General features: G+C 40.6%; 3 protein-coding genes and 1 pseudogene across 3 annotated transcripts; 1 reads left to right on the top strand and 3 right to left on the bottom strand.

Moving 5' to 3' along the window:
• Positions 1-3,324: 3,324 nt before the first annotated feature.
• On the bottom strand, positions 3,325-15,942 carry HIGD1C (HIG1 hypoxia inducible domain family member 1C). Its single transcript, XM_005892029.2, has 3 exons — positions 15,849-15,942; positions 10,634-10,768; positions 3,325-3,679 (listed from the first exon to the last, which is right to left on the bottom strand). The coding sequence occupies exons 1-3, from the start codon at positions 15,940-15,942 to the stop codon at positions 3,615-3,617; spliced, it is 294 nt and encodes a 97-aa protein (XP_005892091.2). The 3' UTR covers positions 3,325-3,614.
• A 13,957-nt stretch (positions 15,943-29,899) lies between these two features.
• TMT1A (thiol methyltransferase 1A) lies at positions 29,900-41,353 on the bottom strand. The gene is made up of 2 exons (XM_070370779.1): positions 40,573-41,353; positions 29,900-31,236 (listed from the first exon to the last, which is right to left on the bottom strand). The coding sequence occupies exons 1-2, from the start codon at positions 41,068-41,070 to the stop codon at positions 31,000-31,002; spliced, it is 735 nt and encodes a 244-aa protein (XP_070226880.1). The 5' UTR covers positions 41,071-41,353; the 3' UTR covers positions 29,900-30,999.
• LOC138987929 (thymosin beta-10 pseudogene) lies at positions 31,244-34,205 on the top strand (annotated as a pseudogene).
• A 2,969-nt stretch (positions 41,354-44,322) lies between the features above and the next one.
• Positions 44,323-45,826, bottom strand: LOC102269992 (outer kinetochore KNL1 complex subunit ZWINT-like). The gene has a single exon (XM_070369981.1). It carries the CDS (start codon positions 45,793-45,795, stop codon positions 44,935-44,937), a length of 861 nt encoding a protein of 286 aa, XP_070226082.1. The 5' UTR covers positions 45,796-45,826; the 3' UTR covers positions 44,323-44,934.
• Between the last annotated feature and the right edge of the window lie 17,353 nt (positions 45,827-63,179).

Here is a 63,179-nt window from a genome sequence, read left to right as displayed (position 1 = left end):
CCAAGGCAAACCATTCAGTATCACAGTAATCCAAGTCTATGCCCCAACCAGTAATGCTGAAGAAGCTGAAGTTGAACGGTTCTATGAAGACCTACAAGACCTTTTAGAACTAACACCCCAAAAAGATGTCCTTTTCATTTTAGGGGACTGGAATGCAAAAGTAGGAAGTCAAGAAACACCTGGAGTAACAGGCAAATTTGGCCTTGGAATACGGAATGAAGCAGGGCAAAGGCTAACAGAGTTTTGCCAAGAAAATGCACTGGTCATAGCAAACACCCTCTTCCAACAACACAAGAGAAGACTCTACACATGGACATCACCAGATGGTCAACACCGAAATCAAATTGATTATATTCTTTGCAGCCAAAGATGGAGAAGCTCTATACAGTCAGCAAAAACAAGACCGGGAGCTGACTGTGGCTCAGATCATGAACTCCTTATTGCCAAATTCAGACTGAAATTGAAGAAAGTGGGAAAACCACTAAACCATTCAGGTATGACCTAAATCAAACCCCTTATGATTATACAGTGGAAGTGAGAAATAGATTTAAGGGACTAGATCTGATAGAGTGCCTGATGAACTATGGACAGAGGTTCGTGACATTGTACAGGAGACAGGGATCAAGACCATCCCCATAGAAAAGAAACGCAAAAAAGCAAAATGGCTGTCTGGGGAGGCCTTACAAATAGCTGTGAAAAGAAGAGAAGCGAAAAGCAAAGGAGAAAAGGAAAGTTATAAGCATCTGAATGCAGAGTTCCAAAGAATAGCAAGAAGAGATAAGAAAGCCTTCCTCAGTGATCACTGCAAAGAAATAGAGGAAAACAACAGAATGGGAAAGACTAGAGATCTCTTCCAGAAAATTAGAGATACCAAGGGAACATTTCATCCAAAGATGGGCTCAATAAAGGACAGAAATGGTATGGACCTATTAGAAGCAGAAGATATTAAGAAGAGGTGGCAAGAATACACAGAAGAACTGTACAAAAAAGATCTTCACGACCCAGATAATCACAATGGTGTAATCACTCACCTAGAGCCAGAGATCCTGGAATGTGAAGTCAACTGGGCCTTAGAAAGCATCACTATGAACAAAGCTAGTGGAGGTGATGGAATTCCAGTTGAGCTATTTCAAATCCTGAAAGATGATGCTGTGAAAGTGCTGCACTCAATATGCCAGCAAATTTGGAAAACTCAGCAGTGGCCACAGGACTGGAAAAGGGCAGTTTTCATTCCAGTCCCAAAGAAAGGCAATACCAAAGAATGCTCAAACTACCACACAATTGCACTCATCTCACACGCTAGTAAAGTAATGCTCAAAATTCTCCAAGCCAGGCTTCAGCAATACGTGAACCGTGAACTTGCAGATGTTCAAGCTGGTTTTAGAAAAGGCAGAGGAACCAGAGATCAAATTGCCAACATCCACTGGATCATCAAAAAAGCAAGAGAGTTCCAGAAAAACATCTATTTCTGCTTTATTGACTGTGCCAAAGCCTTTGACTGTGTGGATCACAATAAACTGTGGAAAATTCTGAAAGAGATGGGAATACCAGACCACCTGATCTGCCTCTTGAGAAATTTGTATGCAGGTCAGGAAGCAACAGTTAGAACTGGACATGGAACAACAGACTGGTTCCAAATAGGAAAAGGAGTACATCAAGGCTGTATATTGTCACCCTGCTTATTTAACTTATATGCAGAGTACATCATGAGAAATGCTGGGCTGGAAGAAGCACAAGCTGGAATCAATATTGCTGGGAGAAATATCAATAACCTCAGATATGCAGATGACACCACCCTTATGGCAGAAAGTGAAGAGGAACTAAAAAGCCTCTTGATGAAGGTGAAAGAGGAGAGTGGAAAAGTTGGCTTAAAACTCAACATTCAGAAAGCGAAGATCATGGCATCTGGTCCCATCACTTCATGGGAATTAGATGGGGAAATAGTGAAAACAGTATCAGACTTAATTTTTTTGGGCTCCAAAATCACTGTAGATGGTGACTGCAGCCATGAAATTAAAAGACGCTTACTCCTTGGAAGGAAAGTTATGACCAACCGAGATAGCATATTCAAAAGCAGAGATATTACTTTGCCAACAAAGGTCTGTCTAGTCAAGGGTAGGGTTTTTCCAGTGGTCATGTATGGATGTGAGAGTTGGACTGTGAAGAAAGCTGAGCACCGAAGAATTGATGCTTTTGAACTGTGGTGTTGGAGAAGATTCTTGAGAGTCCCTGGACTGCAAGGAGATCCAACCAGTCCATTCTAAAGGAGATCAGCCCTAGGATTTCTTTGGAAGGAATGATGCTAAAGCTGAAACTCCAGTACTTTGGCCACATCATGTTTTCTAAAGTGTTGACTGAAACACGTCTGTTTGTTGGTGGCACCTGAAGAGCCTCATAGTAGGTGCAGATGGCAACTTTAAAAATAATTACCCTGAGCCAGTAGAGAAGAGTGCATATAATACATAGAACAGTGAGTTAGTGTCTAGACTGCAGATAGACGTTCAAACATTCCTGCATTTTTCCCTTCCCCAAACGCTAGACATCACCTTGCAGTCAGAGTATTTCTCTACTACAGAAAATATCAAGGAAGAGGAAATCATCACCACAGATCATATTACATGCATTTTAGTGTATTTTTTGTTTTCTTACCTTGCATTCTTGTTTTTATCTCAGTGGGTACTTTCTTTTCCCCACTTTGGTTTTCTTTCCCAGGCCTGGAGTCAGAATAAATCTGAGGCATAGCAGTTAGGACTTCAACAAGATGGAACTAGTTTTTACAACCCTAGGGCTTACAGAGGAGCTTGGGGCCTCAGGTATACTTCACATTTATTATCTTCTTTGTTTCTTGTGTTTTCTGCAGTGTCATGCCAGATTAGCAGTAGCCCAAAAGGACTAAATCTTTCCACTCCCACAATACTGCCATTTGAGGGAAAAGGGATTGTTGTAGCAATTTACCTTTGTATTCTTAGAAATACTTTCAAAAAGTATAAAGATGAATACACAAGTATTTAATGTTAGACATTTATGTTTGTGGTAAATAAGTCAAGTTTCTGTATGAGAGTGAGGTGTAGAGTGGTAAACCAATTTTTTTTTTTTTAATTTCACTGGCACCCCCCTTGCAGTGCGCCCTGCTGCCCCACAGGGGCCCTCAGGGCAGAACCAAATTTAAATAACAACGTGGCCATTCATTTGCCTCTGATGTAATTTTTGCCGATTCTAAAAAGGACTTTGTGAAAGCCTTAATTACCCTGCCCTGTCTGGAGAGAATTAAGCGATGAATACAGCATCACATTTAATATGAAGAAATTTTTTCTATAGCCATTATATAACTTCTAATTTTCAGATTGATTTGGCATAATATAGATTATTTTCTGCCACTAACTAAAAAATAAAAATTTAAAAGTCAGAAAATCATGTCCTAGGTTCTAAAAGACATCAACAAATACATTTTTTAGTTGACTATTTATGATTGTTGATTTGGAAGTCAACATCTTAAACAATTGAAGGCTATGAGAATGCTGGCTGAAACTTCTGCAGTATAATTGGCCACATATTGAAAATTCATTCTTCGTAGGTACTTTTCAGAAGGCTTCTTATTTTTCTTGTGTGTAACTTCATTTTTTGTACCTATTGAAGAATCGAGGTCTAATGTAATCCTTGTACATAGAGTAGAGAACACCTAGAAACAAAATACGTATATCAATAGAGTATTCACGGGAAACAAACACTGCATTTCTTCACTTGTATTTTTTCTAAAACTAACCTACAATTAAAAACAAACACCCTCTATCTTATTAATTTTGGGTTTAGATCATACAAGTGGCTCCAGGAAAAAACAAAACAAAACTCAACTTTGATCCCTGAGTTGGGAAGATCCCCAGAGTAGGAAACAGCAACACACTTGAACCAACCCAGTATTCTCGCCTGGAAAATCCCATGGACAGAGAAGCCTGCTGGGCTGTACAGTCCGTGGGGTCACAAAGAGTTGGACACATGCACGCTACCTCTTAAATGTAGGTGTTTCCTGGAGTTCTGATCCCAATGCTTTTCTCACCTCATTCACACCTGTTGTTTCACTTGTAAGCAAGTAGATCTCTCTTCTGAGAGTGAGACCCACATATAGACTATATTAAATGTGACATTTCTACATCCCATATGTAGATGGTCTCCAAAACTTGTATATAAGCAAATATGTTGAGCATGCCCCTCAAAATGTGCACTTATAAACAAAATAAATGTACTATAGTCAGTCAATATACTGATAAATCTTTTCTGTTTTGTTTTGTTTTTGGCTTTGGCTGCGCAGTGTGGCATGTGTGCTTGGGTGAAAAATCATCTCGGTTGTGTCTGACTCTTTATGACCTTATGGACTGTAGCACACTGCGCTCCTCTGTCCATGGGATTCTCCAAGCAAGAATACTGGCATGGGTTGCCATGCCCTCCTTCAGGGGATCTTCCTGAACCAGGGATCAAACACGTATCTCCTGCATTGGCAGGCAGGTTCTTTACCACTAGCACCACCCGGGAAGCTCAGTAAGGCATGCAGGATCTTAATTCTTCCACCAGGGATAGAACCCATGCCCCCTGAATTGGGGGTGGGGAGTCTTAATCACTGGACTACCAGGGAAGTCCCCCCACAGGCATCTTTCTAAACTGTTATCCTGACTATGTGTAAACCCTCCCCTGTTTAAACCCTTCGCTGGTTTACTTCATCTTGTTACTCCTCAACTAGCAACCATGAAAATCTACAGGGGGATCTGTTTTATATCAATTTAGCTCAGCTGTCACTATGTTTTCCAGGATTCCCTTCTCTGCATGGTGGTGGTGGTAGTTTAGTTGCTAAGTTGTGTCCGACTCTCGCGATCCCGTGGACTGTAGCCCGTCAGAATCCTCTGTCCAAGAATACTCTAGTAGTTTGCCATTTCCTTCTCCAGGGATCTTACCTGACCCAGGGATCAAACTCGTGTCTCTTGCACTGCAGGCAGATTCTTTACCAACTGAGCTACTAGGGAAGCCTCCTTTTCTGCATAGTTCTGAGTTAGCTTGGCCATGAGAGACATTTGACTTGAGATCTGAAGGTGAAAAGTGAAGCAGCACCTGCCAAATACTTTTTGCACTTGTTAGGCTTAGTATAGAGGACCAGGTGCTATTATAGTTTGTGTGTGTTGTTTATCTGCTGGCTGTCTCTGCTACTGTTGGGCAGCAGTCAAGCCCACAGGCCTTTCAGCTCCTTGTGAATCTCCTCTATTAGCTTTTCTGGCTCCTGGGCCAGATGTGGATAATAGAAGGTGCCAGCTTTTCTGAACAGGCATGCCATCTAGGTCAGAGTCGACAAGATTCTGACTCAAGTTTCCACCTGTCTTTGTGGGTTCCACTTCATCCTTGCAGAGTCTAGTTTCTTTTTCCTTCCCAACTGCTGCGTTATTCAGGTGCCAGGATTAGAAATATAACCAACAGCCTAACATGGACTGTTTGACCAGCTCCCCAAATTGCTTAAGGTCATATCTCTATAATAAATCCCTTTTTCTGTATCACTACTAGTAGTTTTCGAAGGAAATGGCAACCCACTCCAGTATTCTTGCCTGGGAAATCCCATGGAGAGAGGAGCCTGGCTATAGTTCATGAGTTTATGAAAGAGCTGGACATGACTTAGTGACTAACAACAAAAACAGCTAGTAGGTTTGCTTATCGGATTGAACAGAATGATACAGAATTTGGTATTAGAAGCTCCCAGAGGAACATAACCCTAACATAACATAACATAACCCAGAGGATTGGTTCTGTGAATTAGTTCTGGGTTATTTGGAGTTGGTTCTCTAATCTGATTAGATTTAAAGGTATTAATGGCCTTTCTCCCCACTTTCAGTGGCTAAGAGTATGCTGGCAGTCCATGGCATACATTAGCAAAACATTTAAAAAATTATCACCTTGCAGATACCCTTAACCAGGTGCCTATAGAAAGCAAGACCTTAGGTGATCAAGTATATACTGCCGTAGAACATTTAGTGGAAATATGAAGTATAATATAGCTGGTTACTTCTAAGTGTACTGGAAAACTTGGGAAAACTATACAATGGACTCATGGCTTTTTTTTTTTTTAAAGATGCAATTTATTTTTTTATTTAGATACACAAGGTCTCACAAAGTTGCAGCATGTGGGATCAAACCCAAGTCCCTGCATTGGGAGCTTGGAGCCTTAGCCACTGGACCTCCAGGGAAGTCCCTGGGCTCATAGCTTTTAATTCCTAGCTCAGGTTTGCATGAGGGATCTGAAAGCTTTATGACTTTCCAAAAAGAAACTCAATTCCTATGGCCATGAGATTGCTACTTTTGAAAAATATCCACAGAGTCTAATCTTGTGAGTGATTAATCACAACACAAAATGAATTCCCAACCTCACAACACCTCTTATATTAAAGTTTAGGGCATTGCTTTGGAAGGAATGGGACTCTGAAAATTGAAATGGGGACATATGGTCAGATTTCAGTGAAAGTGGGTCCTTGAGCCCCGATATCTTACTGACACTCCTTTGCCAGGAGAAACAGTCCTCTACATCTGTCTGAGAAAGATTGAAACTTGGACCAAAAAGTAGTCTCCACTAAATGAAGCTGAAATACCAGAACTTTCTTAGTATACTTCCATGGTAGAGCAGTGGTTCTTCTGACCTGTGGAGTAAGGGCTCTTATGGTAGGGAAAGCTAAGTGTAAACCATTCTATATGCATCTATTATCAAAGTAATACTGCATTCCCAGGGGGACTGTACAGCTTAGTGTCATCAGCAACACCTTTAAAGATGCCAGGGTGGCGATTTCTACCACATCTCTATTCATTTTGCCTCTTTTGCCAGAAGGCAGAGAGATCTTAGAGAATGATAATGGATTTATAAAAACTTAATCAGGTGATCAGTCTAATTGCAGCTATCATACAGGTGTGGTTTCAGTGCTATAGCAAACCAACATAATTTTTGCTACCTGATTTGCAGCTGTTAATCTGATGGATTGCTTTTTTCTGTACACCTTTTAGTATAAAAAGACTGTCAGAAGCAGTTTGCTTTCATCTGGCAGGGCCAGTGGTATACTTTCAGTGTTCAGTCTCAGGACTGTGTGAACTTTTCAGCCCTATGCCACAATCTAGTCTGTAGGACCTTGATCATCTCTATTCCACAGGATAGCATATCAGTCCATTACACTGATCTGATCTATCAAGGGGAAATTGCTGCTATATTGTTAGGCTAGGGAAAAGGGTGTCTGGAATGTATACCTTCTGGGGCATTTCTTAGTACTCCCATGTCCTGTGATTAAAGAAGGTGGAAAATTACACCCAATACAGGAAGGATGATTAATGACCCACATCATTTAAGAATGAAGGTTTGGGTTAACAGCCCAGTCAAATAACTATGAATAGCCAAGGTGTTTTTGGAAGGCAAAGGATGGAAAAATGCCTAGTGGAAAAACATGGTTATAATATGAGCCATGCTTACCTGACCAGTTGCAAAAACAAAGACTGTGATGGTTAGGAATATTTATTCCTTGTTTTTATATGAATACACTTGTATATATCCACCAGTTTTTGTTTTTGTTTTTGTTTTTTTTTACTGTTTGCCACTTTCATTTACCTACCATCTAATATAAAAAGTGTTAATAGTAGTTAAACTTATATCTCAGTATTTAAGTCACAGGATATCAAAAGGGAACATGACTCAGCTCAAAAATGAATCAACATCACCCAAAGGGAAACTTGGGGAGAGAGCATGTTTTCGGTTATACAAGGCATGTTTGATTTTGCCATTTGTTTTTATTTGAAGGTAAGTGTATTAAGAGATGTATATATGGATACCAGGTGGACAAGTAGTAGAAGGTGATGGATTTGTGTTGTGTCAACTTAGCTAAAATGTAACTAGGTTTTCCAAAATTCCTTTCCTTTTGTCAACTACAAATTGGAACTTGCCATCTACCTTGATAAGTATTAAATCGTGCGCTGCTGCTGCAGCTCTTGATTTTCAACACCCCCCGAAAGGAGTTTAGGGTAGAAAGCAGAAATGAGGCACTTTGTGCTCAGGGAAAAACTGGGAAGGCAGGTCTTCAGATAGTTAGATATTTTCAGGAGCTGACTTAATGAGCCCAATTCTTATATCTCCTATCTAGAAAAGCACTAAAATCCTTCATAGTGATGACTATTCTTTGTGACCACCAGAAAGCTTCACAAGACTAGCAGAAACCTTCTGGAAGATATGTGTTTGACTCCATGTATTCCCCCTTCACCAAAATCACATACAGAATGATGTTACCTCCACTCCACCCGACCCCTGCCTCTTTGGAGTAATTTCTCAGAGCTATCTGAGGTGCTGCCTCCCAGGCTGAAATCTTCATTTTGCCCCAAATAAACCTCAACTCGCAACTGTCACATTGTGCATTTTTTTAAGTTGACACTTTCATTCCCTAAAAAACTGCACAGGAGATATTTAGCATGAGCCTAGAAGGCAGAGGTAAAGCAACAGCCAAGGTCTCTTAACCCGACAAGGCACTGCTGCAGCCTGTTTTTGCTTATCTGCTGGACCACTTCGTTGGCATGGGGCAGCAATCAGGAGTGCAGCTACCATGGCTCCCGCTGACTCTCCTCTGTCACTTTCTCTGACTCCTTGGCCAGGTCTGTGTTTAGTTCCAGGATGAGGGGCATCAGCTTTTTCTATGTCACTCCCAGCATCTACTTTGAAGGCTTAGAAATGGTGAGAACTCCACAAGGATTCCAGAATATCCTGTGTGTTCTAGGTCATCCTTGTAGGTTCTAGATTTTCCTTGCTTTTCTCATTTTTCATCTACCATTTCTTAATAACTGCTTGCTCTGACCACTTCAGGTCCCAGTTCCTGATACATAAGCAAGAGCCTTACGATTACATAAATCCAAATACCTATAACAATTCTCTTACTTTATGTTACTACTAGTAGTTCTACAGTCTCAACAAACACAGATTTATCTCCTACCATACCAAGCTATGTAGAGTTCCACTAACATGCCATGCTTTTGTGACTTTTTCCTCTGCCTAGAGCCCCAACTTCCTTCTCTGCTTAGTTATTTCCTCTATATTCTTGGCTCACCACATGGTTTGCATCCTTAGAGAGGCCTCCCCTGGATTCTCAGCTCTAGATGCCCCTCCTTTGTGCTTGTGCTTCCATGGCAACCTGTGTTATTTTGCTGTCGTACATTTGACTTTATACTGTCTTTTCCTGCTCTTGGTCTCAGAGAAGGCAATGGCACCCCACTCCAGTACTCTTGCCTGGAAAATCCCATGGACAGAGGAACCTGGTAGGCTGCAGTCCATGGGGTCGCTAAGAGTCAGACACGACTGAGCGACTTCACTTTCACTCTTCATTTTCATGTATTGGAGAAGGAAATGACAACCCACTCCAGTGTTCTTGCCTTGAGAATCCCAGGGATGGGGGAGCCTGGTGGGCTGCTGTCTATGGGGTCGCACAGAGTCGCACACGACTGAAGCGACTTAGCAGCAGCAGCAGCTCTTGGTCTCTCTCCCTAAGGAGACTAAACTGTTGGAGGGTAGGGAGTTACTTTTTATATCCCTAGACCAGCACAGTGCCTTGCACAGAGCACGTGCTCAGTGTTTGCTGAATGATGAAAATGAGAACACATTACTCTGTAGTAACGTTTCCTGTTGTATTTTGTTCAAGTATCACATATCACAACTCATAGTAAGAAGATAATTACCATATAACTCCCTCTAGGCAAGTCCCACACTCATCATCTCATAATCCTAGATCTACTCAGGCAGAATCTACTTTGCACAGTATGAAGGGGAGCTAAGAACATTGTGACTTGTTCTTATTAATGTAGACAAAAAAACCTAGATAATTTAGGTCCCAAAGTAAATTCTTTGTCTATCTGAACTATCTGATTTAGCTGTTGATATAGCCTGAATAAACCAGATAATTTTACACCATTCTTTGGATTTTACTGTGTAAATGTCACTTAATTTACAGACTAATAAAAAAAATTGCCTATTGCTCAAGCTGAATAGCTGAGTTACATAGGGTATAAACTATTCACTGGTCCTTTTATCACAGAGGATAATACAAACTATAACTTAGTTATTTACCGGGTTTTTCCTTTTAAAAATTGAAGTATATTTCACATACAACATTATGGTATACAACATAATGATTCTGTATTTGTATGTATTGTGAAATGATCATCACAATAAGCCTAGTTAACATTTATCACCAGATATAGTTACAGAATTTTTCCTTTTGATGAGAACTTTCAAGATCTACTCTCTAGGCAACCTTCAAATATGCAGTACAGCATTATTAACTATAGTCACCATGCTATATATTATATCCCCATGACTTATGCATTTTATAACTGGAATTTTGTACCTTTGCCTACTGACGTTTTTTCAGTGCTTAAAATACCACGACATTAAGCCTATAACTGGGCAGCAACCTCAACCAAGTGAAGATCGCTGCCTTTCTTTCCAATCCTCCTCCATTAATCATCTTGATCCAATATTCATGAATGAATATAAATGAATGAATAAATAAAAATACTCTCTAATCTGAATGAATGAATAATGAAAATACTCTCAAAGATGGTTAAATCATATACAAATTAAGTAGGTTACCTAGAGTCACAGCTCCTACAACAAATCCTTGGGCAGCAACTCTCATGTGAATAAGATGAATGGACATCTTCTGATCTCTTCTGTATTTTAACTTGTAAAGACCATAGGACACCACAGTCACAAAGCCTGCTATCCCTGTAAATTAAAAAAGTAGAGATTATATAAATAGCAGGCTAAAATTTCCCAAGAACTTAGAGATTTGAATAAAGGGCTGCCCATGGGATCAGTATGTGGAAGATAAGCAAGCAAAACACCAAAAAAATACTTCATTAATGGATTCAGTATCTGCAGTTTTGACTCTTTCAGAAAAAATCAAATTATATAGTATAGAAACTTGTCTAGTAGTTTTCCTGAGGCATGGTTTCAAATTTGTAAGCAGTAAGACTTTTATTTGGGGCAAGCTGTTTAACCAGTGAGTGAACCAACCAAAATCTCAGCATTCATAGCTTTTGGGTGTTTGGCTTTATTCCTCTCTACTTTTTATTAGTATTAAATAAGGAGTAAATCTAGTGAAGTGAAAGAAACTTTAATATCTTAAGTGAAAATGACCTGTTGATTTTTAATAAGAGGTAAAAAGGTGTGAATATTTGCATGAGAAGCCTGTGAATCTGGGAAGAACTGTGATTCTAAAAAATTCCAGAAGCCCATACAAATATTTTTGTATTCCTTACACATGTCAAGAACTGAATATACAGCTGTGACAACCAAGATTGTATGCAGTTGACTCTAAAACAGAAACCTGAATAGCAATCAACTGAATAGGGAAAATTCTAGTAAGTGATTTGAAACAGTGTGAGAAGTTAATCCATGACAAATCAAAATAACCATATAACAAATAAGGGGATGACTATCTGAATTAGCTTGAATTTACATCTCACACCAGACCCTCCAAAAAACTCTGGATGGGTTAGAGTTAAGTATGAAAACAAAACAAATTTATTAAGAAAATCTAGAAGAAAATAGAACAGAATATTTATGACATCTAAAAAAGGGGTAAGGTAGACTTAAAGTGAGGACAAAAATGCTGTATTTTGATGACAGAATAAAGGAAACTTCTGCATGGTAAAAGCGTGGCTCTATTTGGGGGCTCTCTCTTCTACTGATTTATGCACCTACTTTCATCAATACCACATTGTCTTGACTACTATATCTCTATAGTAACCCTTAACTTCAGGTAAGGATGATTCCTCCCGCTTTTTCTCAAAAAGGTTGCTTTATGTCAAATCTCAACATGAATCAGCCGTAGGTATACATGTATCCCCTCTTGAAGCTCCCTCCCATCTCCCTCCCCATCCCAGTCCTCTAGGTTAATACAGAGCCCCTGTTTGAATTTCCTGAGCCATACAGCAAAGCAATTATCCTTCAATAAAAAATAAATAAATTTAAAAAGAGGTTGTTTTAGTCATTCTAGAACTTTTGCCTTTATATGAATTTTAGAATAAGTTTGTTTACATCTACAAAAAAACCCCAATCCTGGTATTTTGATAGGAATTACACTAAACCCATAGATGAGTTTGGGGAAAACTGACATCTTTATTGAGTCATACAATCCACGAACACAACAGTCTCTATATTCATTTAGGTCTTCTTTGATTTCTTTCATTAGCATTTTGTATTTTTCACCATACAGATTTTATACATGTTTTCTGAAGCTTGAAAGTGAAAGTGTTAGTTGCTCAGTCGTGTCTGACTCTTTGCAACACCATGGACTGTAGCCTGCCAGGCTCCCCTGTCCCCTGTCCCCTGTCCATGGAATTTTCCAGGCAAGAGTACTGAAGTGGGTAGCTATTCTCTTCTCTAGGGAATCTTCCTGACTCAGGGATTGAACCCATGTCTCCTGCACTCCAGGCAGATTCTTTACTGTCTGAGCCACCAGGAAAACCCTAATCATTTTGTTTTCTTTAGAGTGACTGTAAATGGTCTCATGGCTTTAATTTTGGCTTCCATGTGTTTGATGTTAGTATATGGAAATGCAATTGGTGCTTAACTAGAATAGCAAGTTTTGACTAACTATGTTGGCGTGTGTTTGTCTCTATGGGTGGGTGAGGATATATTTATTCTAAGAATCAGAGTAAATAATCACATTTATATGAAAATTTTGTATGCTAATTAGCAATAAGTGAAATTGAAATAAAAATGACAAACAAAAACAGCAAAAAACAAATTACAGTAAAACAGTGATGGCAGGTACACTGAGAAACAGGTACAATGCTGAAAGCTCTGTAAAGATTTAGCCAAATCATTCTGGAAAGAAATCTGAAAAGATATAATAATTGATATTAAACTAACATATGAGAAGTTTAAGAGGGAAGGGACATATGTGTACCTATGACTGATTCATGTTGATATATGACAGAAACCATCACAATATTGTAAAGTAATTACCCTCCAATTAAAAATAAAATTAAAAAAAAACTGAACATGCTTCATGCCCTGAAAATTCTACTTTGGGGAAAATACTCCAAGGAAGTAAGCAAAAGAAAAGTCAAGAAGTTGACACAAAGATGTTTATGGCTACACTATGAATGAGGAAAAACAAAACAACCCAAATGGCCCAAACAGAGGAAAAACTATCAGAGCTGTAAAAAAAATTGTAAATATAATTATACTTACATTATAGTATAATATACTACTATGAAATATTAAGTAAAAGAAGCAAAAATAAATAATCTATTGACACAGAGTTTAAATAACATGTAATGTTTTGAAGTGTCATTATTTAGACCTTAGCAGTGAGCATAAGATTTTAAACAATATAAATCAATTATAACGACAGAAGTCAAGATAAGAAATTAAAACGTTCTATAAATTATCTGCATAGAATACTCCATCCTGCGGAAGAAAATACTTAGTAGATATTCTTAATAAAACGAGTAAAACAAACTAATAATATATAATACAAATTTTATCATTTAGTTTTCTAGCAAAAACTTGGCTGTCTTCCCTTATCAAGACTCTGTTCTTACTGAAATTTGTTTTGCTTCTTTTAGAGATTAAAGTCAGACCCTTTACTGTTTTCCATACAGAATCTCTGTAGTTTGTATATAATTGAGTTTAGCTGGAAACACTTTCATCTTTCTACTTTAATCACCCTAAATGTCTCTGGAAAAACAATTTAATTTACAACAGACACAGTGATTAATCTGTTCATTATAGTGATCTGTTCAAGTGACACTGAGTTCTTGAATTTTTTTTCTAGTTAAAAATGCTAAAGATGATAAAATAATCACTATAAAATTATTTGCCTCCCTTTCTTGTGCTATTACAAGCCTTAATCAAATTAAGTGAAACTTTTAAACACAGAATACTACTTTAAAGTAAAATTTTGATTATTTTTGATACGTGAATAATGACACATAAAGTTGCTAGATTTGTAGTGACATTTAATGGAAACATATGACTTATACCTATCTAGAAGCTTTTGTGGAATTAATCACAAACTTATGTTTGTCTGATTTATATATATATACATTTAAATTTTATTGAAGTATAATTGATTTACAACCTTGTGTTAATTTCTGCTGTACAACAAAGTGATTCTGTTTTACATATATATATTCTTATTCATATTCTTTTCCATTTATAGTTAATCACACTATATTGAGTATAGTTACCTGTATATATGTATGATTTAAATACTTTTTTTAAAAATAGTTTCCAGACTAAACACTAGGAGAGAGGGATGGCTGAAGTATACACTAATAATGCTTAGGGCAGCTAAAGTATCCAAAAGAGAAGGAAAAGAAAGTTTAGCTTTTGAAACAAAATACTGGTGCTTAGATTTTTTTTTTAATTCCACATATATATAGCATTTGATAAAAATGTAAACACATTAAATGTGTTGGGAAAGGATAAAGAGGCCAAGACTCCAGATACAATTATAATAATATTGATACTTCTTGCATCAAGCATTTATTTAACCATCAATCTTAGCATCTGGAACACATCAGGAAGCCAACAACAAGCCTCAGAGAATGAACACCAAAGTTCATGCTCTCAATTATATAGGTAGGCCCAGACTTTCATTCAGAGCTTCTTAACTCTGAATTGACTCACAGTTCTTTGAGCTTGGGTATCTAGCTTCTGGCAACACAAAATATTAGAAGCAAAAGTTTCTGATGGTACCCAACAGTAATGGAAGAAAGAGAAAAATCTATAAACATTGGACACAAGAACTTAAAGAGATATGTAGATCTTCCTTAACTCGTGATGGGATTATATCTTGATAAACCCATCATAAGTTGAAAATACTGTAAGTCAAAAATTCATTTAATACAACCTCACTTATTGAAGCCGAGTCTACTTTAAACGTGCTCAGAGTACCTACATTAGCCTGTAGTTAGGCAAAATCATTGAATGCAAAGCCTATTTTATAATACAGTGTTGAATATCTCATGTAACTGATTGAATATCATACTGAAAGTGAAAAACAGGATGTTGGGTACAGAGTGGTTGTAAAGGTATTGGGTGTTTACCTTCAAGATGGTGAGGCTGACTGGGAGCTGCTGCTAGCCAGCACCATCATAAGAGTATTGTATCACACATCGTTAGCCCAGGAAAAGACCAACATTCAAAGGATGATTTCTACTTGAATGCACATTGCTTTCTCATCATCTCAAAGTCAAAAAGTCGTAACTCTGTATACAGAGTCTCTGTATACATCTTAATAGTTCCTAACAGACTCAGTCTAATAAACTGATTTGGCTGCTACTGATTCTGAATCATTATAGGAAAGTTACAGTCTATTCACTCAATTCTATTTAGACTGGTTGGGAAGTTTTTAAAAAAATTTTTTATATAAAACTGTAATTTTATTTTTTATATTTATTTATTGGCTGTGCCAAGAGGCATGTGGGATCTTAGTTCCCCAATTAGGGATTGAACCCATCCCCCCTGCACTGGACATGCAGAATCTCAACCACTGGACCAGCAGGGAAGTACTTGGCAATGAGTACTTTTAAATAGACTGTGAATGAAAATGAATTAAATGGAATAAAAATCTGATGCTTCATAATAATAATAGCTAACATTTACTGAGTATTTGTCATATACTAGGAACCGTGCTGAAAGTTTAACTCATACATGCATAGCAGGGCTTAGCTTCAATTATCTGAAAGTATTCAATTATATAAAATATTTCAATACTCAAAGATACTGGTCGAGGTATTATTGTGTTATTACAGTTTTACAGTATCCAGTCAAGGCTTGTACTTACCTACAGGGACAAATGGGGAGTCTCTAGATTTTCTGATCAGTCGGGATAACTGGCCTTCGTCTTCATCTGCTGACCACTGGTTACCTGAAGACATTTTTCTCTCTAATAACTAGGGGATAAATGTGGTTGCTATGAATGATCAGAAAGAATCTGTTTCCCTCTTCCAATATACTCTTATGTGTTCTTCATTTGCTTGACATGACTGTCTGCTCAACTGAAATAAAGTTATCTTTCTTTCACCCTCTGCATTGTGGAATCCTTTCATTTTGTTTAGGGGTGGAGGAAAAAGAAATATACAGAGTGGTAAATAATAATCAGATTCCATGAATACAGAGTAAAACCATAGATCATAGGAGTGTTACTCAGTCCCCTTTCACTGTTCGGCATTTGTAATCATTGGGAATCTCAGAACTTCCACAAAGAGTAAGAGCAGAGTTTCTATTACAAAATACAGTTTCAAAGAATGATGGCAAAGCCAACATAGGCAAAAATTACTCCAGATTTACAGTTGCTGGGAGAATGACCACTCCAGTTCTGCAGAATGTGTAGGGTACTATAAAGTCATTGAGATTTTTACCAAGCACCTACCATGTACCAGGTGTACCTAGTCAATTGAAATAATCTTCCTTGTCTGCATAGGATGAATGAGGAAGCTAGCAAGAGCAACTATAATCACAATCAACATGAGCTGGAATTATCTGTTTGTTATCCGTGCAACCCTCTATTTTTAACCCTCAAATCTGAAATACGATGGCTTCATTCTTTGATATCAACCAGCTTTCATCAGAAAATGTAATCTGGTAAACGGCAGAAGCACAATACCTTTAGCGTACTCCACCACCTGCAGCCTGTCTTCTGGTGTTCGCTTAGCAGGAAGCCGTGGATCAGAACAGGCTTTGCAAAGACGGGACACGTTCAGGTGCAATTTCTAACTAATTGATAATGGGAAAGCCAGTACCCTCGCCCCAGCAAGGGGGAGTGGCCGGCTGGTATTGGCCAAGGTTTCATAAGCCCCAGCTGGAAACTTACTAGTAGCAGGACCTGGACCACAAACATTAGGTTTTCGAAGATAACACTCAAGGAAACATTAAGCTTTTCAAGAAAAGGCCTTTCCTTCTGCCTTCAAAAGGGTGCTCCCAATTCCCTCTGTGGTTGAGTCCCCGTTACCCAACTCCTAGTCCAGAAATTGAATGGAAAGTGGGGGCAGGGTTACAACAGTGGGTTTGTAGGTGGGAGCGGGGTTAGCTTTATGAGGCCAAGATTCTTGTTGTCTTTTAGTGCGCTTGCCAGATGGCCGCCCACGGTGGCCGAGATCTGAGGCTGAGGAGCCGCGAGCCTGTTGGGACCTCATCTGACCGCCAAGCCCTCGCACCTGAGCTCCACGTGGAGCTGGGAGCTGCACGCTTGCCCTGCCAGGAAGGACGTGACATCACTGCGCCCTCGGCCAATCCGAAGGCCCGGGGCTGGGAGACAGACGGTGTGAGTGAGCTGCGCCTGCTCGGCGTGAAGCTACTGTCTTTCCCTGCAGGTGGTGGTGGACGCTGTCTTCGCTGCTTCTGTGAGGGTGCAGCCTTGAGGCCTCAGAGAAATTCTGACTCCGGTCTCCCAACTGCAGCCACGAACGCCTCAGGTGGAGGACAGAGGACCAGGTAGAGTTTGCGCTTTTACCTTAGAAGTTTGAAGTTTTTAATTATTTTAGATTTACAGAAAAGTTCCCAGAATACTACAAGAAAACTGTATATCTGATAACTTAGATCCCCCTTTGTTAACATTTAGTCGCGTTTGCTTTATCATTTTCCTCTGGATATGGTTTCTTCCTTCCTATGAGCCACCTGAAGAAAGTTGCACACGGATAGGCCTGTACCCCTATATACTTTGTGTGCACTTGGGGCATTTTGTTACATAACCGTCGTACAAAGAGCAAAAATAGGAAATTAACAGTGCTATAATATGATAATCTCAAGATTTTATTCACATTTCACTAATGGTCCCAATAATCCTTAACAGCAAAAAAAATTTTTTTTTCTTGTCAAGGATCCAGTCCACTCCAATACACATTACATTTGGTTGTCAAGTGTCTTTTAGACTCCTTTAATCTGGAACATTTCCTTAGTTGGTCCATTACTCAAGATTCTTCAGAGAAACAGAATTGATAGGTTGTTTTTTTTTTTTTTAATATTCATTTGTTTCTTTGGCTCTGTTGGGTCTTAGCTGCGGCACATGGGATCTTCATTGTAAGCCATGGACCCTCTAGTTTTGTCTCACGAACTCTAGAGCTCAGTGGGCTTTAGTAGTTGCAGATTCTTAAATTTCTGATCTTACTCAGTGACTTTTTTTTTCCCCCTTCTGTGAAATGAAGAGTGAAGCTGTCTGCTGAGAGGAACATTGTGGAAATGAGTGTGGTGAAGGTTTGTCCTTTGTGGCAACTGAGGGCAAATTATGAGATTTCTTAGCAACAATGAAAGTCTAACTCAGATTTTGTACTTTCTCCTGAGAGCAGCAGAGGAAGAAAATGGCTGGGATCAACTGTTTGTTTAACAAAGGTTAATTGAGTGCTGCAGACAGAAAGATGTGTTAAGACAAATGCCCTGTCCTCAAGAAGCTTAGAATCAAGTTGGGGAGATGGATGAGTAAAGCAGTGTCACGTGAGAACCTGTTGAGATGATGGGAGGAAGAGGTATGGACTTATAGGAGCTAAAGGATCTTAAAATTCAAACTGCAGAGTTAAAGAATTCTTTTAGAGAAAGTGACTTATGGGATTTTTTTTTTAAAGAAAACTTATAGATTTTAGGTGAAGAGATGGTAGGGATGTTGCAGGCAGAGGGTACAACTTGTGGAAAGGCACAGAGGCAAACAGCAAAAGTGGTTCAAGGTGTAGAATTGGGTGGGAGTGGCTTGTAGAGGATGGAGCTATACGACCAGTGGGGCCAGATCATGAGACCCTTGCATTTTATTCATTAAAATTTTTTTATTGGCGTATAGTTGATTTACAATATTGTGTTAGTTTCAAGTGTATAGCAAAGTGAATCAGTTCTCTCTCTCCATAAACATATATCCATTCTTTTTTTAGGTTCTTTTCCCATGTAAGTTGTTAACAAAATATTGAGTACAGTTCCCTGTGCTGTATAAGTCTTTGTTAGTTACCTATTTTATATATAGTAGTGTGTATATGTTAATCCCAATCTCCTAATTTATCACTTACCCCCACGTTTTCCCTTTGGTAACAGTAAGTTTGATTTCAAGATTTGTGAGTTTGTTACTATTTGTAAATAAGTTCCTTGTGTTGTTTTTAAAATTAGATTCCACATATAAGTGATATCATGTGATATTTGTCTTTCTCTGACTCACTTCACTTAGTATAATAATCTCTGGGTCCATCCATTTTGCTGCAAATGGCATTATGTCATTCTTTTTTATGGCTGAGTAATATTCCACTGTATACACGTACCATGTTTTCTTTATCTGTTCATCTGCTGATGGACATTTTGGTTGCTTCTATGTCTTGGCTATTGTAAATTGTGCTGCTGTGAACATTGGGATGCATGTATTTTTTTGAATTATGTTTTTTTGTGAACATATACCAAGGACTGAGACTGCTGGATCATATGGTAGATTGATATTTAGTTTTTTAAGGAACCTCCATATTGTTCTCCATAATGATTATACCACTTTAAATTCCCACCAATCGTGTAGGAAGGTTCCCCTTTCTCCACACCCTCTTCAGCATTTTTTTTGTTTGTTTTTAGACTATTTGATGATGGCCATTCTGACTGGTGTGAGGTGATTCAGCATTGCATTTTTCTAATGATTAGTGATGTTGAGCATCACCAGTCAGAATGGCCATCATCAAATAGTCTAAAAACAAACAAAAAAAATGCTGAAGAGGGTGTGGAGAAAGGGGAACCTTCCTACACGATTGGTGGGAATTTAAAGTGGTATAATCATTATGGAGAACAATATGGAGGTTCCTTAAAAAACTAAATATCAATCTACCATATGATCCAGCAGTCTCAGTCCTTGGTATATGTTCACAAAAAAACATAATTCAAAAAAATACATGCATCCCAATGTTCACAGCAGCACAATTTACAATAGCCAAGACATAGAAGCAACCAAAATGTCCATCAGCAGATGAACAGATAAAGAAAACATGGTACGTGTATACAGTGGAATATTACTCAGCCATAAAAAAGAATGACATAATGCCATTTGCAGCAAAATGGATGGACCCAGAGATTATTATACTCTTGTTTACATTTCTTGGTGCAAGAAAACAGTGGAAAAAGGTTAGATACTTACAACCAGCCTCCAGTTTGCTCTTCCACATGGAAGTAACAACTGAAACAGGGTAAATAGCCAGGCTTTGTCCCCTGAGGACACCATAAAATAACAGTCATGGCAGGAACAGAGAGGGGCTAAGCCTTGTTTGAGTAAAAGGATCAGTTGAGTTCAGTTCAGTCACTCAGTCTTGTCCGACTCTTTGCGACCCCATGAATCGCAGCATGCCAGGCCTTCCTGTCCATCACCAACTCCCAGAGTTCACTCAAACTCATGTCCATCGAGTTGGTGATGCCATCCAGCCATCTCATCCTCTGTTGTCCCCTTCTCCTCCTGCCCCCAATCCCTACCAGCATCAGAGTCTTTTCCAATGAGTCAGCTCTTCGCATGAGGTGGCCTAAGTATTGGAGTTTCAGCGTTAGCACAGTCCTACCAAAGAACACTCAGGACTGATCTCCTTTAGAATGGACTGGTTGGATCTCCTTGCAGTCCAAGGGACTCTCAAGAGTCTTCTCCAACACCACAGTTCAAAAGTATCAATTCTTTGGTGCTCAGCCTTCTTCACAGTCCAACTCTCACATCCATACATGACCACTGGAAAAACCATAGCCTTGACTAGATGGACCTTTGTTGGCAAAGTAATGTCTCTGCTTTTGAATATGCTATCTAGGTTGGTCGTAACTTTCCCTCCAAGGAGTAAGCGTCTTTTACTTTCATGGCTGCAGTCACCATCTGCAGTGATTTTGGAGCCCCCAAAAATACAGTTTTCCCATCTATTTGCCATGAAGTGGTGGGACCAGATGCCATGATCCTCGCTTTCTGAATGTTGAGTTTTAAGCCAACTTTTTCACTCTCCTCTTTCATTTTCATCAGGAGGCTCTTTACTTCCTCTTCACTTTCTGCCATAAGGGTGGTGTCATCTGCATATCTGAGGTGTTTGATATTTCTCCCGGCAATCTGATTCCCGCTTGTGCTTCTTCCAGCCCAGCGTTTCTCATGATGTACTCTGCATAGAAGTTAAATAAGCAGGGTGACAATATATAGCCTTGACGTACTCCTTTTCCTATTTGGAACCAGTCTGTTGTTCCATGTCCAGTTCTAACTGTTGCTTCCTGACCTGCATATAGGTTTCTCAAGAGGCAGGTCAGGTGGTCTGGTATTCCCATCTCTTGAAGAATTTTCCATAGTTTACTGTGATCCACACAGTCAAAGGCTTTGGCATAGTCAATAAGGCAGAAATAGATGTTTTTCTGGAACTCTCTTGCTTTTTCGATGATCCAGGGGATGTTGGCAATTTGATCTCTGGTTCCTCTGCCTTTTCTAAAACCAGTTTGAACATCTGGAAATTCATGGTTCACATATTGCTGAAGCCTGGCTTGGAGAATTTTGAGCATTACTTTATGTGTGAGATGAGTGCAATTGTGCGGTAGTTTGAGCATTCTTTGGCATTGCCTTTCTTTGGGACTGGAATGAAAACTGACCTTTTCAAGTCCTGTGGGCACTGCTGAGTTTTCCAAATTTGCTGGCATATTGAGTCTAGCACTTTCACAGCATCATCTTTTAGGATTTGAAATAGCTCAACTGGAATTCCATCACCTCCACTAGCTTTGTTCGTAGTGATGCTCTCTAAGGCCCACTTGACTTCACATTCCAGGATGTCTGGCTCTAGGTCAGTGATCACACCATCGTGATTATCTGGGTCGTGAAGATGTTTTTTGTACAGTTCTTCTGTGTATTCTTGCCACCTTTTCTTAATATCTTCTGCTTCTGTTAGGTCCATACCATTTCTGTCCCTTATCTAGCCCATCTTTGCATGAAATATTCCCTTGGTATCTCTAATTTTCTTGAAGAGATCTCTAGTCTTTCCCATTCTGTTGTTTTGCTCTATTTCTTTGCACTGATTGCTGAGGAAGGCTTTCTTATCTCTTGCTATTCTTTGGAACTCTGCATTCAGATGCTTATATCTTTCCTTTTCTCCTTTGCTTTTCGCTTCTCTTCTTTTCACAGCTATTTGTAAGACCTCCCCAGACAGCCATTTTGCTTTTTTGCATTTCTTTTCCATGGGGATGGTCTTGATCCCTGTCTCCTGTACAGTGTCACGAACCTCCGTCCATAGTTCATCAGGCACTCTGTCTATCAGATCTAGTCCCTTAAATCTATTTCTCACTTCCAAGGTATAATCATAAGGGATTTGATTTAGGTCAAACCTGAATGGTTTAGTGGTTTTCCCTACTTTCTTCAATTTCAGTCTGAATTTGGCAATAAGGAGTTCATGATCTGAGCCACAGTCAGCTCCTGGTCTTGTTTTTGCTGAGTGTATAGAGCTTCTCCATCTTTGGCGGCAAAGAATATAATCAATCTGATTTCGATGTTGACCATCTGGTGATGTCCATGTGTAGAGTCTTCTCTTGTGTTGTTGGAAGAGGGTGTTTGCTATGACCAGTGCGTTCTCTTGGCAAAACTCTATTAGCCTTTGCCCTGCTTCCTTCCGTATTCCAAGGCCAAATTTGCCTGTTACTTCAGGCAGTAACTCCTGTTACTACCCGAGGCAATCTACAGATTCAGTGCTGCTGCTGCTGCGTCGCTTCAGTTGTGTCCGACTCTGTGTGACCCTATAGACGGCAGCCCACCAGGGTCCCCCATCCCTGGGATTCTCCAGGCAAGAACACTGGAGTGGGTTGCCATTTCCTTCTCCAATGCAGGAAAGTGAAAAGTGAAAGTGAAGTTGCTCAGTCGTGTCCGACTCTTAGTGACCCCATGGACTACAGCCCAACAGGCTCCTCCATCCATGGGATTTTCCAGGCAAGAGTACTGGAGTTGGGTGCCATTGCCTTCTCCACAGATTCATGCAATCCCTCTCAAATTGCCAATGCCATTTGTCATAGAAATGGAACAAAAATGTTTTAAATTTGTATGGAAACACAAAAGACCTCGAATAGCCAAATAGTCTTTAAATAGGAAAACAGAGCTGGGGGAATCAGGGCTTCCTGATTTCAGACTATACTACAGAATCTTGCATTTTAAGCTAAGGATTTTGAGCTTTGATCTGAAAGCCATGAGAAGCCACCAAAGGATTTCAGGCAGGAAGTGGTTTTTTATTTAGCTTCTAGAAGCATCATAGAGAAGTTTGGGAGGGATGGGGCTGTGGCGAGGCTTACTTAATTGAAGTAAGGAGTGGTGTGTGCAGAAGCAATGGAAGAAGAAGGGGAGGGTCGGTATCTGGCTGTAGGAAGAAAGAGAAAGCTAGGATGATGTCTTGGGTTCCCAGCTTGAGTAACAGTGACAAACAGTGATTTGGCAATTTGCTGAGATTAAACAAATAAGAAGCAGGTTAGAGGTAAAGGAGACCCATAGTCAGATATTGGCAGATTTTATGGCAATAGGAAAATGAGGCATGAATGGGAGAGTGGTGATGAATTGATTTACACTGCAGTCCAGCCTGGTTAGAAAAGGGAATCAATCTTGGTTGGTAACCAAGACAGATTAGACTTATCCGAGGTTTCTAAGTTGAAAAATGGGTGGGAGAGGTAAAAGGCTGGAAGGCTGGGTTTCAAGAATGAAACTTTAGAGTAAAATTTTATATGTGGCACTTTGGAGGTAATGATGATGTGGTTCGATAGATGTTTAGTATGTCTGTTTTCCTCTAGAAATGGTAAGTTTATTTGTAGGAGCATTTTTTTCCCAAGGAGAGGATCTGTATCTTTCATCAGACTCCCAAGGAAATCTCTTAGGACCCTATAAAAATAAAGAATTGGTATTAGCCCCATCATAACCTGTTTCTCATATTTTCAGACATACCTGTCATGTAGTTGCTATATGAGCAGAAGGCAAATGTTTCTTTATAAAATTTAACTCAGAAGGGCCCTACAGAATATGAAGGGGAGAAAATAAAAGCACAATAGCAAAAAGGTAGCTGACAGGTTAGCAATTTATTAATAGTGTCTGCTCTCTCCAGTGTTTCCTCCCACTTTTAATATTGGGGCAGATGAGGGGTATGCATTGGCATGCAGTTTGGTATATGGCATCATTTATGTTTATAAATAAATGTATATCTTACTGTTTAAGCCTTTGGTTTTTTAGAAAGAAAGTTTTTCGATTTCTTTGTTCCTAAGCTTTGGTGGATAATAAAGTGGAACAAAAAGCTCTTCCTCTGGGATCAGAGTTAATAATTTGTTCCCATAACCTGAGAAGTGAGAGAGAATTTGAAAGGAGTGATGTTTCTTTTATAAGCTTAATACTACCTGCTTAGCTTGACAGGTAAGACGGAAGCCAATATTGGAGGGACTAAGAAAATCCTGTAAGTATCCACAGTACTCCCTGTAGAAGTTACTTTCAGCAGCTGAAGCAAACACATTTCATGCAGGTGCCAATTTTTTATTGTCAGGTACAAAAATGAGAGCTTTTCCAAATTTTTATGAAAGATTTTAAAAATACGGACTCTTCAGAAAACATTATACTGTATAAATAATTAAGTCAGTTGGAATTCCAGGATGACATTTATAGAAATGAAGGATCTTTTCTGATAGGAAAGTAGTCTTTATTCCTCTCACAAATACTTAGGGAGGCAGGGTCTTGACCAGAGTGAGGGGCCATGTGGAGCAGTTCCAGTGCTCTTACTAACCATCTTATATATTGTTTCATCCTCACAAAAATCCTAGGACATGTGGGTACTGTTACCCTCTTATGCTAAGTGACTAAAATATTAATAAAATGTGGTGATGAGATTTGTTCAAATATTCTGACTTCAGGGACTTCCTTGGTGGTCCAGTGGCTAAGACTCTGCACTTCCAAAGCAGGGGGCCTGAGTTTGATCCCTGGTCAGGGGACGAGGGAGCTTCCCTGGTGGCGATAGTGTTAAAGAGTCTGCCTGCCAATGCAGGAAATGCAAGCGATGTGGGTTCGGTCACTGGGTCGGGAAGATCCCCCGGAGTAGGAAATGGCAGCCTGCCCCGGTATTCTTGCTTGGGAAATCCTATAGACAGAGGAGTCTGGCAGGAGTCCATGGGGCCACAGAGAACTGAACAAAACTGAGCAGCAAGTGACTAGATCCCGCATACTGCAACTAAAGATCCTGCACCTGGCACAGCCAAAATAAAGAAATATTTAAAAACAAACATTCTGGAAGCTTTTTTTCACTGGACCACAATGCGGGAAAAAACATTGAGGTGTCATTTGACAGAGGCCTTAAATAAAGAGTTGAGCAGCTTAAACTCAGTTTAATGCTGAATAGATATCTTTGTGATTTTGAGTTGTGGGAATGATCGAATTAAATTGTTCTGGAAATTATGAGCTCATGCTCAGAAAGGGGTGATGAAGGAGTGGAGGCATGGAGACCTGTTTGAAGCATTTTCTGGTATGAGAGATCAGGACTTGGGTGAGATATCTGTGTCTGCCTTAGGAAGCCACTTCTTTGTACCCCAGGAAAGTTGTTTGCTGAACTTCTGCTTTATTGTGGGTTGAATTGGGTGAAAGAGGGAAAGGAAGGTTAAGTCGGTTGTAAAAGGAATGTCTTTGTACTACTGTATCCAGATGTATTATCCCCTCCTTGCCTTAGAGCTACTTCTGTCATACCCTTGAATCAGGTAACAACTGGCCAAGTCCCAGCGTAAATGGTTTATCACTCTAGCCATCTCCGTTCAGTCTATACATGTGGTCATCCAGGCATTAATTCTGAGGCTAAGATGGTTGCTGTGGAAGTGCAGTAGAAGGGACCAGTTGAGAGATTTGAAGAAGAGGCAGGACTTCATGATGAATCCATTGGCTTCAGAGTGAGTGCCTGCTATATAGTACACACTGTACTGGGCATGTAGAAGAAAGGAGGAACAGACTGGTGGCTATTGATGAGTGCTAAGAGATTTCTCAAAGATCCAGCGTCTTGAAACAGCCAGCAAATGCTTTCTAGGGCATCACTTTACCTCTTTCTTAGGACATCATTACAGATATTGAGGAAGCTGGAAAATGTTGTTTGTTTAGGGAAGAAGAGAGTGAATTATTTTTTGATGTGGTAAATCCGAAATATTAAAGTCATGGCAATTGTGAGGTTTAGGAATCTTCTTCACATAGATGGTGGTTCACAACCTAAGTTTATAAGAAACTCTCAAGGGACTGAACACAGACCAAATGAGTCCTAAGGGATGATTCAAGAGAATTGGTGGAGGAAGGGGCAAATGGTTATAGAGACTAGGATTCAGAAGAGCTGGAGAGGCAGGGCAGCATTGTAGGGAAGTCTGGGCTTTGGAGTCAGTTGAACTACGTGGGAATACCAGGATGGCCATTCACTCGGTGGCCTGGAAGTGACAGAACATCCGCTGGTCTGCTTTCTTCTTTGTCGGGTGCAGATACTTACACCTGCCTGGTAAAGTTGTGAGTACTGTATGAAATAATTCTGTAAAACTCCCTACTATAAAGAAGGTGGGTAATAAATGAAAATTTTTATTATTAGCTGTTAGAGTCATGGAATAAACAAATCATTCCAAGGAGAAGGTTGATATCAGTTTCAGATACATTGAAAGATTCAGATACGTGAAGGATGCAGCCTGGGTTGCACTATGGGATGTGAGAGATTTTTATCTTTAAAAATGGTGAATTCTGGGAACTTCCCTGGCGGTCCAGTGGTTAAGACTATACTTCCAATGCAGGGGGTGTGAGTTCGATCTCTGGTCAAGGAGCTAAGATCCCATATGCCAATCATCCAAAAACAAAAGGTAAATTCTGAGTGGTAATTTTCCTTGTTCCCATGTAATTCTCTGTAGGTTCCCAAATAGTTTCCTTTAGAAACAAAATAATGTCATATATTATCTGTGTATTATTATTATTTTAAAAACTGAACTAGAAATGGGGAACGTTGGCCACTTTATGTTCATTTCCCGGGCCTTCAGTTAATATGACATTTGCCTCAGGTCTGTGGTGATTCCATGGTTCAGGGAATCCTGGTTATTCTTTATGTAACCTGAATGCTTTTAGTTTTAAATATTGAGGTATTTAAAGTGACACTTATTGAATTGCTTTATTTTTTGCTTTTGTTGACATTAGTCTGCTATGATTCATTACACTGTGAACTCCTTAGCAGATAAATAAGAATTGAATTTCAGTTATGTTAAGTTCTGTGTTTTCTAAAGCAATACCAAAGAGAAAGGCTTATATTAGGGTCAAGAGTACAAAAGGAACTATTATGTAATGTTTTCCTCACTTTCTATTCAAGTGTGAAATATGTAGGAATTCAGGGGAAGCAGCTGGATTATTGGAACAGTTAGGAATAGGATATAATAAATATATAAATATAATAAAATTTAGTAAGTTTTTTTTGTTGTTAGCCATTAAAATAAGTGTTGAGCTTATGGACCCAGGGTCTTAACAAAATTAGGAACAAGCTGATGGAAATAGTAGCCATCCCAAAATCTGCCCTTCGGGTTCCCAGCCCTGCCTACTGTCTTTCAGTTCCTTGAAGATATTGTTTTTCTTTTTTTTGTTTGTTTGTGACACAAGCTGATCCATTATGCTGAAAGACTCTATTCATCCTCTGAAATTCAGCTCAGATGTCACTTCCTCAAGAAAGCCTCTGATACTCTCCCTGAGAGGGCCAGATTTCATTCTCCTGAACATCTTCCTCAGAGAGAGCACTGATCACAACTGTATATGCTCCCTAGGGCAGAGAACAAGTCTAGCTTATTCAGGGCTCTAAGCCAAGCACCAAGAGCAGAGTACACAGTAGGCATGCAATAAATGTTGAATGAAGTTCAGCATTTATTAAGCACTAAGTACCTCACCTCATTAACTCCTCACAGTTACCCTTTAGGGAGATTATCCCCATTAACAGATGACGAGAGTGACACTAGCAAAGTAACTTGCCCCAGGTCATATAGTCAATGAATGACGCAGCCAGAACTTGATTCATGTCATTTTGATGGCAAAGCCAGTGTCCTTTTTTTCTTTTATTTCTCTCATTGCATGCTATTTTCCCATGGAAAAGCCAGTATTCTGAACATGGCACTATGCTTAGAAAGACAAACAGGAGGGTCTAATCAGAAGGCAGAGATGTATTTATAATGGCCATTTGTAGTGTGCCTTCCCACCATACATTTCTGCTTTCCCTAATCACAGGCCCTGCTTTCATTTGGAGGATACACAACTCTCCTTGTCTCAGTCCCCATGGTTTGGGTGTCCTCAGCCCCTGGGATGAAGTGCTGTGCCCATCAGCATGACCCATCCCATTGAAATAGGATGAATGACTCAGGGATGGACTTCTGACCTAGTATTGTCAATTGAAGAATCAACTGAGACTCAAATGTAGAACTCTGGAGTGTTTCAAAAAGTTGTCTTGATCTTTTCAACTGGCCATGGGTCCTGGAAGCATGAAGACTGGCATTATTTCCAAAGACTTTACCACCTGAAAGAGAGAAGAGGGCAGATGTGGCCCTAGACACTGTCTGGTCACTGATAACATTATCTGAGCCTTGCCCAGGCTGTGCCTCGGGCTCTCTGTTCCTAAAGTGAAAGTGAAGTTGCTCAGTCATGTCTGACTCTTTGCGACCCCATGAAGCCTACCAGGCTTCTCCATCCATGGGATTTTCCAGGCAAGAGTACCGGAGTGGGTTGCCATTTCCTTCTCTAGGGGCTCTTCCTGAACCAGGGATCGAACCCAGGTTTCCCACGTTGCAGGCAGACGCTTTACCCTCTGAGCCACCAGGGAAGCCCCTCTGTTCCTAAACCTTTCACTAATTTGAGTCAGAGTTCTTTTCGACTTAAGTCTTTTTGGGTTGGGAGTTCTGTCACCAGAAATCAAGGGAATCTAACCAACACAGGACCTAAAAAGCATTGACATGTTTTGCCTCTTATCTGTTTCCATTTTGCATAGGCTTAAGCCATGTCCTTAGGTTCTTGGAATGATCATAAATGTGTGTTTTCTGGGCCTGAGAAGGTAGTATAGCAGTGATGCTTGTCAAAATAGGTATTGTGGTTTTAGGAATCAGGGCTCTAAGACTAGCTGAGTACCTTGTGGAATGTGAGAAACTTCACTTATTTATCCCCCCCCCCACCCCCCCGCCTGTAGAGAGTAAGGATAATATTTGCTACACCGTTTAAACAAAAGGGAGTTGAGAAGAATGTGCCCAGTACTTTGTACTTTGGTATTACACACCTTCCAGCAAGCCAATAATACTTCAGCAGATCAACCTTGGTTTTTCAGATTTCTCAATCCCTAGACTGACCTAACCAGTAGTAAGTTGGGCAAATAAAGACATCCCTACTTTTAGGAGACCCTGGTGGGGGATATTCACATTCCATAGTTCAGGAGACTGTAGACTCATGTTCTAACCTCACTGTAATGAGATTAGGTGTTTAACTAATTAGGTGTTTAGCTAATTAATTAGGTGTTAACAGTTGTTAACTGTTTTCATGCACGAGAGAACAGTAAACTTCCTTTCTTTCTGCTCTATGGATTTCACAAAGGGACTTTTTGGACTTGAACTTTTCAAAACCCATTCAGACCCTTCCAAAATTGCCTTTTATTTTTACTTTTTGGCCATGCTACATGGCATATGTGATCTTAGTTTCCTGACCAGGGACTGAACCAGCATCCTCTGTCATTTGAAGTGCAAGTCTTAACCATTGGACAACCAGGAAAGTCCCCAAATTGCTTTTTCTGAAATCTGCTAGCTGTATTTAGTTATTTGGCTGTAGAAGGAAAAATCTGTACTTTCAAATAGCTTAATTTTCCACCATGAAGGAAAGCCCTCCCAGAGATGCTAAGAAAAATGAAAGTAAGCCAGCAAAGATATAAATCATTCATTTTATTTCCATTCCTAAATTATATGTGAATTTATTGATTTGATATTTAAAATAGTCCTTTTGCAAAATCATCTCAGAAAACATACTAAATTTATTAAAATGCATACAAACTTTTGCTGAAAATTCTAAATCCTCTAACTGATTAACTTGTTTTCAATGCACTTGTGATGATTTCCCAAGGTTTCTGTGGTTACAAGGAACAAAGAAATCATCTTGGGACCAGAGTAGAAATTTGATTAGAATAATCCAAACAATATTTGTCTACCTCTTTACAGACTCACAGGTTGCCTATTTTGAGGGGGCTCTTACAAAGTGTACCCAAGCTTTCAGTGTTTCCCTCATTACAGTGGGCATTTTCTTTGCTTACAGTTTAAAACATTCAGCCAAGAACATGCTAGATAATAGGCAAAGTGAACCCAAGAACTTTGCTTCATGAAGTTTTATGGATATACTAAAGTGTATTGTACAATCTTCCTTGTAAGAATTAAAGACTGGAATGCAGGAGAACAAACTCTGGTGGAATACTGGAATAAAAAACATAACAGAGCTGGGCAGAATCAGGTGTGGCATCCTGGTACATTAACTTTGAAAGCCAGCCCATTGATACTAAGAACAGCAAGTAGATTCAGATTCCTTTAAAAAAAAAAAAAAAAAAATCTGTGCTTAGTATTTCTTTATTCAGTTTGTGAATTATTAAGATCTTTTGCATCTCCCTTTTCAAAATCTTCTTCTGTGTGATTTAATTTTTATTAGCATCAGCCTCATAGAAATGGTGAAATTAAAATCTGTTGGGTCATAATTTAAATAAGACAAATTGTGAAGTTCTGGAATAAAATAAGATCTGAGGATAATGGTGGAATTTAATTATGGAAGCCCACTGTTTCTTTCAAGAGAGAGTTCAAAGTTGTTTTGTTTTTGATTCTTGGGAGATGATAGAAAATGGCTAACTAGGTTATAACATAAACTTTGAGGGATGAAATGCAAATTTACTCAAAAAAGGGAGTTCCCATCTTCCAGTTACTATTTTAAGTGTGAAGCCAAAACCTTAAATTATTTGAGCCCTTTGGGTCTCAGCTCCCTGCTTCCACTATTTCACAGCATATCCATAGATGTGAGGGCGCACTAGCTCCCAGGACAGAGGGGCCTGTAAGTGCTGCAGCTTCAGCTTGGAGAAGCGGGCCTTCTCCAGGGCCTTCCAGCTCTCTCTGGTCAGGTTGCATCCATCAAACAGTAGGTACCAGACGGGATCCAGGACCTGTTGCCAGAAGTAATTCCAGGTGGAAGGCTTATCTGCTACATGCTCCATGAAATAAAAAGCTCCTCCCTGAGAAAGAAAAGGAGGAAAGAAAACCACACCAAGAATTTTAGTTTGGGACAAACAATTCGATAAGATGTTTAAATGTCAGATTTCAGTGGCCCCAGAGGTCCACTTCACGAGAAGACATGGAGAAATCCAAACTTACTACGATACCATTGTGGTTAATAGTGTCATCTTCTGTCAGATTGTATACAGAGCTGCCAGTCTATATTGTCTGTTCATAAAAGTAATACATAATGATAGCTAAATTTAAAGCAATTTAAAGCATTCAAGGCCTATTCTTAATGCCTGTCACATGCATGCTTGTGTGCTCAGTCACTTCCAACTCTGTGACACCATGGACTGTAGTCCACCAGGCTCCTCTGTCCATGGGATTCTTCAGACAAGAATACGAGTGGGTTGCCATGCCCTCCTCCAGGGGATCTTCCCAATCCAGGGACTGAACCCATGTCTCTTGCATCTCCTGCATTGGCAGGTGGATTCTTTACCACTGAGCCACCTCAGAAGCCTGGTTGTCAAGCTGCCCTTTGGAAGAGTTGCCCCAGTTTGTATTCATACCAGCAATAGATGTGAGTGCCCATTTTCAATAAATGCTCATCTATATTTTTAAAAATCTATTTGATGTGTAATGTGGTATTTTTTATAACATGCATATCTTTAGTATTTTTAATTATAACATCTTTTACTAAACGTTATGTGTTGGAAAGATCCCCTGTAGAAAGGAATGGCAACCCACTCTAGTATTCTTGCCTAGAGAATTACATGGACAGAAGAGCCTGGTGGGCTGTACAGTCCATGGGGTCTTAAAGAGTCTGACACGACTGAGTGACTAACTCTTTGACTACTAATACTGGCTGTTTGGATTTCTGTTTTTCTGATTTGTCTGTTAATGTCCATTATCAGTTTTCTAATAGGCTATTGGCTTTTTTTTTTTTTTTTTACTGATTAGTAAGGGCTTTTCGGAGAAGGCAATGGCACCCCACTCCAGTACTCTTGCCTGGAAAATCCCATGGACGGAGGAGCCTGGTGGGCTGCAGCCCATGGGGTCGCTAAGAGTTGGATACGACTGAGTGACTTCCCTTTAACTTTTCACTTTCATGCATTGGAGAAGGAAATGGCAACCCACTCCAGTGTTCTTGCCTGGAGAATTCCAGGGACGGGGGAGCCTGGTGGGCTGCCGTCTATGGGGTCGCACAGAGTCGGACATGACTGAAGTGACTTAGCAGCAGTAAGGGCTTTTATTATAAACTACATACACTACAAACATTTCCCCCATTTTTTGTTTGCCTTTTAATTACAATTTTTTAATTTCTCTTTTTATTTAAAAATAGAAAAAAAAAAACCTTTAAATTCTTCTGAAAATTTTTCTTAGGCTCCACTTTGCAAGCCTGTGGGAGTCTGAAACCATACCAACCACTGTCTGAGGCTAAATAACCATGTCCTGTACTTTTGTACCATTATCATAGAATGAAAGTGATAGGATTAATTTCAGAAAATTAATCATCTAACAAATGAGAACATACTGTACAGCACAGGGAACTCTACTTAATGCACTGTGGTGACCTGAATGGGAAGGAAGTCCAAAAGGGATTCACTTTGCTGTATGGTAGAAACTAATGCAACATTGTAAAGCAACTAGACTTTAATAAAGATTAATTTTTAAAAGTAGGGAAAAAATAAAAGCACAAGTTTTTGGAAAAAAAAAAAACACACAACAAACAAAAACCACTAGGTCTCTTTGTCAGTGACACAAGTGGGAGCACTGGGACAGGAGACTTGAAGTGGAACTTCTCGGATTGTTTTAAGAAAATGGCAGACAAGCCCAACATGGGGAAATTAACAGCTTCGATAAGGCCAAGCTGAAGAAGACTGAGACGCAGAAGAACAGCCTTTCCACCAAAGAGATCATTGAGCAGGAGAAGCAAGCAAAGTGAAATTTCCTGTGAACCTGGAGGATTCTCCACCGCATCATCTTGGAGACCCTGTCTGTGAGGTGGAGGAAAGTCCACCTGCAAGATATACACTAGTGACAAGCTGCACTGTGAGATTAAACAATATGTGTCTAAATTATGAACAGGTTACTGAAGGAATCAAAAGAGAAATTAAAAATTTCCTAGAAACAAATGACAATGAAAATACAACTCAAAACCTATGGGATGCAGCAGAAGCAGTTCTAAGAGGGGAATTTATAGCAATACAGTCCTACCTCAAGAAACAAAAACATTGAATAGACAACCTAACTTTATACCTAAAACAACTGGGAAAAAGAAGAACAAAAAAAACCCCCAAATTAGCAGAAGGAAACAAATCATAAAGATCAGAGCAGAAATAAATGAAAAAGAAATGAAAGAAACAATCATAAAGATTAATAAAAATAAAAGCTGGTTCTCTGAGAAGATAAACAAAATTGACAAACCTTTTGCCAGACTCATCAAGAAAAAAGAGAGAAGAATCAAATCAACAAAATAAGAAATGAAAAAGGAGAGGTTACAACAGACAATGCAGAAATACAAAGGATTATAAGAGACTTCTGAGCAACTATATGGCATAACCTAAAATGGATAATCTGGAAGAAATGGGCAAATTCTTAGAAAAGTTCAATCTTCCAAGACTGAACCAGGAAGAATTAGAAATTATGAACAACCCAATTACAAGCACAGAAATCGAAACCGATCAAAATTTGCCAAAAAGCAAACCCGGGAGCAGATGGCTTCACAGGTGAATTCTGTCAAACGTTTAGAGAGGAGCTAATACCCATCCTTCTAAAACTCTTTCAAAAAGTTGCAGAGGAAGGAACACTTCCAAACTCATTCTACAAGGCCACCATCACCCTGATTCCAAAACCAGACAAAGACAACACACAAAAAGAAAACTACAGGCCAATATCACTGATAAACATAGATGCAAAAATCCTCAACAAAATTTTAGCAAACAGAATTCACCAATACATTAAAAAACTCATACACCATGATCAAGTTGGGTTTATTCCAGGGATGCAAGGATTCTTCAATATATGCAAATCAATGTGATACACCATATTAACAAATTGAAAGATAAAACCAGTAGAAACCTCAATAGAAAAAGCCTAATCTTCATGCCTATAGAAACTCTCAACTTTAGTAAAACTTTATTACACAAAAGCTCTGAGCGATCAAAATTCTTCTCCTCTGCAAGAATCCCATTTATGATTCAACAACAACCTTTCAGTATCAAACCCCAGTCTCAAAAAGATTCTTTATTGCCTAGTCATCAGGAACCTCTCTTACATTACAGCTTTTAAATAAAATAATATTTTGATTTCTATCTTCCTTAAAAAAAAAAAAAAAAAAAAAAAAAAAAAAAAAAAAAAAAAGCCTTTGACAAAATTCAGCACCCATTTATGATTTAAACTTAAAAAATGGGCATGGAAGGAACCTACAACATGGTAAAGGCAAACACAGCAAACATTATTCTCAGTGGTGAAAAACTGAAAGCATTCACCCAAAGATCAGGAACAAGACAAAGGTATCCACTCTCACCACCATTATTCAACATAATTTTGGAAGTCCTAGTTACAGCAATCAGAGAAGAAAAAGAAATAAAAGGAATCCAGATCAGAAAAGGAGAGTGCTCCCTGTTTGCAGATGACATGATACTATACATAGAAAACCCTAAAGATATTATTAGAAAATTACTAGAGCTAATCAGTGAATTTAGCAAAGTTGCAGGAGACAAAATCAATACACAGGAGTCACTTGCATTCCTGTATACAAACAATGAAAAATCAGAAAGAGAAATTAAGGAATCAGTCCCATTCACCATTGCAACAAAAAGAATAAAATATCTAGGAATAAACCTACCTAAGGAGACAAAATAACTGTATACAGAAAATTATAAGACACTGATGAAAGAAATCAAAGACAACTTAAACAGATGGAGAGATATTCCATGTTCCTGGGTAGGAAGACTCCATATTGTGAAAATGACTATACTACCAAATGCAATCTACAAATTCAGTGTAATCCCTATCAAATTACCAATGGCATTTGTCACAGAACTAGAACTAAAAATTTCACAATTCATATGGAAACACAAAAGACCCTAAATAGCCAAAGCAGTCTTGAGAAAGGAGAATGGAGCTGGAGGAATCAACCTTCCTGACTTCAGATTATACTACAAAGCTACAGTCATCAAGACAGTATGGTACTGGCACAAAAACAGAAATACAGACCAATGGAACAAGATAGAAAACCCAGAAATAAGCCCATGCAATATGGATACCTTATTTTTGACAGAAGAGTCAAGAATATCCAATGGGGCAAAGACACCTCTTCAGTAAGTGGTGCTAGGAAAACTGGACAGTTACACATAAAAGAATGAAATTAGGACACTTCCTAACACCATAAACAAAGATAAACTCAAAATGGATTAAAGACCTAAATGTAAGACCAGAAACTGTAAAACCCTTAGGAGGAAAACATAGGGAGAACACTTGATGACATAAAACAAGATCCTCTGTGACCCACCTCCTAGAGTAATGGAAATAAAAACAAAAGTAAACAAGTGGGACCTAGTTAAACTTAAAAACTTTTGCACACCAAAGAAACTATAAGCAAGGTGAACAGACAGCTCTCAGAATTGGAGAAAATAATAGCAAATGAAACAAGGGTTAATTTCCAAAATATACAAGCAGCTCATACAACTCGGTACCAGAAAAACAAACAACCCAATCAAAAAGTGGCAAAAAGACCTAAACAGACATTTCTGCAAAGAAGTCATACAGATGGCTAACAAACACGTGAAAAGATGCTCAACATCACTCATTATTAGAAAAATGCAAATCAAAACTACAATGAGATACCACCTCACATGAGTCAGAATGACCATCATCAAAAAGTCTACAAACAATAAATGCTGGAGAAGGTGTGGAGAAAAGGGAACCCTCTTGCATTTTTGGTGGGAATTTAAGTTGATACAGTCACTATGGAAGACAGTATGGAGAGTCGTTAAGAAACTAGGAATAAAACCACCATATGACCCAGTAATCCCACTCCTAGGCATGTACCCTGAGGAAACCAAAACTGAAAAAGACACATGTACCCCATTGTTCATTGTAGCACTATTTACAATAGCTAGAATGTGGAAGCAACCTAGATGTCCATCGACACATGAATGGATAAAGAAGTTGTGGTACATATACACAATGGAATATTACTCAGCCATAAAGAGGAACACATTTGAGTGAGTTCTAATGAGGTGGATGAACCTAGAGCCTATTAGAGTGAAGTAAGTCAGAAAGAGAAATACCATATATTAACACATATATACAGAATCTAGAAAGATGGTACTGAAGAATTTATTTGCAGGGCAGCAATGGAGAAACAGATATAGAGAGCAAATTTATGGACATGGGGAGAGGGGAGGAGAGGGTGATCTGTATGGAGAGAGTAATATGGAAACTTACATTACCATATATAAAATAGATAGCCAATGGGAATTTGCTGTATATCTCAGGAAACTCAAATAGGGGCTCTGTATCAATGTGGAGAGGTGGGATGGGGGGAGAGATGGGAGGGAGGTTCAAGAGGAAGTGGACATATGTATACCTATTGCTGATTCATGTTGAGATTTGACAGAAAACAAAATTCTATAAGCAGTTATCTTTCAACTAAAAAATATTATTTTTTAAAAAAAGACAAAGATACTGAGCCATCTAAAAGTGTTACTGAATTCATGATAATATTTTGTAATTTGATTTTTTTCCCCAATCAGTGGATACTGTATGTAAATAACTGTCAAATAGCAGTAACTGCTGGTTTCATCTAGGACAGTCCTGTAAATATAGATCAAGTCTGGACACAGTAGAGGGTACACATTATTAACGAGTCTTCAGAAGTTTTCTACTTAACCTACCTCTGGGGCGAGAAGGAGGAAAGGGACCAATGAGTACCTCCAAAACCCATTCTCCTTAGCCTCTTCTAGCTTCCCTAGTCTTAGCTGTTCAGGCAGAGTTTAGAGAGGGAGTTCCCCCTACTTGCCCCTCTGTGGGCAAGTACGAGACATGTGTTCAGGAATGGAAAACTTGAAATTTCCTGATGGAAAAAAATTTTTCCATGGAAGAGGACAGGAGAGAAGAGGAGACCCAGGTCTGAGGAGGTTGCTGATGCCCTCTGGGTTGCACAGGTTAGACTAGAGAGCCTGTTACCCTTTCAGGTGACTTGTGTAGCCAACTGGGCATGAAGATTTGGGATTAGAAGAGAGATCTGAGCTTGATACTTAGATTTGGAAACCATCTGTGTGTGTGGTAATTGAAAACTTTGGTGGTACATGAGATTACACAGGGGGTGTATATAAGCAAAATTAGAGCCAAAATAGAAACTCCAGTGTTTAAGAGATGGGCAGAGGAAGAATAGCCAGCAAAAATGGTAGAAATGTTGAAGTTGAAGCAATACAAAGCCCCAGTGATAAACACTGTGGTGCAGTGTTAAGAATATGTGCATTAAAGTCAGATCTGCTGGCTGCGTTGGAGAAGGCAATGGCACCCCACTCCAGTACTCTTGCCTGGAAAATCCCATGGACGGAGGAGCCTGGTAGGCTGCAGTCCATAGGGTCACTACGAGTCGGACACAACTGAGCGACTTCACTTTCACTTTTTAGTTTCATGGATTGGAGGAGGAAATGGCAACCCACTCCAGTATTCTTGCCTGGAGAATCCCAGGCATGGGGGAGCCTGGTGGGCTGCCATCTATGGGGTCGCACAAAGTCGGACACGACTGAAATAACTTAGCAGCAGCAGCTGACTGCGTAATATGGGGCAAGTTTCTTAACTTCTCTAGGTCTGTTTCCCCAGCCCAACATGAAGACAGTCCCTGCGTTAAGGACTGTGTGATGGGGTGAATGACAATGCAGGAAAGCCTCTGGTTCTATTCAGCAGTGAGTGGGTGCTTTGTAGGAGCTAAAGGAAGAATATGATCCCCTAAGAGCATTCTCAGTGCTTAAACCCAAGGTGATCATTATTTGCTTTGCAGAGGCGTTGTGAGATTAGTAACACATAAGCAAAATGTCTCTTAAATGTGCCCAGTTAATGCCCAGTCTTGGGACAGATGAACCCAGGATTTGAATGTTAGAATCAGACCTTTTTCAGTTACAGTTTTGATGTCGGCCTATTCTTGAGCCAAACACAGAATTACAGTCGGCCCTCAGTATCCTTGGCTTCAGTCAACAGATAAAAAATATTAGGAAAAAATCCAGAAAGTTCAAAAAAGGCCAAACTTGAACTTCCCACATGCTGGCAACTATTTATGTAGCATTTACTTTGTATTAGATATTAAAAAGTAATCTAGAGATGATTTAAGGTATGTGGGAGGTTATGTGTGGGTTATATGCAGATTCTATACCATTTTATGTAAGGGACTTGAGCTTGTATAGATTTTGGTATCTGTGGTGGGGGTAGGGAGTGACTCTCAGGGACAACTGTATATTATTGCCTCTAAACACTATCTTTAAGTCCATTTCTTCCTGAGGAACTTCCTCTGTTAGAAAATAAAACTGAGGTCTCCGGTGGTATCACCCTAAACATGGCCATCTCATCTGATCTCAGAAGCTAAGCAGGGTTGGGTCTGGTTGGTACTTGGATGGGAGAAAATAAAACTGGGGATTACAGACCATCTTTTCCCCCTAGAAGAGTAAATTCAAATGTTAAAATACTCATATTTTATGTATGTTCAGCTTTGTTTAGAATTGTTGTTCAGTTTCTCAGTCATGTCTGACTCTTTGCAACCCCATGAACTGCAGCACACCAAGCTTCTATTTAAAACTAGCTTTTAAGTAAACAATAAAGGTAATATGTGAAAATTACATACAGGTATAAAGAATTTCAAACTGTACGGAGAGGTATAAAATGAAAAGAAATTCTTTCCCCTCATCCAGTTCCCTTCCCAATTAACTTAAAGTGTTAAGTAAGGTAACCACTGTTAATCGTTACGTTTATAATTCCCATTAACATAAATACTTATATAAGTATATTCTATCCCCCACACAAATGGATTAGCACTCTACATAATATTCCGTTTTCATTACTTTTAAAATTAACACTGTCTCTTGAGGATGTTTTTCATTGACATAGGTAAAAATTTCTTGTTTTAACAGCTGCAAAGGAATCCTTTATACTATGTGACAATTTACTTAACAACTTCCCATTGATGGATGTTATTTCCAATTTATTATATTAAAAATACTGTAATGAATATTTTTACCTTTAAATGAGTTTTTGTGTATTTTTGCACAATAGCTATAGAATAAATTCCTGTTGGATGAAGATGTAAATTACTTGAAAATTTGATATTATTAAATTGCCCTCCAAAGAGGACAGTTCCTCCAGTTGGGTGTCCAGACCCCCAGACCCACCCACTTAAAAGTCTCTGACAGAATAGTAGATAAAAAGGGTCTTGCTTTAATTTCTTTTTAATTGAAGTATGGTTAATTATGGAGAAGGAAATGACAACCCACTCCAGTGTTCTTGCCTGGAGAATCCCAGGGACGGAGGAGCCTGGTGGGCTGCCGTGTATGGGGTTGCAGAGAGTCAGACACGACTGAAGCGACTTAGCAGGAACAGCAGCAGCATGGTTGATTATAATATTAGTTTCAGGTGTACAACAAGTGATTCAAAATTTTTATAGTTTATACTCCATTTAAAGTTATTACAAAATAATGACTACACTGTGCTGTAGAATATATCCTTGTTGCCTATTTATTTTACACATCCTAGTTTGTATCTCTTAATCCCATACCACTCTTGCTCCTCCCTTTTTTCCTCTCCCAGGTGGTAACCACTAGTTTGTTCTGTATATCTATGAATTTATTTCTGTTTTATTATATTCATTTGTTTTATTTTCAAGATTCCACTATAAAATATCATGCTTTAATTTGTTCTTTAATTACAAGACTAGATATTTAAATCATATATTGGCTATTTTTATTTATATTTCTGTTCCTGTGCTTTGCTTTTTTTTCCCTCTTTTTAAAAATAATTTAAGAATCCTGTTGATCTTATTGATTTGTAACACCTTTATGAAGGAAGTTAACTCATTATCGTCCTTGGTAAATATTTTTTACAAAATATTTTTGTACTTCAAATTTATTTATGGTCATTTTCCCTGCAGGAGTTCTAACATTTTTTTTTTTATTCATGTACTATCAATCTTTTCCTTCATAGCTTCTGCACTCGAATATTTTTAAAAAATTCAACAGTATTTTTTCTAGTAGCTTTACTTTTATGTTAGGGTGTTTGATCTACTGAAATTGGGAGGACTGCCCGTGGTGATGTGCTTGCCACTAAGCAGCCCTCCTCATGCCCGCACTCACCGGCCTCAGCACTCGGCACACTTCCTGGAGGATCTGCTCCTGGTTCTTCACGGAGCAGAGCACCAGGGTGCAGACCACCACATCCATGGAGCCTGAGGCCACCTGGTGCATGTTCTCCCCGGCAGCCACTATGAAGCGCTCAAACTGCAGGTGTCGGTTCTGGGCAATGCTCTTGATCAAGAACTTCTCAAAGCTGGGGTTGGGATCAACACAGGTCACCTGGCATCCAGAGGGGTAGAACTTGAAGTTGGCCCCCGTGCCACAGCCCAGCTCCAGCAAGGAGAGCTTCCCAGAGGGGCCCGTGAACTCCCGCAGGTTGCTGAAGAGCTCCTGCTTTTTGCTCTCCATCTGTTTATTGTACATCACAGTGAACCTTGCCAGGAAGTAAGGGAACCACTGTTTGCATATCCAGTTCCACAAGCCCAGAAAGTCCAGCAGGTACATGGGAAATGCCAGGATGCAGACAGCCAGCCGGAGGATAAAAATGGTGAGCGCCATCACTCAGAAGAGAAGAAAACAGGCCAGCAGTCAAAGAGCTGACTCCTTTAATTGCAGGAAGTAGGTTTCTGGTCACACTCCAGAGCCAATCAGCTGCAGAGGAAAGAAGAACTGGCTGTGCTGGAAATACACAGCTGAAGTCAGATCTCAGGCAAGAGACCCATTTTATCCCGTTAATAGATGTTTGGCAGAAATTGCCTCATGGCTTATTTTTCATGAAGTGAAATGAGAAGGTTCCCAGCTTTTCCTTAGAAGGAAAGCTGATTACAGCCCCTTATTCCTGCTTGGAGACTACTGCTGCAGTTTTAAATGCAGAGTGTACTCACAGCTTCTGTTCTCCAGTCTCCTAAGAAAACAATCTGTGGGTGGAGCCTGGTTAAAACACACCAGAAGGCCGTTGGTAAACCCGATTTATTACTCTGTGCCCCGTCCTACTTCTGTTCCATCCTTCCCACCTCTGCCTCATTTTTTTTAAAAAAGAAGTGAAAGCACATGCCTGTCTGGTCACAGCAAGAGTTTTCCCTTTTGCATTCTAGGCAGAGGTTCTTAGATGTTCATAACTGCACAGTGGGATTATTTTTAAGTCACTGTTTTGGGCTGCCCATTTTTAAAGGGCAAGTTTCACCTTCAAACTGTGCCAAATTACTACATTACTGAATTAACTTACCAGAATGGGCAATGGCACCCCACTCCAGTACTTTTGCCTGGAAAATCCCATGGATGGAGGAGCCTGGTAGGCTGCAGTCTGTGGGGTCGCTAAGAGTCAGACACGACTGAGCGACTTCACTTTCGCTTTCACTTTTCACTTTCATGCATTGGAGAAGGAAATGGCAACCCACTCCAGTGTTCTTGCCTGGAGAATCCCAGGGATGGGGGAGCCTGGTGGGCTGCTGTCTATGGGGTCGCACAGAGTCGGACACGACTGAATTAACTTACATAAAAATAGTCCCCAGAATATTCACTTTTGGGAACTTAAAGTGTTAAGAAAATATTTTCAGAAACCTGGGCCTTAGGGTGTTCAGGAAACATAGAAATGCTCAAAAATAATGGTAATGTTTACTTTTTAAAACCATGTGATGGACACAGGGAGTGTTTTGTTTCATTATATGTTATACCCAATACGTATTTTATAAATATGTGCTCCATCTTAACAGCTTTCTTGAGGTAGAATTAACATAAAATAAACTACACATATTTAAGCTGTATCATTTGGTTAAATTCTGGCACATGTACACACACATGAAATCACTGCTTCAGTCAAGGTAATGAATATATCAGTCATACTCCCTGCCTCCCAAATACCTCTTGCCCCTTTGTGATCCCTCTTTCCTGCCCTCCGTATTCCCAGGCCACCACTGATCTATTTTCTGTCACTGGAGTTAGTTTGCCTTTCCTATAGTTGGGCTTACAAGAATCCGCCTGCAATGCAGAAGACCCCAGTTCAATTCCTGGTTGATTCCTGGGTCAGGATGATCCTCTGGAGAAAGGATAGAGTACCCACTCCAGTATTCTTGGGTTTCCCTAGTGGCTCAGATGGTAAAGAATCTGCCTGCAATGTGGGAGACCTGGGTTTGATCCCTCGGTTGGGAAGATCCCCTGGAGGAGGATGGCAACCCACTCCAGGATTCTTGCCTGGAGAATCTCCATGGACAGAGGTCTTGGCAGGCTACAGTCCATGGGGTCACAAAGAGTTGGACATGACAGAGTGACTAAGCCCATACACATACATCCTATGATTTTATGTTAATTGGAATCATACAATATCTACTTTTATTGTCTGATTTCTTTCATCCAGCATAATTAAGAGTCATTCATACTGTTGTATGTATCCATTGATTTTCCACTGAGTAGTATTCTATTGTATGGATCTATAACAGTTTGTTTATCTACTCTCCTGAATTTGATGGATATTTGAGTTGTTAACAGTTTTCATGGCTTATTACAGTAGCTTATTACAAATGAAGCTACTATGGGGACTTTTCCAGTGGTCCAGTGGTTAAGAACCCTCCTTGCAATGCAGGGGACTCAGGTTTGATCCCTGGTTGGGAAACTAAGATCCCACATGCTGCATAGCATCTAAGCCCCTGAAAGGTTGTTGCTGAGCCATGAAAAATGATGGGATTCTTGGCCTCTCTAGGAGAGGAGTTCAATCTGGGGCCAGTGACAAGGCTTGATTGCTTGAAAACTTGTAATAAAGTTTTATTAAAGTATAGAAGAGATAGAGAAAGCTTCTGACATAGACATCAGAAGGGGGCAGAAAGAGTGCCCCCCTACTAGTGTTTAGCTAGATGTTATATAGCTACTGCTGCTGCTGCTAAGTCACTTCAGTCGTGTGTGACTCTGTGTTACACCATAGACGGCAGCCCACCAGGCTCCCCCGTCCCTGGGATTCTCCAGGCAAGAACACTGGAGGGGGTTGCCATTTCCTTCTCCAATGCATGAAAGTGAAGTCACTCAGTCGTGTCTGACCCTTAGCGACCCCATGGACTGCAGCCTACCGAGCTCCTCTGTCCATGGGATTTTCCAGGCAAGAGTACTGGAGTGGGTTGCCATTGTATAGCTACTAGCAGTCTGCTAATTAGAGAAAGGAAATGTCTCAAAGCTCAGAGACTGGTACTAGGCCCCTCACGCACAACATGCATTTTGAAATAACATTGGCACAAGGTGAGATGTCCCAGGCCATAAAATGATTGACATGTATTTTGAAGAGAGGCAGGTTTCCAAGCAAATACAGTCTCATTAATGTAGCTTAAGAGAACATTTGCATGAGTAAAGCATACTGGTTTGTCAAAGTCTGTTCTTTTTTTTTTTTTTTTTTTTTAATTTTTTAAATTTTTATTTTATTTTTAAACTTTACAATATTGTATTGGTTCTGTCATATATTGAAACGACAGTTCTAAAAGACATTCTTTTAAAAAATCAACATAAAAAAAAAAAAAAAAAAAATCAACATGAAACATTAAAGAAATCACATTCAAGGCTACAACTGCTTCCGTCACTAAATTTCAAAGTTTTTATTATAGATTTGACATTTTATGACTAAATTAGAATAAACCTAGAAAGATTATCCTCTCACATAGAGTAAAAAATTTGAAAATTATTTTTCTAAGAAACTCATGAATCAAAGAAATAATTTTAATAGAAAATTCTATGAATTGAATGATTGTGAAAATACTAATAGGAAGCCAGAAGAAAATAACTTTAAATGTTTATTTGAGAAAACAAATAAAGGTCCAAATACACAAGTTTATTACCTGATAAAAAGTTTACCAAAAAAAAAAAACATATTCTTGACCTAAAAACAGAAGCCAGAAAATGATCAAGATACTACTACAAATCAATGAACCAGAACAAAACATACAACAGAGAATCACAAAAGGCAGTCTTTCAGCATTCAAATATTTGAAGATGAATGACAATCCGAAAGGATGAGTCAAGGAAAAAAAAACAGTAGAACACAAAAAATGTATCAGGAATATAACATTAGGACATCCTAGAATAGGCTACAGATCAGGGATGTAATCACTTCCTCAAACACAGTAGTGATCCCACTGTTCATACATTCAGTGAGACACATAGAGGAATGGAGAATGAAAGCAACAAACAAAAATATAGAAACACAAACATACCAGCACAAATAGAAATACCAACGCACATATCATAGACCAATATAGAGGTTGGGGGGGCGGGTCTCTATACTTTTTCACTATTGCTCTTTATTACTGTTTCAGTTTGCAACCCTGTTGTCACACACGCTGAAATCATCCTATTGACTTGTTCATTATCATTATGCTCCAAGTGGCCAGTGACTAGTCAGTTAAGTCCACTTCTGCAACTTCAGTTCATAGCAAATCAGGGCCTGCTCTAGGATTCTTCCTTATGTTGCTGTCTGCCAGGAAGCCATGGTAAGCCTGCATCTCCAACAGGCTGTGGGTTGTCAGCCTCTCTTCCCATGGTGTCCTGAGTGTTCTGTTCCTGGGGCTGGGTCACCTGCTGGAGCTTATCCTTAGGAAGATCCAACTCCTGTGGTATCTCTGCCTCTGCCTCATTGAATAGCTGCTTACCCTGCAGGGTGTATAGCAGCTGGAGGAAGGTCTGGTGCCTCTGCCGCTTGTCCTTCTCCTGCCCTGCCTGCTGCTTCAGGGTTCCAAGTTCCTGATATAGTCGTTGAAGTTCCTGTTGAGCTCCTGTCTGACGCTCCCTCACTTCTGACGAAGCCTCTGCCAGATTCTGCAAATGCTTCTCCTGTTCCAGCTGCCACTGCTTCTGGGCTATTCTGAGTTTTTCCATGGCCATTTGCTTCTTGGCCTGGAGCTGTTTAAGGGCCTCCTGGAGCTGTGCCTGCTTTATTTGGGCCTCCTCCACCTTGGGCAGTGCCTCGGTCAGGGAATTTGTGATAACCTCCACATGCTCTTGATATGTGGCCTTCAGCTCTTTCCATTGCTCTTTGGCTTCAAGTGCCTTCTGCCGGCTTGTGTCTTCAGAAGCCAAGGGGTTCTGGTCCTGGGCAGTGCCTTCCTGAACCAAGAAATTCTGCAGGAAGTCTACTACTTGAAGCTGGCTGCAAAGGAGCTTGTCTTTCTTCCGAGAGTCCATCACAAACTCAGCCAGGATCTGGGCAGGCAGTTCAGCTTCCTCCTGAAAACCAACAGGCTCCAGGATGTCTGCTACCTTGGCCAGGACCTCTCGGGCTGCAGTCTCCACTTCAGACTCTGCAGCCCCCATTTTGCTCCAGGCTGCGCTCCAGCTCTACTCTGGGACTCCAAAGTCTGTTCTTAATCTTAGGTGGAACTAACTTGAAGACAGAGTCTAGGGTAAATACATAGTTCATTAACATAGCTTAAGACAGACATTTCCATAAGAAAAATACATTGGTTAGCTCAAGGTTTGAGAAAAGTTAAGTTCAGGTGGAATCAGGTGTCATCATGGCAACACAGATCTTAAAAGAAACCTCTTTTTAAATTTATATAGAGAAGGGGAGAGCTTCCCTCATAGCTCAGTTGGTAAATCATCTGCCTGCAGTGCAGGAGACCTGAGTTCAATTCCTGGGTCAGGAAGATCCCCTGGAGAAGGAAGTGGCAACCCACTCCAGTATTCCTGCCTGGAGAATCCCATGGACAGAGGAGCCTGGCAGGCTGAAGCCCATGGGGTTGCAAGAGTCAGACACTGTTGTAGCCATGCATTCCGGGAAACAAACTCACTCAGAAGGACAATGCAGATAGTGGAGTGCAGTTTATTACACCGGCGGGCCCAAGGCGGAGTTTCCTCTTAGCCAAGGACCCCGACCAGTTTTTGTGAAAACCTTATATATCCTAAGTGTACTTGCTCAAACCCACCTCCCCAAATTTCTTGAAACTAGTCTGGACAAGGTAAAAGATATGATCAAAGTTAACCCATGATTCATGTGTCACAAGACTAGATGAACAGTGGATATTTATCAATAGGACTGTGGTCATATTCTGATAAACATAATGGAATTTACCACTTTGATCTATTACAGAGATAATTAGCATATTCTTTTAGGCAACAGAGAGTCCAAGTACAAGTCCTGAGGCTCTTTTATCAGGGAGTGGGGGCGGGGTCTGGTTTTCCATTGGTATGCCACTTCTATAGACACTGGGAACAAAGTTCAGAGTCTACTGGGAGAGTGACCAAGCTTGTAGCCTAATGTTCTCAGCCTGGCCTAAGATGGAGTCCAGCTCTGTCTGTTTCCTCCTTCAACACGACTTAGTGACTATACCACCACCACCACCAGAGAAGGGGATAAAAACACTAACACTTATAGTTTGTTTCCTCCTGCTGCTTAAGAGAGAGAGAAAAAATGTCTGATACTTGCAGCCTGTTTCTTCCGTTTGGAGACCCCTAGCCTTCCTGTCTGGTACCCTCTCACCCCCACACCACAGCTACTGAACCTGAGTGCTCTGGAACCCACAGGTCACAACTAGAGAGTCCGTGCGCCTCAATGAAAGATCCCAAATGATGCAACAAAGATCCTGCATGCCACAACTAAGACCCAATGTGGTCAAACATATTTTTTTTAAAGTTAAGCTACTGTGAACATTAGTGTACAAGCCTTTGTATGGACATATGCTTCCATTTCTCATGGATAAATTTCTTTAATAGAATGTAAGTGTCACATGGTAGGTATATGTTTACCTCTTAAAGAAAAATGCCAAACTGTTTTCCAGGCTGATTGTACCACCAGCAAGTGTATGAGAGATTTAGTCGCTCCACATCCTCACCAACACTTGGTGTGGCCGTCCTTCTAATTGTAGGCATCCTCAAATGTATCTAGTGGTCCCTCACTGTTGTTTTAACTTGCATCTCCCAGATGATCAATGATGTCAAGCATCTTTCGATGAGCTTATTCGCCATCCATGTATCTTGTTCAGAGTGTCTGTTCAAATCTTTTGAACATTTTATTTTTTATTATTGCTTTTTTGGCCATGCTAAATGGAATGCAGGCTCTTAGTTCCCCAGCTAGGGGTTGAGGCTGCACCCCCTGCAGTGGAAGTGCAGCATCCTAACCACTGGCCTGCCAAGGAATCCCCTGAACATGTTTAAATTGGGTTATTTTCTTATTATGTGTTGAGACTTCTTGTATCAAATCATGTATGTATCAAATATGTGATTGGCAAATGTTTTCCTACTCTGCGGCTTGTGTTTTTAATGGTATTTTCAGAAGTGCAGAAATTTCTTTCTTGTGGCATCCTTGTCTGGTTTTGGTATCAGAATAATGCTGTCCTTGTGAAATGAGTTTGGAAGCATTTCTTCCCCTTCTATTTCTCAGAAGAGTTAGAGAATTCTTGGTATTAATACTTTGCATATTTGATAGAGTTCAGTAGTGAAGTCCTCTAGTCCTAGACTTTTATTTGTTGGATAATTTTTGATTACTGATTTAATCTCTTTACTAGTAATCTGTCTGGAGAAGGCAATGGCAACCCACTCCAGTACTCTTGCCTGGAAAATCCCATGGACGGAGGAGCCTGGTAGGCTTCAGTTTATGGTGTCATGAAAAGTCGGACACGACTGAGTGACTTCACTTTCAGTTTTCATTTTCATGCATTGGAGAAGGAAATGGCAACCCACTCCAGTGTTCTTCCCTGGAGAATCCCGGGGACAACGGAGCCTGGTGGGCTGCCGTCTCTGGGGTCGCACAGAATTGAGCAACTTAGCAGCAGCAGCAGTAATCTGTCTCGTAACCTTCTAGTAATATACACCAAGGCTGTATATTGTCACCCTGCTTAATAACTTATATGCAGAGTACATCTTGAGAATGCCAGGTTGGATCAATCACAAACATAATATCAATAACCTCAGATATTCAAATGATACCATTCTAATGGCAGAAAATGAAGAGGAACTAAAGAGCCTCTCCATGAAAGTGAAAAATGAGAGTGAAAAAGCTGGCTTAAAACTCATCATTCAAAAAACTAAGGTCATGGCCTCTGGTTCCATCACCTCATTGCAAATAGAAGGGGAAAAAGTGGAAGCAGTGACAAATTTTATTTTCTTGAGCCCCTAAATCACTGCAGATGGTGACTGCAGCCATAAAAGACGCTTGCTCCTTGAAAAGAAAGCTATGACAAACCTATACAGCATATTAAAAAGCAGAGACTTTTTTTTTTTTTTGTCACTAAACATCCATCTAGTCAAAGCTGTGGTTTTCCTGTAGTCAAGTATGAATGTGAGAATTGGACTATAAAGTAGGCTGAGCATCAAAGAATTGATGCTTATGAATTGTGGAGCTGGAGAAGACTCTTGAAAGTTCCTTGGACTGCAGTGGGATCAAACTAGTCAGTCCTATAAGAAATCAACCCTGGGTATTCAGTGGAAGGATTCATGCTAAAGCTCCAATCCTTTGGCCACCTGATGTGCAGAACTGACTTGCTGAAAAAGACCCTGATGCTGGGAAAGATTGAAGGCAAAAGAAGTCTGTGGCAGAGGATGAGATGGTTAGCTAGCAACACTGACTCAAAGGACATGAATTTGAGCAAACTCTGGGATATAGTAAACGACAGGGGAGCCTGACGTGCCACAGGCCATGGGGTCTCAAAGAATCATACACAACTTAACAACTGAACAACAGTAAAGTATCTGTTCAGATTTTTTATTTCTTCATGATTCAGTCTTGGTAGGTGGTATGTTTCTAGGAATTTATTCATTTCTACGTTATTAACCAGTTTGTTGGCTCAAAGTAGTGTCATATAGTTCTTTGTATTTCCATGGTGCCAATTGTTAAGTCTTCTCTTGCATTTCTGATTTTGTTTATTTGGGTCCTCTCTTTTTTCTTAATGAGTGTAGCTAAAGTTTTGTCTATTAAATCTTTAAAAAAAAAAAAACTACTTAGTTTCATTGATGTTTTCTATTGTCTTTTTAGTCTCTGTTTTATTTATTTCCAGTCTGATCTTTATTATTTACAAAGACCTCCTATTAGGTAGTTAGAATAGGAAACAGGAGTCCAGAATGGCGGTGGCTAAAAGACAAGGGAAAAGCCCACGAAAATAGAACAAAGGAAGGTCCAAGGATCAGAGTGAGGACCTCAGGTAGAACAAACAGCACTCCTGGCTAGCCCAATTTACACAGGGCAGGCCCAGGGGGGAGAACAAAACATACAAGAGCCAAAGGGCCGGGCCCTCTCTTCTCTTCGTCTCTTTCAGTAGGCATGCCCTCACGCCTCGAGGATATATTTTGCAAGTAAAACTGAGCTGTAACACAGAGCTGTAACACTGATCTGTCTAAGAGCTATAACATGGTCGGTCCGAGAGCTATAACACAATCTGAGAGCTGTGACATGCAGAGGGCTTTAAGTCCCTCGCTTCAAATATTTGTTGAGACGAGACAGAACCAAGGAGATTACACTCCTCTGGCACTCTCTAATGCTAACTTTGATCTTATTTGTACTTCTTTTTTTAGTTTCTTGAGGTATAAAATTAAGCTATAAGAAATTTTTCTTGTTTCTTGAGGTAGGCATCTATCATTTTAAACTTGCCTCTTAGAATTGCTTTTGCTACATCCTATAAGTTTTCGGTCAGTTCAGTTCCGTCGCTCAGTTTGTCCGACTATTTGTGACCCCATGAATCACAGCATGCCAGGCCTCCCTGTCCATCACCAACTCCCGGAGTTCACTCAAACTCAGGTCCATTGAGTCAGTGATGCCATCCAGCCATCTCATCCTCTGTCGTCCCCTTCTGCTCCTGCCCCCCATCTCTCCCAGCATCAGGGTCTTTTCAAATGAGTCAACTCTTCGCATAAGGTGGCCAAAGTATTGGAGTTTCAGCTTTAGCATCGGTCCTTCCAGTGAACACCCAGGACTGATCTCCTTTACAATGGACTGGGTGGATCTCCTTGCAGTCCAAGGCACTCTCAAGAGTCTTCTCCAACACCACAGTTCAAAAGCATCAATTCTTCGGCGCTCAGCTTTCTTCACAGTCCAACTCTTACATCCATACATGACCGCTGGAAAAACCATAGCCTTGACTAGACGGACCTTTGTTGGCAAAGTAATATCTCTGCTTTTCAATATACTATCTAGGTTGGTCATAACTTTCCTTCCAAGGAGTAAGAGTCTTTTAAATTTCATGGCTGCAATCACCATCTGCAGTGATTTTGGAGCCCCCAAAAATAAAGTCTGACACTGTTTCCACTGTTTCCCCATCTATTTCCCGTGAAGTGATGGGACCAGATGCCATGATCTTAGTTTTCTGAATGTTGAGCTTTAAGCCAACTTTTTCATTCTCCTCTTTCATTTTCATCAAGAGACTCTTTAGTTCCTCTTCACTTTCTGCCATAAGGGTGGTGTCATCTGCATATCTGAGGTTATTGATATTTCTCCTGGCAATCTTGATTCCAGCTTGTGCTTCTTCCAGCCAGGATTTCTCATGATGTACTCTGCATATAAGTTAAAAAAGCAGGGTGGCAATATCCAGCTTTGATGTACTCCTTTTCCTATTTGGAACCAGTCTGTTGTTCCACGTCCAGTTCTAACTGTTGCTTCCTGACCTGCATATAGGTTTCTCAAGAGGCAGGTCAGGTGGTCTGGTATTCTCATCTCTTTCAGAATTTTCCACAGTTTATTGTGATCCACACAGTCAAAGGCTTTGGCATAGGCAATAAAGCGGAAATACATGTTTTTCTGGAACTCTCTTGCTTTTTCCACGATCCAGCAGATGTTGGCAATTTGATCTCTGGTTTCTCTGCCTTTTCTAAAACCAGCTTGAACATCAGGAAGTTCATGGTTCATGTACTGCTGAAGCCTGGCTTGGAGAATTTTGAGCATTACTTTACTAGCATGTGAGATGAGTGTAATTGTGCCGTAGTTTGAGCACTCTTTGGCATTGCCTTCTTTGGGATTGAAATGAAAACTGCCCTTTTCCAGTCCTGTGGCCACTGCTGAGTTTTCCAAACTTGCTGGCATATTGAGTGCAGCACTTTGGCAGCATCATCTTTCAGGATTTGAAATAGCTCAACTGGAATTCCATCACCTCCTCTAGCTTTGTTCGTAGTGATGCTTTCTAAGGCCCACTTAACTTCACATCCCAGGATGTCTGGCTCTAGGTCAGTGATCACACCATCGTGATTATCTGGGTCGTGAAGCTCTTTTCTGTACAGTTCTTCTGTGTATTCTCGCCACCTCTTCTTAATATCTTCTGCTTCTGTTAGGTCCATACCATTTCTGTCCTTTATCGAGCCCATCTTTGCATGAAATGTTCCCTTGGTATCTCTAATTTTCTTGAAGAGATCTCTAGTCTTTCCCATTCTGTTGTTTTCCTCTATTTCTTTGCATTGATCTCTGGGGAAGGCTTTCTTATCTCTCCTTGCTATTCTTTGGAACTCTGCATTCAGATGTTTATATCTTTCCTTTTCTCCTTTGCTTTTCGCTTCTCTTCTTTTCACAGCTATTTGTAAGGCCTCCCCAGACAGCCATTTTGCTTTTTTGCGTTTCTTTTCCATGGGGATGGTCTTGATCCCTGTCTCCTGTACAATGTCACGAACCTCATTCCATAGTTCATCAGGCACTCTGTCTATCAAGTCTAGTCCCTTAAATCTATTTCTCACTTCTACTATAATCATAAGGGATTTGATTTAGGTCATACCTGAACGGTCTTTTTTTTCTTTGCATTCCAGTCCCCTAAAATGAAAAGGACATCTTTTTTGGGTGTTAGTTCTAAAAGGTCTTGTAGGTCTTCATAGAACCGTTCAACTTCAGCTTCTTCAGTGTTACTGGTTGGGGCATAGACTAGGATTACTGTGATAGTGAATGGTTTGCCTTGGAAATGAACAGAGATCATTCTGTCATTTTTGAGATTGCATCCAAGTACTGCATTTCAGACTCTTTTGTTGACCATGATGGCTACTCCATTTCTTCTAAGGTTTTCCTGCCCACAGTAGTAGATATAATGGTCATCTGAGTTAAATTCACCCATTCCAGTCCATTTTAGTTCGCTGATTCCTAGAATGTCGACATTCACTCTTGCCATCTCTTGTTTGACCACTTCCAATTTGCCTTGATTCATGGACCTGACATTCCAGGTTCCTATGCACTATTGCTCTTTACAGCATCGGACCTTGCTTCTATCACCAGTCACATCCACAGCTGGGTATTGTTTTTGCTTTGGCTGCATCCCTTCATTCTTTCTGGAGTTATTTCTCCACTGATCTCCAGTAGCATATTGGGCACCTACTGACCTGGGGAGTTTCTCTTTCAGTATCCTATGATTTTGTCTTTTCATACTGTTCATGGGGTTCTCAAGGCAAGAATACTGAAGTGGTTTGCCATTCCCTTCTCCAGTGGAGCACATTCTGTCAGATCTCTCCACCATGACTCCATCCTGGGTTGCCCCATGGGCATGGCTTAGTTTCACTGAGTTAGACAAGGCTGTGGTCCTAGTGTGACCAGACTGACTAGTTTTCTGTGAGTATGGTTTCAGCGTGTCTGCCCTCTGATGCTCTCTTGCAACACCTACCGTCTTACTTGGGTTTCTCTTACCTTGGACACGGGGTAGCTCTTCATGGCTGCTCCAGCAAAGCGCAGCCGCTGCTTCTTACCTTGGACGAGGGGTATGTCCTCACTGCAGCCCTTCCTGACCTTCAATGTGGGATAGCTTCTCTAGGCCCTCTTGCGCCCGCGCAGCCACCGCTCCTTGGATGTGGGGTTGGTCCTCCTGGCCGCTGCCCCTGACCTCGGACACGGTGTAGCTCCTCTCAGCCGCCGCCCCGAACTCGGACTTGGGTAGCCCTTCTTGGCCATTCCTGCGCCGTTGCAGCCTGGCACTCTCGACTGCTGCCCCTGACCTCAGACGTGGGGTAACTCCTCTTGGCTGCCGCCCTTCGGGCATGGGGTCCTACCGGCTTCTGCCCCTGACCTCGGACATGGGGTAGCTGCTCTCGGCCGCGCTTAGTGCGCCGGCCTCAGCCGCCGCCGCCGCGCTTAGTGCACAGGCCGTAGCCACCGCAGCCACCGCCGCAGCCGCTGCCGCAGCCGCCGCCGCGCTTAGTGCGCCGGCTGCAGCCGCCGCCGCGGCGCTTAGACTAATAGAGTTTTGCCAATAAAATGCACTGGTCATAGCAAACACCCTCTTCCAACAACACAAGAGAAGACTCTACACATGGACATCACCAGATGGTCAACATTGAAATCAGATTGATTATATTCTTTGCAGCCAAAGATGGAGAAGCTCTATACAGTCAGCAAAAACAAGACCAGGAGCTGACTGTGGCTCAGACCATGAACTCCTTATTGCAAATTCAGACTGAAATTGAAGAAAGTAGGGAAAACCCCTAGACCATTCAGGTATGACCTAAATCAAATCCCTTATGATTATACAGTAGAAGTGAGAAATAGATTTAAGGACCTAGATCTGATAGATAGAGTGCCTGATGAACTATGGAATGAGGTTCGTGACATTGTACAGGGGATCAAGACCATCCCCATGGAAACGAAATGCAAAAAAGCAACATGGCTGTCTGGGGAAGCCTTACAAATATCTGTGAAAAGAGAAGCGAAAAGCAAAGGAGAAAAGGAAAGATATAAGCATCTGAATGCAGAGTTCCAAAGAATAGCAAGAAGAGATAAGAAAGCCTTCCTCAGCGATCAATGCAAAGAAATAGAGTAAAACAACAGAATGGGAAAGACTAGGGATCTCTTCAAGAAAATTAGAGATACCAAGGGAACATTTCATGCAAAGATGGGCTCGATAAAGGACAGAAATGGTATGGACCTAACAGAAGCAGAAGATATTAAGAAGAGGTGGCGAGAATACACAGAAGAACTGTACAAAAAAGAGCTTCTCGACCCAGATAATCACGATGGTGTGATCACTGACCTAGAGCCAGACATCTTGGGATGTGAAGTTAAGTGGGCCTTAGAAAGCATCACTATGAACAAAGCTAGCAGAGGTGATGGAATTCCAGTTGAGCTATTTCAAATCCTGAAAGATGATGCTGCCAAAGTGCTGCACTCAGTATGCCAGCAAATTTGGAAAACTCAGCAGTGGCCACAGGACTGGAAAAGGGCAGTTTTCATTCCAATCCCAAAGAAAGGCAATGCCAAAGAATGCTCAAACTACCGCACAATTACACTCATCTCACATGCTAGTCAAGTAATGCGCAAAATTCTCCAAGCCATGCTTCAGCAATACGTGAACCGTGAACTTCCTGATGTTCAAACTGGTTTTAGAAAAGGCAGAGGAACCAGAGATCAAGTTGCCAACATCTGCTGGATCATGGAAAAAGCAAGAGAGTTCCAGAAAAACATGTATTTCTGCTTTATTGCCTATGCCAAAGCCTTTGACTGTGTGGATCACAATAAACTGTGGAAAATTCTGAAAGAGATGGGAATACCAGACCACCTGATCTGCCTCTTGAGAAATCTATATGCAGGTCAGGAAGCAACATTTAGAACTGGACATGAAACAACAGATAGGTTCTAAACAGGAAAAGGAGTACATCAAGGCTGTATATTGTCACCCTGCTTATTTAACTTATATGCAGAGTACATCATGAGAAACGCTGGGCTGGAAGAAGCACAAGCTAGAATCAAGATTGCCGGGAGAAATAGCAATAACCTCAGATATGCAGATGACACCACCTTTATGGCAGAAAGTGAAGAAGAACTAAAAAGCCTCTTGATGAAAGTGAAAGTGGAGAGTGAAAAAGTTGGCTTAAAGCTCAACATTCAGAAAACGAAGATCATGGCATCTGGTCCCATCACTTCATGGCAAATAGATGGGGAAACAGTGGAAACAGTGTCAGACTTTATTTTTTTGGGCTCCAAAATCACTGTAGATGGTGACTGCAGCCATGAAATTAAAAGACACTTACTCCTTCGATGTTTATATCTTTCCTTTTCTCCTTTGCTTTTCGCTTCTCTTCTTTTCACAGCTATTTGTAAGACCTCCCCAGACAGCCATTTTGCTTTTATGCAGTTCTTTTCCATGGGGATGGTCTTGATCCCTGTCTCCTGTACAATGTCAGGAACTTCATTCCATAGCTTATCAGGCACTCTATCTATCAGATCTAGGCCCTTAAATCTATTTCTCACTTCTACTGTATAATCATAAGGGGTTTGATTTAGGTCATACCTGAATGGTCTAGTGGTTTTCCCTACTTTCTTCAATTCCAGTCTGAATTTGGCAATAAGGAGTTCATGATCTGAGCCACAGTCAGCTCCCGGTCTTGTTTTTGCTGACTGTATAGAGCTTCTCCATCTTTGGCTGCAAAGAATATAATCAATTTGATTTTGGTGTTGACCATCTGGTGATGTCCATGTGTAGAGTCTTCTCTTGTGTTGTTGGAACAAGGTGTTTGCTATGACCAGTGCATTTTCTTGGCAAAACTCTATTAGTCTTTGCCCTGCTTCATTCCGTACTCCAAGGCCAAATTTGCCTGTTACTCCAGGTGTTTCTTGACTTCCTACTTTTGCATTCCAGTCCCCTATAATGAAAAGGACATCTTTTTTGGGTGTTAGTTCTAAAAGGTCTTGTAGGTCTATAACCTCAGATATGCAGAGGACACCACCCTTATGGCAGAAAGTGAAGAGGAACTAAAAAGCCTCTGATGAAGGTGAAAGTCGAGAGTGAAAAAGTTGGCTTAAAGCTCAACATTCAGAAAACGAAGATCATGGCATCTGGTCCCATCACTTCATGGCAAATAGATGGGGAAACAGTGTCAGACTTTATTTTTCTGGGCTCCAAAATCACTACAGATGGTGACTGCAGCCATGAAATTAAAAGACGCTTACTCCTTGGAAGGAAAGTTATGACCAACCTAGATAGCATATTCAAAAGCAGAGACATTACTTTGCCAACAAAGTTCCATCTGTTCAAGGCTATGGTTTTTCCTGTGGTCATGTATGGATGTGAGAGTTGGACTGTGAAGAAGGCTGAGCACTGAAGAATTGATGCTTTTGAACTGTGGTGTTGGAGAGTCCCTTGAGAGTCCCTTGAGAGTCTCTTGAAAGTCCCCTGGACTGCAAGGAGATCCAACCAGTCCATTCTGAAGGAGATCAGCCCTGGGATTTCTTTGGAAGGAATGATGCTGAAGCTGAAACTCCAGTACTTTGGCCACCTCATGCAAAGAGCTGACTCATTGGAAAAGACTCTGATGCTGGGAGGGATTGGGGGCAGGAGGAGAAGAGGATGACAGAGGATGAGATGGCTGGATGGCATCACTGACTCGATGGATCTGAGTTTGAGTGAACTCCGGGAGTTGGTGATGGACAGGGAGGCCTGGCGTTCTGAGATTCATGGGGTCGCAAAGAGTCGGACACGACTGAGCGACAGAACTGAACTGAACTGAACAGTCTAGTGGTTTTCCCTACTTTCTTCAATTTCAGTCTGAATTTGGCCATAAGGAGTTCATGATCTGAGCCACAATCAGCTCCCAGTTGTTTTTGCTGACTGTATAGAGCTTCTCCACTTTTGTCTGCAAAGAATATAATCAATTTGATTTCAGTGTTGACCATCTGGTGATGTCCATGGGTAGAGTCTTCTCTTGTGGTGTTGGAAGAGGGTGTTTGCTATGACCAGTGCATTTTCTTGGCAAAACTCTGTTAGCCTTTGCCCTGCTTCATTCCGTATTCCAAGGCCAAATTTGCCTGTTACTCCAGGTGTTTCTTGACTTCCTACTTTTGCATTCCAGTCCCCTATAATGAAAAGGACATCTTTTTTGGGTGTTAGTTCTAAAAGGTCTTGTAGGTCTTCATAGAACCGTTCAACTTCAGCTTCTTCAGCGTTACTGGTTGGGGCATAGACTTGGATTACTGTGATAGTGAATGGTTTGCCTTGGAAATGAACAGAGATCATTCTGTCATTTTTGAGATTGCATCCAAGTACTGCATTTCAGACTCTTCTGTTGACCATGATGGCTACTCCATTTCTTCTAAGGTTTTCCTGCCCACAGTAGTAGATATAATGGTCATCTGAGTTAAATTCACCCATTCCAGTCCATTTTAGTTCGCTGATTCCTAGAATGTCGACATTCACTCTTGCCATCTCTTGTTTGACCACTTCCAATTTGCCTTGATTCATGGACCTGACATTCCAGATTCCTATGCAGTGTTTGCTCTTCACAGCATCGGACCTTGCTTCTATCACCAGTCCCATCCACAACTGGGTATTGTTTTTGCTTTGGCTGCATCCCTTCATTCTTTCTGGAGTTATTTCTCCACTGATCTCCAGTAGCATATTGGGTATTACCAACCTGAGGAGTTCCCGTTTCAGTATCCTATCATTTTGCCTTTTCATACTGTTCATGGGGTTCTCAAGGCAAGAATACTGAAGTGGTTTGCCATTCCCTTCTCCAGTGGACCACATTCTGTTAGACCTCTCCACCATGACCCACCCATCTTCGGTGGCCCCACACAGCATGGCTTAGTTTCATTGAGTTAGACAAGGCTGTGGTCCTAGTGTGATCAGATTGACTAGTTTTCTGTGATTATGGTTTCCATGTGTCTGCCCTTTGATGCCCTCTTGGAACACCCAGCGTCTTACTTGGGTTTCTCTTACCTTGGACGTGGAGGTATCTCTTCACAGCTGCTCCAGCAAAACGCAGCCACTGTTCCTTACCTTGGACGAGGGTTATCTCCTTACGGCCGCCCCTCCTGACCTTGAAGGTGGAGTAGCTCCTCTTGGCCCTCCTGTGCCTGCACAGCCACCGCTCCTTGGATGTGGGGTAGCTCCTCCCGGCCGCCGCCCCTGACCTCAGACGTGGGGTAGCTCCTCTTGGCCACTCCTTAGTATAGCATTTAAACTGAGTTGTTGTGTAGCCATCAGTTTGAGGCTTAAAGATAAAAACATTTTATGTGACTAAGACTAAGGAATGTGGAGGAAAAAAAAAATGTGTCCTTTCCTCCTCCTTGAGAATTCCAGACTTGTATCTCCTCGAGAACTGCAGACCCCTCTCTTGGGGACCCCGAGACTTTTTGTCAACCTGCCTAGGAACTGACTCTCTCAGTAGTAGAATGAATCGGTCTCTCTTAGGGCTCCTGGGTTTTATGTCATAGTTTGAAAGGCCTTCCCTACTCTGAACTTCTGTAGAAATTCCCTCAGGGCTTTTTCTAGAAAATGTGTGTTTTTGTTTTTTACATTTAAATCCTCGACAGCAATTTGGAAGTTATCCTTGTGTGATCCTTATGGATCCATCTTTATTCTCAGTTGGCTACTCAGTTGACCCAACATCATTTATTTTTACTTTGTCATTTCTCCATTGATTTGAACCTGGTGGTAGTTGTGGGAGGCAGGTTGGTGGGTCAGGTTTACCACCTCCTGCCCCACAGCTTTTCCCTTCCCTTCTCCTTTCCCCCCGGCAAATAATTCCACAGTTTCAGACCTGGCAGAAGTTCAGCTGTGCATTGAGAAGGCTTAACCTTGCCAACTCTTTGAAGGTGCATATGGTTCTCAGTGTAGACATTCTGATGGGAGTGTGTGTCTCAAAGTAACAGATGATGAGGGACTTCCCTGGTGGTGTAGTATCTAAGATTCCCTGCTCCCAATCCTGGGGGCCCACGTTCATATCCTGGTCGGGAAACTAGACCCCACATGCCATAACTAAGAGTTAGTATGCTGCAACTAAAGATCCATATACTGCTGTTTAAAAAAAAAAAATTGAGAAATTTCACAGTCAACTAATGTGACTTATGGTAGCCAAGGAATTTTGCAGTTTTGCCAGAACACATAAATGATTTGAAATGAAGGCTCTTATCAACATGCTCTTAGGAAATAATTATGTTGAATTTGAGAAAGTGTTGGACAGAAAATACTTTATGTAACTAAGTGGACTATCCAAAGAGGAGAGATCTTTTTTTAAACTTTGTTTTTTAACATTCACTTAGCTTAGGAATGAATGTAAATGCTTTTGTGTGGGTGTGTGCTAAGTCGCTTCAGTTGTGTCCAACTCTGTGAAACCCTATGACCCACCAGGCTCCTCTGTCCATCAGACTCTCCAGGCAAGAATGCTAGAGTGGGTTGCCATGCGCTTCTTCAGGGGATCTTCCCAACCCAGGAATCAAACCCACGTCTCTAATGCCTCCTGTATTGGCAAGCAGATTCTTTACCACTAGCGCCACTGGGAAGCCCATGAGAGCCTTTATTTATGTTTTAGAAATTGAAGAAATGTATCTTGGAAATATTTTTGTAGCCTATTTAATGTTTGACAAGATATGTAGTTATTTCTCTGGTAAAGTATTAGTAATTTGAAAATGAGATAGCAAGAGAGGCTGTTTCTTCCTTAAAGCTTATCTATCTTTAAAGAAAATTAAATGCAACTTTTTTGCTGGACTGACATTTCTTTTGGAGCATAAAAAGTGTTTGCTGTAATAACCAATAAATATAAAATATATTAACTGGAATTAATTATGCACTGCTACTGCTGCTGCTGCTGCTGCGTCGCTTCAGTCTTGTCTGACTCTGTGCAACCCTGTAGATGGCAGCCCACCAGGGTCCCCTGTCCCTGGGACTCTCCAGGCAAGAATACTGGAGTGGGTTGCTATTTCCTACTCCAGGGGACCTTTCCAACCCAGGGATTGAACCTGCATCTCTTGCATCTCCTGCATTGGCAGGCAGATTCTTTAACCACTGTGCCACCTGGGAACCCAGATCATATGGTAGTTCTATTTTTTATTTTTTTGTGGAAGCTCTGTACTGTTCTCCATACTGGCTGCACCAAGTTACATTCCCTGGTAGGTGGTGATTTTAATAAGCAAGGGAACTTATTTACAAAGCTTGTCTTGGGCAGCCTCAAGACAAGTTCATCTCCACACCTGCCCATCAGAATTGTAAAAATTTATCTAGTGGCTTTAACTGGATTCATCTGTGTACTCATGGCCTCAGCAGCACCTTACTTACTCGAGGATGAGTCCTGGGAACAGCTCCCAATGTGGGAATGGTAGGCAAAGTGTACATTCCATGGACAGAGGAGGAGGTAAGGAGCTTGATTGCCTGGGTCCAGCTCACAGGTCAGCTGGCTGTGATGTCCTCTGAATTACCTCCTCCAGCACTTCACCCCTTGTGACTGACTTTTATGATCTTACACGTTCCCCCTTCCACAATGTGCCTGAAGCAGTCAGCAAGGGGTTTTATTGGCATGGAGGTGGCTTATTTGGTGGCTGTCTAGCTATGTTGGCAGCAGATGGTACAGCAACAGTATAGACATATGCAAGAGAAAACACAGATTAAGACAATGATTCCCAAAATAAATAACTTTTTCCACTAAGCCCCCATGATCCACACCACTGATTTATTCAGTCCCCTATGCTGGGGGTCAGGTCACTGAGGGCATTCATTTGTGTCTTCATTTGATTTAATAGAGATGACACTTTAACTCATCAGGTATGAACACACAACATTCTGTTAGGATGATGGCACAAGTGCCTCCTTTTGAGGCAGGAATAATGTCTAAGGAACAGCTTTTCTTGTTAGAGACATTTCAATGTTTGATAAGGACAGGCTTTTCTGACTGTCATTTAAGGCTTGCTGGGTAAATTTAGTGAGGACTTTTGTGTGAACTGTATTGTCTTCCAGGCCAGTGGAGGGAACAAAGACAGCAGCCAAATGATAAACCCAGAGGAAGATAGAATGTGCTCACCTGGCCTTGAGTAGAAGGAGGCTGGCAACTTTAGGAACTTGACCTAGTTGTACGTAGCGTACATGGGGCTGAGGGAGGCAGCACTGTCAGGTGTGAGGAGACGGGCTGGGTGGTGGGATATGCCAGACCAGGACGCACACCTGCTTCTCTTTCTCCACGTGGCTTGTTCAATTTCAGGCATAGTGTTTCAGCAGGTCCAACTTGCAGCAAGAAAATAGGATCCCAATGGAGATGGATTGCCACTCACCCAGGGGCACGAAGTAACTCACCCATCCTGGTGGGATGTCTTACTACAAATTCCAGGAGATAACATGTTTCCCAGGTGTGATGGGCCTTGGTGTTTTCAGCAGAACAGCACATTGATTCATGGTGAAAGTCAGGGCAGTGGCTCTTTCCTGTGACTTTACGGTGTTGGATGTCTTTGCAGGGGTCCCCCTTTTTGCATGTGGGGTGACTGGCCCTACTGATTGATCATTCAGATGTATTAAAACTTGGGACAGTACTTTAGTTTACCTGGCCAAGGTGGTTTTTCCTGTTAGTACTTTAGTCTACTGCTTCCAATATTCCGTTTTTCCTTTTTACCAACCCTACTGCTCACAGATTATAGGTGAAATAGAGCCTCTATTCAATGTCATGTTCTTTTGCCCCGACTTGCACATCATGACCTTTGAAACTTGACTTCCAATTGCTGTCTATTTGACAAGGCACTGTTCCAGATGAGGGTAAAGAGTGCTCCAAAACCACAAATCCCTACAAAGGCTTACACCTCTTTTATATTTGTAGGAGTTGACTAGGCTTGCACATTATCACTCATAGCTTTTGGGACAACTCAGGACTTTCTTGACCAGACAACTCCTGAAAACAGTGCCTGCGCCTTGAATTTTCTGGGGGTTCACCACCCTTCCTTTTCCTCACCCTGCAGCAGAGGCAGGTCTTCACATGTTAGCATTATATCATCAGCATAATGGGTCCATTTTGCTGATGTGGAAACAGGAACAAATCTTGCACTACAATTCTATGACATATTGTAGGGCTGTGCACGTAGCCTTGGGGAATTACTTGAAAGGTACATTATTATCCCTCCACATGAAGGCAGATTGATCTTAGTTATCAGAAACCCGTACTTGTTTGAGTCTTCCGCATGAATCCCCTTAAAGATGAAGCACTTTTGCAGGGACACTTTTTTGAAAGCATCAGGGTAAAATGGTAATGGTCTGTAAATGACAAAAGACTTAAAAAAAGGCCATGGTTAAGGATCTGATGAGAGTTCATTGATATAGTGCAATTGACAAGGAAATTTAGTTATTTCTGTGACATACATTTAAAATTTATGATTGATAATATTATACCAGGACATATTAATTTATAGAAATTTCATACAAATACACCCTTAGAGTGTTTACCATCACTAGTTATTTGACACTGCCTCCTCTGTCTTAGGTGGCCATGAGATGAGTAGATCTCCACAGCCACCACCAGAATCATAAAAGTTTAAATAGAGCCCTTCACTGGGATCTGTCACTCCACAGTCCAGATGGTCTCAGCAGCACCTTTCTCTGTTGAGGTTGTGTCTTTGGAACAGCTTCCACTGGGAACAGGGGAAAACGGACATTCCTGGGACAGTTGAGGGGGTGAGGAGCCTCTGATTGCTCAAGTCCGGCTCATCAGTCAGTCACTGATCATGTCCTCTTGAAGACCTTATCTAACATAGTCTGTGTCCTTTTTTTGGTCAGTTTATCCAAAAGTTTATGTCTTGTATTGATCTCTTCATAAAATTAGCTTTTAGTTTTGTTAATTTTTCTCTAGTCTTTGTTTTCTGTTTTATTATTTTCTGAACTTTAGTATTTTTTTCTTCTATTTACATCAGGTTTAATTTGATCATCTTTCAATTCTGAAGTTGAAAGCCTTGATAATTGATATTAACCCCTTTTCCTCTTCTATAAGTATTTGAAGCTATAAATTTTTATTATAGCACTATTTTAGATGGATGCACAAAATTTGATGTATTCTTTTCATTTTCATTCAAT

The sequence above is a fragment of the Bos mutus genome, chromosome 5 (assembly GCF_027580195.1).
Source record: "Bos mutus isolate GX-2022 chromosome 5, NWIPB_WYAK_1.1, whole genome shotgun sequence".
NCBI classification, from domain to species: Eukaryota; Metazoa; Chordata; class Mammalia; order Artiodactyla; family Bovidae; genus Bos; species Bos mutus.
Note: the sequence above shows the minus strand (reverse complement) of the source record. Positions and strands in the feature narration are given on the sequence as shown.

Coding starts and splice junctions, on each gene's coding strand:
- HIGD1C (XM_005892029.2), bottom strand. CDS start 15,942: ATGTCTTCAGGTAACCAGTGGTCAGCAGATGAAGACGAAGGCCAGTTA. Junction 10,769..15,848: donor CTCCCCATTTGTCCCTGTAG/GTAAGTACAAGC, acceptor TTTAATTTACAG/GGATAGCAGGCTTTGTGACT. Junction 3,680..10,633: donor TGTAGGAGCTGTGACTCTAG/GTAACCTACTTA, acceptor TTTTGTTTCTAG/GTGTTCTCTACTCTATGTAC.
- TMT1A (XM_070370779.1), bottom strand. CDS start 41,070: ATGGCGCTCACCATTTTTATCCTCCGGCTGGCTGTCTGCATCCTGGCA. Junction 31,237..40,572: donor TGTGCCGAGTGCTGAGGCCG/GTGAGTGCGGGC, acceptor TTTCTTTCTCAG/GGAGGAGCTTTTTATTTCAT.
- LOC102269992 (XM_070369981.1), bottom strand. CDS start 45,795: ATGGGGGCTGCAGAGTCTGAAGTGGAGACTGCAGCCCGAGAGGTCCTG.